We start from the raw sequence: 72089 nt of genomic DNA, 5'->3' as shown, positions 1-72089 counted from the left end.
GGCAGAAGAATTCAGATGGAAAATCAGAGAACAGCTAGATCGAGAACCAGTTGCAGTGATGGATACTGATCTTTACAAACAGAAGATCGAAGAGGTGCTTCAATAAGGAAAATACACGAGGATCGTAAGATACCCTACTGCATCAATCGAAAGGAAGGTGTACCAAACTTTGAAAAAACACCAAGTCTATTTTTCCGAAAAAGAGAGATCATCGCTAATACTGCACCACAGTAAACCCCTCACTTGGAGTACCCAAAATCCACAAAAAGGGTGTTCCGATCAAACCGATCATTAGCTCCAGAGATTCAGCCACTCAGAACTTGTCCAGATTTTAACTACCAATAATTAAACCATTGAAGGTAAAACATCATCTTTTGTGAAAAATTCAAGGCATTTCGTTGAACTACTAGGAGAAATCGAAGTCAAAGAACAGGATCAACTGATCAGTTTCGACTTGAAGAGCCTCTACACCAACGTTCCTGTCGAAGAAGTACTTCAAATCATTCAGAAGAAGCTGTCCGAAAATGGGGACCTGAAAGATAGGACAAACTCTCCGATACAAGTAATCATGGAATTACTAGGATGTTGTGTACGAAACTGCTACTTGGTTGAAACTCTGCCCATTGAAGAAGCCCACAAGAAGTCCCGAGTCTGGTTGAGATACGTAGACGACACCTTCATAATATGGAACCATGGGAATGCAGAACTAGACGCTTTACTGAAGCACACCAACAACGTTAGTCCTTCTATCACTTTCACAATGGAGAAGGCATTCCACAACGAATTGCCTTTCTTAGACATATTGGTGAAGAGGACCGACGTCACTAAATGGGAAACATCTGTAAATCGAAAACCCACTCACACAGGACAGTATCTGAACCAGAAATCCAACCAACATCAATCGACTAAGAGAGGAATTATCAAGACTCTACTAGACCGTGCTTTCGGGCTCTGTAATACAAAGGAAGGTTTCGAAAAGGAACTAGGCATCTTCAAAAATGACCTTTAACGGAATGGTTCCTCCAGAGTGATGATAGAACAGGCTTTAGCTAGAAGACAGTAAGAGCTCCACAAGGAAGAGAAGCCGCCACAATCAGTACTGGTATATCCCTACATCAGATGATTATCGGAGAGGATAAGAAGGATTGGGTCCAAGTATCAGGATATCAGGACCTTCTTCAGATCGGGGAACACTATCCGTAGCACTCACGAAAACCAGGCCACCAAACACGGACTGCGATTCCAAGAATTGCATTTACCGGATACCCTGCGAGTGCGGAGAATCATACATCGATGAAACTAAGAGGCCATTGAAAGTTCGCATTGCTGATCACAAGAAACACACACAGCGAGGAGAAACCAGAAAATCCGAAATAGCAGAGCATGTTTGGACGCATCAACATAATATCAAGTGGGCTCAAGATGAAATCATCCACAAAGACGAACACTGATTCAAAAGAAAATTCAATGAAGCCGCGTATATGTTGCCCAACAACGCATTTAGTCAAACCAGCGTAGAGATACGTTACATATGAAAACCTCTAATCAAACGGTAAAACCAATGAAGCGGTGAGAGGGAAGAGGGGATAGGTGAAAGCACTCGTGAAAGCCTATAAATAGCCAGATCTCGGAGGAATGAGTCCAGTTATCACTCGAAGACCATTGTGAATACTAACAATCGAAACGTCGTGACGTAACTTGGTTTGGAATCTTTTAATTTTTATTTTTAATTTTTTGTTAGTATCATTTTTAATTTTCAGCTTTTATTAATATTTTAATTTTTTATTTTTTTTTGGTTGTAGCTTGTATGTTATTTTTTTGTAATTTCAGTATTTTCTTTAATAAAATTGTTAGTTTCGGTTAATCTTTTTATTTTTTTTTTTTAGAGATTTCAAATCAATTCATAATATATTAGACAATGGAAGGGCGAACTGATGAAATACACTTCGAAACATTGTCAACCACCTCCAAACAAACATTATCTGTTCAAATCTTTTTTTTTCTATTCAAGCCTCAACTTCCAGAGGTTATTGTCTATACAGTAATTAACATAAAGTGTTTTTTTATAGTACATTGACTAAAATAAGTGAATGAGAAGTAACTTGTAAGTCATATTTTATGTAGGAAATTGCTGTCTTTCAGAAATTTGAATAGTTTATTAATTATTTGACTAACCGTTCAGTAACACTTTTAAATTTTCTGTCATTTCATTTGCCAATCTCTTATCTGTGTATAGCGGGCACTCGTCCTTGTTCATCTTTTACTGCCTGAACCACTGTGCTTGCTGTTTTTGGCGAGTGCATTGGCTTGGGATGTGGGGGTTGAGCAAACCGGCCATCGGATGCCTGCTTCCACGTAGCCCCGCTGATACGGGAATGATAGAATCACTTGTGGTTCTGTTATTCCGTAACTGAATGGCATTCCAACGATGGCCTAATCCTAAGGTGTGTGTATCCATGCCGAAAGGATGAATGACACTGAGCATATCCGCCGTCTCTACGGAACCTTCGAGATACCAGGCGCCCTCTCGTAGTAGCATCGCCTTGTCACGGTAATACGGGGCTCTGCCGTGATTGACATTCTTTCCCTAGCTACTCGTGGGACTTTCATGGACAGAGTAAACTTGAAAATTCTTTCTGACTGACCTCCCTGTAAATTTAGATCAGAAGCGGGAGCTTCTCAACTCTCCAACTTCTGATCCAATAACTGAACCTGGTGCAACCAGAAAACCATTCGTTTGCTCAAGAGCAAAGTACCTTATGAAACCGCCTTGCACCAAATTCTTGAGCGGCGTACGCAGAATCTGTCTCAAGTGGAGGAACAATTCTCCCAAACGTTTGCGCTTAGGTGATGATTCACCAAAACTAGAGGCGAAAAAGCCCTGCACGGTTGAATCTAAGGCATTGTCAGGTGTAGCTGACGTGCAAAACTCTCATATGAAATGGTTGTCGCGGTTATCAAGATGGGAATCTATACTTGACTATCCGACTACCTCATTAACAGCAGAGGATATACTTTGTGCCTGCACCGCTGGGGACCGAATCAGGTTTTTAGAGTTCGGCAGAGCCGTACTCTTACCATCTGACGTGACTAACCACTCACCATGCAAACTAATCGGCTTCGTTAAAAAGCTGGGTTTATTTGGTCGAGTGTGAATATGTGTGAGCCCCAATATACCCTTGCGGGTGGCGGTGGAGGGTCGAATAGACCCACTCACTTTGGACCTAACATAATCTAACCTAATCACCAAAAAATAGATGTAGATGTAGCATGTAGCAGGTGGGGACTCCTTCTCTCTTGAGGAGATATCCGTGAGTTAGGTGTGTCCAATTCGTAGCCTTGGAAGTGTTGTTTGAATTTGTTGTTATGCCAAAGATTGATACTATTGATTTGATTTCTGAAAGTTTGGCTTTAGATGTTCCATTCCGTCTGCCACTTGAATATTACAGCTTTTCTGATGTGTGGTTTTAGACCGTTATAGTAAATGTCGGGGTTGGTAATTGTGCACTCTTGAAGTTCTGTGGCGTCCTTGACTAAACTATCGGCCTTTCTCATTGCCCTCTATTCCGATATGTGCCCAAAAAATGGATTTGAATATGAAATAGTTCTGTTTCAATCTTCATCAGAACCGGATGGCTAGGATAGAGTTGTCTCAATGAGGTTACTTCACTTATTGTTAGACATTGAGGGATGTCATAAAGATTAATATATTGTAACGCTTCAAGAATTGCTATCAATTTTGCAGTATAGATAAATGTTAACGATGGTAGTTTGAATTTTGCATTGAATTCATTTGTGGTGAAAGAGCCCCAATGCCGTTATTGGAACAAAAGGCGTATGTGAAGATGAGCAGTTTTGGGTATAGTCAAATTAAGGTTGGAGGAAATTCGATTCAGACAAAAACATTTTTATGGGCTGGATTGTTGGGATAGGCTGAGATTTCAGAAGGTTCTCCTGCTTCACAATAAATGATCTCGATCTGCTATTGTCATAGATGTATTATGAATTGAGTCTAGCTTCTTTAGTTGCATTTACTGGCGGAATCACTATAGATCTGTAATCTAATTTAGATCTCATCAACGTTTTGTAAATGTGACTCAATGTGAAAATGTCGGCACCCCATTCTGTGTGGGAGACCGATTTCATTATAAAGACCAGCTTGACATGAGAGACGTATATTGCAGATGTGATACTTCCATGAAAGTTTGTGATCGAATGGATAACCTTGGTTTTCTCGATTGAGAATTGGAGTCCAGTTTCGTAGCTCCATTTTTTGGTGTTATCCAGTGCCTTTTGAAGGAGCTTACGAATTGATGATATATTTTTTCCCTTTCATATACCACAATATATCTAGTCTATTTGTTTTATTTTGGTATTCTGACACTTATCAAATGACCTAAGGAGTGGTTTTACATTTTATGGGTTACCGTCGATAAAAAGGTTCCAGTTATTTAAAACAAAAAACGTAACAGTATTTTGCCGAGCCGCTGTTTCTAATTTGCGGTTGTGAAATCGAGCTATAAACTCAAGTTTTACCTTTCTACAAATAGAAACATAATGGGATCACCGACAAAATTGAATATTAAATATTTAGTAATTATCCCCAATATTAATAGAGATTCGCGTTCAAGTCGTTTCGATTCCTTTGATCTAAATTCGTCGCAGCCATTTCTTTTATCTCACCTTCGACTCGCATTAGCGGCAAGGTGTGAGATATAATATTATTAGCAGACTCGCCTTGTCTCTCTTAATAACGCAAAAACACACGGGCTTTTCATAATTTCCAAAGCAAAATTCAGTGATATTTACTTTGGACTGATTTATTTGAGTTAGTAATGTATTTGATCTTTTTCTGTTGCAGGTAAGAGAGTTGGCTCGGTAAATGGCGGACGAGTTGGGACGAGTTGAAAGATAGATTACGTTTGCTGGTGAGTGGTTAATTAATATTACACTCTTGTTCAGCAACGAGCAATAAATAAGTTAAATTGCCAGTCTAGTCGGAGAAATTTTCGAGAGGAAGATTTACGGCGCATATTTTTCAATCAAGAGTGACAGGTTTTGAAAATGTGCGGGTATTTTGTGCGTTTCTTTATGAACAGCACGTTCCGCGTGTTTGAGTTTTATGGTCAGTGTGTCAAAATGAAGCGTGCGTAATTTTGTTTTTTGATTCTTACGCTTGATTTTGCCTAAGAGGAAATTTGAAATTTTGTAATTACAATAAAGTAAATGCAAATATAGTGAGAAAATAATGTATATTGACAAACATCCCGAAATAAGTCAGTTTATATTTTCAATGAGATTTTCCAAAATACAGGGTATCCCATATTCGATGGTCCATTAGACGTATCTAGAGAACAAAAAAAGATGAGGGTTTCAAATTTTGGTAACCGATGTAGATTGCTGTGACCTATCGTTTGAAAATATTTTCGTCACCGCATTGTTGCCACATCTTCATATAACAGACATCAACTTGGAAATTTCAAATGGAACACCCTCTATATTATATCATTTTTGAATTCCGCATCGAAATCCAGATTACTTTTGTGAAACATGTTCTATACCTATCTCTCACCGTTTTTAAAATATTAATTATTATGTATTTTTTTTTGGCGAAAACATGGTATTTTTAATATTTAATATCGGATATCAGCATCAAGATAAGGTATGGTGGTTGTTATTTCAGAACGAAACTCAAATCTCATTTTATACAGAGTGTCTGAAAAATATGTCTCAATTTGTATCTTTGAAAAACGACCCTAAATAATTTTTTTCAAATGGAACACCCAGCCTACCAATGTGAACAACTTTGATCAACTATGTCCTATACCCTGTATATCGTATATATACTTTGTTTGTATTGTAATAATTGTTTCTTCTGAACTATGAAAGTTATAAGACTTGTCAAAAATATGATAGTTACAAATCCAAGTTACAATATAATTCTAGAAATGTTGATAAAAATGCAGAAACTGTATACTCCATTTTATTTTTGTTGCGGTTGTTTTTGAAAACACCAAATCGTTACTGAGTGTTTAGATGCCAATTTGATTTGGAATTTGACGTTTTCTATTCTCTAGGACATTTTTTCAATACGGACCTAGATATTCCATGAAGTTTTTCGTTACTGAAAAAATGGCTGTTGACACTACAAAAATTTTCAACTCAATTGATTCACAGAAGAAAAATTCATTGAACACCTAATTTTTATTTCCTGGCAAATCATAACAAATTTTGATAATCAGAAATTTAAAAAAAGTACTCACATATGGAATCCACTTTATAAGTTCAAATGATATTTGCGTTGCTCACTCATGTTGAAAGAAACGGATCCTTTTTGGTTTTGGTCCAAGTACAGTACTAAGGAAAGTGCTGCAAATAAAGTTTTTGGAGGCACGTATATCATGTTCATAAATGCCAAACTGTTCGGTAATTCACTCAAAATTGAAATGAGTTTGTATTCAGAAGATCCCAATGGAGACCTTACGAAGACTGTATATTCCTGGATTGGTTGTAAGGCATATATCCAGAAGAAGAGCATATTCTTTATCACAGTCAGGAATCCTGATTGGCTCATTTATAATCTGAGTGAGTTCGTTGCTGACTGCAAAAGCCTGAGCTTCGCGACCTTGTTCGTCGTAAAATTTGAGCCATTTGATATTGTGGATATACAAGTCACCGAATATGGAAATTTCGGCACTGGAATGATTGATTTGCAGAAAGTCTGTGCTGTTTGCAAGCGAAGAGAATATTGGGTATCGCTTGGTGGTCTATAAACGCAGCATATGAATTCAGTGATCTTCTGTGATATTATTTTGAACCATATAACATCAAAGTTTTGGGGTTTCAGCATTTTTTCTCGCTAACAGGAGAGATGGCTTCTTGTAAAGAGAAATATTCCAAAGTTACGTCTGAAACGGGAGTGGTAATCATAGCCGGGATTTGTTGAAGTACTGACTTTGGTTTCTGTGAGTGCAAGAATATGAGGACTATTTGTTTTGGATGTTTTCCGGGTTTTGATGTGATCTTTTTTGGTTATGATCTCCAAACGTGTTAGGAATCACACGTTAAAAGGTAAGACCTCGTTAATCCTTAGCTCGCACAAGTTTCGACTTCTGAGGGTTGTCTTTCGTAGGGGTGCGACAGCTGGTTAACGGAAAAAACAGATTTTAAAACAGATTTTTTTTTCATCTGCAACTGTGTCAGTCATCTTCAGTGGCGTGGTCAAAGTACTCTTCTTGATGTATCGACTGTCACTAGTTAAAAGGTGTTTTCTGGCGTTCAATCATATTCGAGCATGTATTCAAAAACGATTCGTAGAGACGTCATCAATATTAAGATTCGCCAGAATGGAATGATTCAATTTGTGTCAGATGTCAAATTCAATAATATAAACAAACTTTTAAATTCTTCCAAACCCTGATTAGAATCGGATTTGTGCAAGTAATTATTTCACAGCTTTATTTTGTACATCCTTACAACATATTTGATAAAAAGTTTTCAGCACTTTGTGAACTATAACGATCAAAATAAAGCAAAAACTGACAACTGACATAACGTAACGTCAAATTCCGTTTCAAAACCAACCTCGCGCTAGTTTTGAATCATCATGAATACGTTTCAAATTATAGTTGATGTGACGTCATCGTTGCAAAAGCCAGAATGGATGTATTTCCTTGAACTATTTAGTCACCTTCACATTTTTTCAAAGTATTATTTTGTAGGATTTTTAATAAAAGTGCCTACTTGATAAAAAATTGTGTTTGAAAAATTGCAAAAAATGTTTTGATTTGTATATTAAATTATACAATAATATGAATCTCAATAAAATGAAGCAGTGAAATCACACATATATAAATATCAAAATATTCTGCTGATCAGTAGCTATAACTCACGAACTCTTCTGGTGATGACGTGATGTTTAGTCACTGAATCATGAGTTATTGTTTGCCAATGGTACATATTTCAGTTCTAATAATTGGCCCATTAACCTCAGTTTATTGCAAAAGTAATGTTTTCCTGTAGCTAGAAAACCTTTACATACAGGGTTCGCCATCAAAAACGTACCACATGTCAAAGCTGCCAGGGAAAGACATTTTTGCAAAAATTCAAAATTTAGTCAAATTTGTTCGTAAGGAAGATAGGTATTGACCCAAAAACCGTTGCAAAATCTTCAACGCTCTTCCACCAAACTTTTTGAGCCAGAATAGGGCTTGAGTGATAATTCATTAAGAAACGCTCCTTTGCATTTGAAAATTGGTTAGGTCTTCAAAAAATTATGGAGCTATGAAATGCCAATAATACGTAATAGAAAAAATGTAAGAGTCAAATGAATATCACTTGAAAAGTCACCGTATTAATAAAGTGATTGCTGGAATAATAATAATATAGGTTATCTTCATACTCGGGTTGTGATGGAATCTTTCCTTGGCCTCCGCAAGTGCGGAGCTTCTGCATGAAACGAATGAAAGTTTGTGTCACTATGTGTTGCAAAGCCGCAAAATTTTGTTTAGTCTAATTAGTGAGTAACATGCCGTATTGATAAATTTTGTAGATAAATAAAACAAACATTTTTTATATACTTACCTTTTTTAAAATCGCGCACGTTTCGAAGAGTGAATGTAAGTATTTCCAGTCGAGGCATTTTCCATCAATTTTTAAGATTTCGAGAACGGAAAGTAATTACTCTCTGAAGTTTCAAACATGTTAAGAATGCTAAGTGTATAAAAAATTCAAATGATTACTTCATATGTATATAGTCAAAATTAATGAATTCGACAAATTACTGACTGACTAATATGGTTTATTTGACGCGAAGGCCTACAGTTTGTCAAAACTAGGAAGAGACCTGAGCATTCTTTCCCTCTCTCTCTCACACAGAGTCTCCTAACGAACGCGCATTTTAGGGGAGGTACTAAGCCAAGACTTTAAAGTCGCTTCCTAGATTTGACAAGCTGTACTTGAGTCGGTATGATACACTTCGGTGTATACCAAAACATCTTGAGAACTTGAATCGCGTGACTCAATTGCACCCCTTCGTCCTACCCTGAGAATTCGAAACCTGTCGTTCGAATAATCACAGATAAATATGATAGTAATATGGAGGAGTATCGTTTCGTTGAAACATGATTTCCTCTTCAATGTATGTTGTGTCATTTCAGTAAGAACTGAGTGAATAACATTTTGATGACCTATTGAGTTTTCAGAAAGAATGAAAGCATTCAGAAGGGAATTTCGGAACACAACAGCCCACGCTTTCACATTTTGAAGGTTTTGTGTCTGTGTGTACTGTTTGAATAACCTTTCGAATAGTTTCGGTCCAGCCACGATAATGGAACTAGTACTTTTTTAATATATGTACATCGCCGATCAAGTTAGTTCAGGATGTTCTGATTGTTAGTATCCACAATAGTCTTCGGGTCATCGCTGGCTCATTCCTTATAGTTGAGACTTTTTATAGGTCCCTACTACACTATCACTCCTTCCCACACTCCACCCCTCTCCTCTTGCTCACCGGTTCAATGCAACGTAGACTGTTTTACCACTTTATTGCAGAGTTTCATACTAGTGTGGCTGAATGCGTCTTTGGTCAACATATACACAGCTTATTTGAACTTCCTCTTGAACCATTGTTTCTCTCTGTGTGTAATCTCAACATCAGACACTTTGTGTTCACTTTCTGTTTTTTTTTGTGCTTGCCAAAACGGACTTTTGGCGGCCTCACATGGTTCCTTATGAAGGCTACAAGAGCCCCACAAGAAATAGGGGTTGGCACAACGAGTGATAATGATAAGAATAATTATACAACATCGGAGCCTGTTTCAGATCCGGGAACACCATCCATACTAGCTTCAAAAAACCAAGCCTCCAAACGTAGACTGATGCTATTCCAAGAATTCCATTTAATGAATGCGGCAAATTCTATATTCATTCAACCTATATTGATGCAAAATGTGTTCTCAATCACACTAGCATTCGAAAATATGAGATCAATCATATTACAGTTGAAAGATAATATATTGGTTTTTGAAATTTTGAATGCATTACACCAATCTGTGATTTTGTTGACAGTTGAAGTAGTGATATCTGTAGTGTCATCTGCGAAGAAAGGGAATGAACCTCCCATAACAGTTGTTATCAAGTCGTTGACTTGATAGCTAGGGCCCAGAATTGAACCCTGTGGTACCCCGTTGGTTAAATGATATACATCGGAATGAAGTGGAAGATTTATTCAGTTGATTTCTGCCAGTTAGGTACGGTTCGAACCATTTAGGAGTTTTTTAATATATTCCATAATGGTTGAGTTTCCTGAGCAAAAGTTCATTATTGACGCAGTGGAAAGCTTATCGAAAGTTCGCGAGCTCTTCAAGATCACCATCTTTATGGTCAGGGATTACAATGGTAGTTTTAAGAAACGCAGGAAATGTCTCGATTCGAAAAGAGTGGTCAATTGACTCTGCCAATGAATCTAGAGCTTTCAATAGTAGGTAATTCGTCAATTCCAGATGACCTTTTATTTTTTGATGAACATATTGTCATCTCCATTTCAGTAGTATTTTAGTTTATGGGAGGGTCATATGGAACGACAATGTTAATTGTTGAGGATTCAGCTGTTGAACAATAAAGTAATGGTTAAGAATAACTTATCGATCTGAACTGGTATTAAAGTTACTATCTGTTTATTTTGTTAATCTCTGGAATAATTCATAAAGGGCCACTCTTTTAATCCATTATCTGCCGATTCAGTTCTTCTATTTTCATTAGAAATATGCCCCCAATATTTTTTTTGTTAATTATTCAAATGGAAATACTCAAGTTTCCAATGTCGCAACCTGCTCAAAATGATTTACGTTGACCGTAATACGACAATTCGCAGCCATGTCGTCATCGACGGCGGGTGGCGGCGGTAGCCACTCACACCTACAGGTTTCCTCCGATGAGACTCACGTTGCGCTCCACGGGAAGTGGAAAAGTGGAAAGCCCCTTACCTACTGCCGAGCTCTGAAAGAAATCTCGCCGGGACTGAAAATTGAGAGTAATAAAGTGCCGTCGCATATTTTATAAGTACGATCCGATTTCACAGAGCAGGACTGGGTATATTCTAAGCATGAATTCCAGTTGCTCGCCCAATTTCTTCCTTATTCTTAAACTTTTGATATCAGCAATACACAAGTTGTAAAATAATAATAGAACGACATCAAAATTTTGACTAAATACCAGCTGTGGTTCCGTCAGCGAAAGAAAAGGTTTTATTGTGGGGTTCCACATGGGTCTATACTTGGCCCCGTACTATCTAGTATATATACAAATAGTTTCATTTCGAGCTGAAGATATACAGTTTTATCACCCACTCATTTGATTCAGAAGATTGGTTTAAGGCTCGAATAGTTATTTCTGAAGATATAAATCGATTAGTAGAAGTATATCATGGGCATATTCAGTGCACTCTAGTCTAAAGTAATGATATTTGGAAAAAACAAACATCACATTGAAACCATTATGAGAATCAAAATTTAAAATTAAGCGTTACTGTTTACAAGTGATGCAAGAAATTTAGGTTTACACTTAGATACATAATTTCGCTTTAAAAATCATATCGACTCTTGTCTACAAAAGGCTTATTGTTCGTTGAAAATACTTTACCCTCACAGACATGTTCCTTCACAATCACTTAAAAATACGTTAAGTGATACACTTGATCTGCGTGACTATAACTTTTATGATAATCTGTATGTACTGTATGTACCGATATCAATGGTATAGAAAAAATTCAGAAATTCTGTCTCAGATTTATTAACGGTATTCGCAAATACAATCCAATATCTCATAAGGTCAAATCCGCAAAATGGTTAAAAATGGGAAATCGTCGAAAACTTCATTTTCTTATTTTAACCCTTTCAATAATCAAAAAACAATGTCCACCGGATCTTTACAATAAAATGAAATATAAAACAGACATTCATAACCTTAATTTACGTCATAGGGGTCATATCTTGCTTCCATCTTACAAAACTTCTCTGTTCCGTAGAAGCTTTGCCTACAATGTCTTCAAGCTTTATCATGAGATCAACCCATCACTTCGTACTATGAAACTATATTCTTTTCGAAACAAAATGAGAGACAGTCTCTTGGCCAAGAATGAATAACTCAATATTTCCACATGTAAATTTTATTTATACTTCAACATTTCTAAAATAAAAAAAACATTTGCATGCGAACAATTATGATTGTACTTATGTTAACCTGAGGCTGAACTAGAACTTACCCAAATTGTTTTCAGCTCCATTTTGACATTGGCATTGTCTGAATAATTTGTGTTGTTTCTGAAAAAATGTCATCGCCTAACAAAAAAACAGTCATCAAGAGTATAACATTATATAACATTTCAATTAACTGTACTACTACCTATAATACTGAATAAAATATGAAAATAAAATACAAAGAAGTCATGTTCCATTTGCTACCCTTATTAAAACTAATTATAGGTACGACACTGTCCGGCAAGGGGCCCATCATAATTCAATAGGAATTAAGTTGGGAGAGTCTATACCTGCGCTCGCCATCACGTTTGGCCCTTGCTATAATATACCTTATGTTGAAAGCAAATTTTTTGTACACAATTTCAGATTGTAAGAAAAAGCTTTTGAGAGGGTCATTCTTCGATGACACATATGAGCAAATGGATACTTTTTATTTTTGAAAGATGAGAATTGAAACTTTCTATGTTTTTCACTTCTATGTGTAGCTAATGTTACTGCAGTTTCATCCTATATGGACATTTTCAAACGAATACAATAATTGTCACTCTAAAATCGCCAAAAATAAAAAATTGAGAAACTGGCACTATTCTGAAAGATTTTGCCGATTACTGCATGCATAATACACTTTAAATAAATCATAGTAAAACAGTAATAATTGACTTTCACACTAAACATAAAATACCTTCTAACCTTACTTTCGAAATTCATAATATTTTCGTTAAGACCTCCAATTCATCTGAATTCTTAGGAACGCTTATAGATTGCATCTTAACATGGGAGGAACAAATACAAATGGTCGTAAAAAACCAAAGATTCCACATTCTGGCAACGCTAAGAAATATTTTGAACACAGATTCATTATTACAGTTTTACTATGCATTTGTGTATCCCACAGTTTCATACAACATTATAAGTATGGAGTCAAGCATCAGACATCACACGAATCTTTCTTGCTCAAAAACGGATCATTATGCTTATTTTTAACATTAGTAGTCAGCATTCGTGCAGACAGGTCTTCTAATCAAAATGGAGCCTCATGGTAACAACAGTTTGTTTGATGAAACCTTTAATATACATATTCAACAACAAACATTAATTCCCCATCAACAGTGACTCACATTCTTACTACACTAGGAAAAAAAATATCAAACTGCTAAACACTTGTATTACAAAAAAATCTCCCATTAATGCAGGTTGTCGTTTTTTCAACAGTCTACCGTATGGAATAGAAAACGCAGGATTCCCTGGTATTTTAGGTGTCAACTTGAGGAACATCTAGTCAGAGAATGCTTTTATACTAGTGGGGGATTTGATTTTTTTCTGTTTTGATATAATATCGATATATCTCATAATTGATGTTAATCACTATTGTAATAATTTCACATTGTTTCATTTTGTCTTGTTGTCGTTTTGTTCGTCAACCAAACCTTACAGTGTTCTTCTAGAATCTAGACTGCTCCAATAAATTGAAAGTATTGAAGAAGATTTTATAATAGAGGAAAAATAATCTGAAAATAGAAAGAACACAAGAGAAATAAAATAATTCTTCATAAAAACAACTTTCGATAACTGAAACCCTCTCCTGTCGATACAAAAATGCTCTCGACTATAGTTTTCTATGCAAACGAGTCTTGAGTTACATTTCCCACTCATACATTCACCTGACATTTGTCATCTAAAAATATGTCCTCAAAGTGAATAATGTGGTGCATTTTCAATTCAAAAAAATGATTTTTCCAATTTTGGGTTTCGTGTCTGGAAGTGCGTTATTAAATTATAATTTTTCATATTTTTTTACTGTAATGGTAACCTTTCAGTTCAAGACGCCTCTGTATTTTCCTTGTGGGAATTATACACCTAGCGTTAACTGTCAATTAGGTGTGAATTACAGCGCCGTGTCTCTGGCTATAAAGTTAACTGTGATTATTTTTCTCTCTAGATTTATAAGCTCTTATTAGTCTCCAGAAAAGTGTGCAGTAATGAGCTATGTATTAAATTGGATATGGTTGGTTTTCCTAGTGAATTTACAGTTGAGTAGATAAAAAAACCAAACCAAAAAATGTTTGTCGTCAAATTTCCATCGGAGTACTATATTTTCAGAGAAACGAGAGAAAGTAATAATACAATTTTTTCTCAAAAAAATTGAAAAGCCCCAAATGTAATCATAATTATCTATTACCCAATTCATTATTTTTTTTCATTTAACTGCCTGTTTAGTATGTAAATGTGGGACTAATCTTGAAATTGAATTTTGAACCAGTTTATCTCGACCGATTGAGCTAAAATTTCACACACATTTTTGGTTCACATAACATGCAATAAATCACTTACTAATATGATTCTCACAAGTGCACACAGTATAGCAAACTCAGCAAAATAAATTAAGAACCAACCTTCTGTTTAGTTCACCTTCGCTAGTTGAACTATCAGAGAATCTGATTGACTCGCAAACGCCCTCACCTCGTCTGACTTTTGATTATATCGGACACATCGATAAAATACTGTTTTTTTTTTCTTGACAGAAGATAGGTAGATCTGCAAGCTTATGCAGACGATCCGGTCATCTCTGCAAGAACCAAAGAAGATTGGACGATGTTCACAGATGCTATCAAAGAGATTCATTGATTCAAATCCACAGCAAACTGTCATAGTTCACCAGAAATATGGAAACGAAAGACGCAACTCCAGTTTCTTTCATTGCTGAGGTTATTCCGTATGTAGTATGTAGGTTATACCAGTGATCACGCACAGAGCAATTGCCTAGTGCTTCACAGCAAACAGATTTAATGTACAAAGACAGGCTTCGATTTCATCTGCACCACATCGTCAGCAGTTATGGAAACTCTTTTACAGCTACCACCATTCCAAATCTTTCTCTAGAGGGACTAGATAGATAACATACAGAATTGCACTTGTTGACACTGAAAGTCACAGCATTCTGGGAATGACTTTCTACGTTCAATATAATCTTTATTCTAAGTAAAGAGAACCAGAACCTTCAGAAGGAGAAAATACTTACAGCAAATGGCTGTTGAGTTACAAATGGATGAAAATCATGTTCAACTTTCAGGACCGATGTATAAAGAATCAGATTCAGGACAGAGATATCGACCTTCCTGGGGAGCTATATGACGAGTAGAAACTCTCATATGATCAATGAAAATATTCTTGGATGACCAACCGGCTTTGAAAGTTCTTGGCTCTCACCGAGCAACGTCCAAAATGGCGGTGAACTACTAAAACAGTTTCTATTCAATAAAACGGCAAAGTCTTAAAAGAACACCGAAAACTTGGTCTACATCGTTGATGAGGTCCATAGATCAATGTCATCTAAATAATCATGTGAAGAGACTCGGCTGTAGGAGGATACGGTGTGCCATTTCTGCTTGAAAAATGATAAGACAGAGCACTTACTTTATACCTGCACACCGAAGTGTGTTTTTAGTGTTTGGCTGAGTCTCAGTCTAGTCATCTTACCTGAAATAAAGTAGGCCTCATTTTATCAAGTTTGAATTGGTGTGAAACAAAATAAACCGTAAGTTGAAGTGAATATTGAAGTGGAGATTCACTTATTCTGAAGGTAACTGTACCTTATCCTAATATTACATGGAGTGAATAGTCTCGAGCCTAACACATAGATGTCGCTAGTCTTATTGCATTCACCGCTTTTTCAGTTAGTACTAACCTTCAAAAGGAAGCTGTTGAAATTTCATGATATTCTACTCATAAGTTTGTGAATTATTGTGCTAAGAGTGACACATCTTTTGTTATTTCTGAAACAATGGATCAAAAATAATTTCGTGGATTAATTTCACACTGCTTCTTGATGGGAAAATACTGTTCAAGCGAAGCAATGGCTTGAAAAGTGTCGTGAAGGCAGCGATGATGCAAAACGCAGTGGACGTCCAAATGAGGCTGCAACACCAGAAAACATAAAAAATCCACAAAATCATTTTGAATGATCGAAAAGTGAAGTTGCGTGAATTACCTGATATTGTGATGATATCAAAAAAATGTGTTGGCTCTATATTTCATGAGCATTTGACTTTAAGAAAGCTCTGTTCAAAGTGGGTCCCGCGCGAGCTCACTGTTGATCAGAAACAAGAACGTCTTGATGATTATGAACAGTGTTTGGCCATGTTTCAACATATCAAACTGGAATTTTTGCGTCGATGTGCGACAATGCATGAAACATGGATCTATCACTCCACTCCAGAATCAAACGATCATCATCTGAGTGGAGAGCAATTGGTGAACCTCGTCCAAAGAGCCCGAAAGTACAACAATCGGCTGGAAAGGTTTTGGTTTCGGTATTTTGGGATGTGCTTGGTGTAATATTCATCGACTATCTTGAGAAGGGAAATACCATCAACAGGGAATATTATATAGCGTTATTGGAGCGTCTAAAGGCCGAAATTGCGGAAAAACGACTCCCTTTGAAGAAAAAAAAGTGCTGAAAACGATGACAAAATTACATGAAATGGGATTCGAATTACTCCCACATATACCATATTCCCCAGATTGGACTACAACGATTACTGGTTGTTCGCAGACCTCAAAAAATTGCTCATCGGTAAGAAATTATGCTCGAATGAAGAGGCTATTGCTAAAACTTAGGCCTGTTTTGAGGCAGAAAGTAAATCATTTTACAAAAGTGGTTTTGAAATGTTAGAGCGGTGCTGGAATGATTGTGTGGCTCTTAATGGAGATAACGTTGATGAATAAAGCCAGTGTTGCACAAAAATTTCCGTTTTCTTTTTCAGGCCCGGATCTTTCCAGTCCAACTGTTACCTCCTCCAGATTCGTACGTCACAAGTTCAATGCAGTACAAATAGTACTTGTTATCATCTGGTACAAAAGACGGAACTATTGTTACTATTGATTTATTCAAATGCTTATAGAGATTTCCAATCATTCAACTCGACTGCTAGTGTGATTGAAACAAATTTCAAAGCATATCAAATCCAGTTATATCTTTCAGTATCTGCCGAATCGCCCCTGCACATCGAATTTCATGATTCTAATTAGATACCGCGTGGGTGCTCGTTCGAAGCTACCTAATTGCTAACAATCCGAATATCATCACTTTGTTCCGTGCAAATACTGCAAATTCGTTCCTATTTATATGTTGTCAACATAAAATTTAATTAACTAACTTCAACAAATAGATCAACAAATTTTAATTAACATCTAATCGAAGTATCCTCGAACGTAGTTTGCGTGTTCGGCAAAAGTAAATACTAGGTTAAATGACAATTATGAATAGTAGTCCTGATAATGTTAATCAGAACTGGAACTTCGTATTATATTTGTTCGATCGAATTAGATTGTCTCTTTACAATTCAATAATAGAATGTCGTTTGTACAATACATCATGTAAAGTGTTTAGAAATGTTTGTCATGGATACTGTAATGTTTGTAATTCGATTAAGTTTCAATTATTGTAGTTTTGTATTTTCATGTTCTCTTATCATCGACACCACGCCTATTTTTGTGTCAATGTTACTATTTTAGCTTGGATAACATAGAGTATGAAATTCATAATAATCAGTTGACCAACAGTTTCTTGCACTGGTACAGATACTTACATGATATCCTGTTTTACTGGTATAGATAGGAACTCAGGCAAGTTCGTTGAATATGTTTATTCCAGTCACCCGTCAATAAAATTTACCACTGGGTGGGAGGTAAATGATTCAATTAATTACCTTGACTTAACCATCACGAAAAATAACAATGAACATGATTTTGCAATTTCCCATAAACAATCTTACACGGACATTATCACACGTGATTCCTCCACACACCCTTACCAGTATAAAGTTGCTGCATTCAGTAGTAAGCTTCACATACTTCTGAATATTCCACTGTCTGAGAGTAATTTCCAGAGAGAGCTGAGTTTGCGGTCAAATTACGGTCAACAACAGCGGAATTGTCAAAAACACGAAAATACAATTATTTGGGAGATGATTTCATTTTTTATGCAATAGGAATTGAAACATTTGGTACCTTAAGCCCCCAAGCATTGGAGTTCATTCGTTCATTAGTATATCCAAAGAAACGAATGACCTAAGAGCTACCTCTTTCTTGATTCAAAAAATTAGCATTCTGAATCAAAGAGGAATTGCAGCTTCATGTTTAGTACAATTCCTCAATCGAAAACCCTATGTGAATTATCAATGTTTCCCATGAACAAAATATATCGGCATGTACAGACAGTGCAAGAACTGGAGTTCTGCAGTTTGGTGGAAGACTCGCAGCAAAACCGTCAAGCTTTGACAGAAAAGGAAGTGAGAACTCTAAATGAGGCTGAGTTTGGTCCTCTGGCTGAGCCCTCAAACGAACTAATAATATCTAATTCAGTTTTGAGCAGTTTTGCTTCGAATTTCTTATCCTACCAGTCCAATGAAGGGGTGAATCATCCTATCCGTGATTACTCAGAAGAAGATAGTAGTGGCAAACGTAGTTGCAACAATAGATGGGTGATACATTCTTCAATCAAAACTCTTGGGTTCAATGGTTTAAAAAATCTTGGAAACACCTGTTTCATGAACAGTATAATCCAATGTTTATCAAACACGGGATGGTTGCTGGAATACCTAAAAAAGGATGCATACATGGAAGATATCAATACTAGTATTTCTAGTTTGAAAGGTGTTTTAATCAAATCGTTCGCAGAAGTTATCAAGGAATTATGGTCAGAAGATTCATCTGATTCATCAGATTCAAAGATTTGCCCCTTGATACATGGGTTCTGCCCATCAAGACGCCCACGAATTCCTTCGATATCTTCTAGAAAGTTTACATGAGGACCTGAGATTGACGAAAAATTGAGCGATAACGGAAAAGCAGAAGAGTCCTGGCAGAGATATTTGAATATGAACAACTCCAAGATTGTAGACTATTTCGTTGGTCAATTAAAATCCACTATGAAGTACACACACTGTGGACACTCATCAGTAATCTTTGATCCTTTCTGGGATTTGTCCCTTCCCATACCACAAAGATCTGGCCAAGTGAGTTTATCACATTGCTGGGATTCTTTCACAAGAGAGGAAACTCTGGATGGAGATGAAAAACCAATGTGTTCGAGGTGCAAGCAAAGGAGAAAATGTACAAAGTCCTTATTAATCTATAAGTTTCCCCGTATTTTAGTAATTCATTTGAAAAGATTCGACTTTTCTTCAGATGGATTAGATATGAGCAGTTATGCAGCAGACAATGTGGCTCCTTGTCATTATAATCTATATGCACTTTCAAATCACAGTGGGACTACTTACAACGGACATTACACAGCATATTGCAGACACCCATATAGTGGCACATGGCATGAATACAACGATTCACACGTGTTCCCAATTTCGCCAAAATTAATTGTGAGCAATGAGGCATATGCCCTCTTTTATGAACAGGAGGAAACGAAGCAGCACCTTTGATGTGTTTTTTTTTCTTCTTTCCTTTTTTTTTATAATCTTAGTTCTTTGAATTGATTTGTATTTCTAGTTGTGTCACAATTAAACTTTCTATAGACTCCATAAAAAACTACAAAAGCAAGTCATGGACGTGGTCTACCCAAATTCAAGATGCGATAACGTCAGCTATAAGATATTGTCATATTTGGGTGAACCCACCAATAATATTGTCCGTTTTTTGAAAAAAGAATGCGTAAACGTAGCTTACAGAACGATAGTAGTCTAAGTACATTTATTAAAAACAATGAACACAAAACTTCGGTTGCGGATTAGGAGTATATAAACTGATTTGTGGCTCTTGTCCAAAACTGTATATTGGCCAAACAGGGAGAACATTGTTCCAAAGAGTTAAGGATCAGAAAAATAGTTTTGTGAATAGAAAGACCAACTCCACATTTGCAAACCACTTTTTAGCAGAAGAACATGGGTTAAATCATGAATACGATGTGTTAATTCAGAAGAGAAAAGTGTGAAACTCAATCTTCTAGAATGTTTAGAAATCAATAGATTCTCGAATTTGAGTAATTTACTGAATGATCAATTAGAATCAAACAACTCCCCACACAAAACATTTTTCACTACATGGAACTAGAACTAAAAGCCGAAGCATTCGTGATCCAATCCCAGACATCTCCCCATTCGAAGACGCCATCTGTGAGATTACTAAAAGACAGAAGATAAACGAGGCTCTCAAACGCGGTCCGTTGCAAAGCCAAGCTTTGACGCCGAATGAGATTCGATTTGTTCCTTTGGCTGTAGCGTTCACTGCAAAGCAACTTAATTCATATATAACTAAACATCAGTTAAAAAACTGACATCTACCCCAAACAGGATCATCTTGTACCTGCATTTCACCTGTACCTTTCACTGCATTGCAACTGAATCCATATATAATCAGAAATCAATTTAAAGACTGGTATCTTTCCCAAACAGGATCATCCTGTACCTGCATTTCACCTGTACCTTTCACTGCAAGGCAACTAAATTCATATGGCACTAGACATCAGTTGAAAAACTGGTATCCTCCCCAAACAGGATCATCTTGTACCTGCCTTTCACCTGTACCTTTCACTGCAAGGCAGCTTAATTCATATGTCATTAGACATCAATTAAAAAACTGGTATCTACCCCAAAGAGGATCATCTTGTACCTACATTTCACCTGTACCTTTCACTGCAAGGCAACTGAATTCATATATCATCAGATATCAATTTAAAGACTGGTATCTTTCTCAAACAGGATCATCCTGTACCTGCATATCACCTGTACCTTTCACTGCAAGGCAACTGAATTCATATGTCTCTAGACATCAATTGAAAAACTGGTATACTCCCCAAACAGGATCATCTTGTACCTGCATTTCACCTGTACCTTTCACTGCAAGGCAGCTTAATTCATATGTTATTAGACATCAATTAAAAAACTGGTATCTTTCCCAAATAGGATCATCTTGTACCTCCATTTCACCTGTACCTTTCACTGCAAGGCAACTAAATCCATATATAATCAGAAATCAATTTAAAGACTGGTATCTTTCCCAAACAGGATCATCCTGTACCTGCATTTCACCTGTACCTTTAACTGCAAGGCAACTAAATTCATATGTCACTAGACATCAATTGACAAACTGGTATCCTCCCCAAACAGGATCATCATGTACCTGCCTTTCACATGTACCTTTCACTGCAAGGCAACTGAATTCATATATCATCAGAGATCAATTTGAAGACTGGTATCTTTCCCAAACAGGATCATCCTGTACCTGCATTTCACCTATACCTTTCACTGTAAGGCAACTGAATTCATATATCATTAGACATCAATTAAAAAACTGATATCCTCCCCAAACAGGATCTTTTTGTACCTGCATTTCACCTAGTATAACCCTCATCTTTTTTTGTTTACGTCACTCGAATGAAACTTCCGCAATTTTGATTGAAATGAGGAAATTTCATCACGTTTTTATTATTGCAGTTGCTTGAAAACACAGACTATTCAAAACAACGCTCAGCCACTAAGGTGATGCTGTGGCATATGGTTTATTTACACAATGTTGGTAAGGAATATAAGAATATGAGATATAAACAAGTTGAGTGATTTATATTTTGGTGCGGTGAAAAGGTGGTCTAAGAATAATAAAGTTCACAGTTAATCACTTTTTTTATTTCTGATTCTCTCAGGTACTCGATTTTTATCCAAAATAATTTTCAATATCCGGCATACAGTTGGAGAGTCCGACTGAAGTAAAGATAGAAAAAGCAATAATATAAATGAATTAGACATTAGCAATATGGTTTCTCTCAGTTTTTCTGTTATTTGTCTACGTCAGAAAAATATATTTTATATGTAACATATCGTTTTTTCTATGAATATATAGCAAAGTTGGACAGGAAAAACAAACTATGTCTTTGCTAACCCACTATTAGGTTGTTTCAACAGTTTTGTCCGTTTTTATGAGTCTACTTTAAACTGTAATATATCAGTGAATACTCATTCAATTTAATCAAAATAAGCGCCTTTTGAATTAGTACACTTTTGCCCAAACAAGTCGAATAATTTCGTCAGCATAAAAACTGTCTGCACAGATGTCATATGAATTTCAGAAGAGATAAATAGGGAGCGAGAAAGAGTAAGGTAGCGGGACAAAGAGGGGTAGCAAGATAATGAAGACTTTAGTTAAACCGTCTTAAACAAGTCCGATCGACAATGAAAAAATCTGGTCTAGTGCCGGAACTTTAACATGGAAGTTGAAAATTTGTTCCCCAGCTTGTTGAAGCATGTATCTGTGAAATTTTCTAATTTCTCAATACCTCTAGTAAATGATTAACATTAACGCAAATGGGGCGAGTAAGGTTCTTTCAACCTGAGACAGTATTATTATGTTTACCTATCGTGACTACAGATATTACTCGAAGAAGTATTGATTAAGCTTCACACATCGAAGTAATGATGAAAGTGTTCTGAAGTAGGTGTTATTAAGTATAACTATTTTTTTGTACAACTGTCATTAAACGTGATATTTTTAATGGTTGTCAAGAGTACTAAAAGATGTTTACAAAGTTTCGTGTTAAAAATATGTTTAACACTAGTGTTGAAAGTATTTTTACCAGAATTTTTTTCGACCAAAAAGCAATAAACAAAACATAATTATTCAATTTTCAAGGAACTTTTTTTATGAACAATGGATGTAGATACAATTAAATTACGTTACAAATGTATCATATACATTAATTACATTATTATTATTATTTATGAACATTACATGAAAAGTACAAGTAGAACAACTACTGATATTGATACCTGACGATGTTGAAGAGCCTTGTATCTCTTTGAACTATCTGAGTTGAAAATTTCATGGGAACTAACATTTAATTCTTGAAGTAAAGAGAAAGATGCTGTATCGTTGAAGCTAGCTGTTGGAATTATTCTTTCAGATTGATCGATGTAACCCCCAGCTACTGTTGTATACTTCCATCCTCCGTGATTCTTAATATCCGTTATATTTGCTCCTGATTCTGCTAGCAAAGAAGCAGAAGCTCTTCTGAAATAGTGACCTGTATATTCCTTTGGTTCCGGGAGGTTCAGAAACTAAGCAACGGTAGAGGGCATTTTTCCAGACGTGATGTTTATACCAACTAGGTTAGCACTGCTTCTATAATTTGAGTATTTCGGAAAAAAACGTTGATGATTGATAATAGATGGGCGAAATGTAACGTATTTATTAAAATAGTCAATATTTTTTTCAACAATGCAAAAAGAACGATCTATTTTCGTTTTTGCATTTGGAATTTGCACAATCAATGAGTTATCCATTAATTCAATGTCTTTTATTAATGAATGGCAAAGCTCTTCACCCCGGCAAGCTCCATATATTCCGAAAATAGTAACAACTTTTATCATCGAATATTTTTCATCTGGCGCCTTATTAATAAACCTCTGAACTTATTCAAACGTAAGAGTTTTTGATATTTTGGGGCTATAACTTCCATTTTTCCGCTTCAAGAATGCTAATACCTTGAAATATTTGCTTGTATCAACACCATTTTTAACGAGGGTACTCGACGTTATCATTGAAAACTTGCTGCACAAAGTTGACGAGTTCCATATTTTTGATTTGGCTGCAATTTCCTTCGACGTTTCTAAGTCTACACCAGTTGAGAAAATTAGAATATGTGATGTTGTACTGCGGAGCCGATTCTTTTGGTAACAATTCAATTGCAGCTCTTTTTGCAGTCTCTTCAGTATCATCAGGAACACACAATTCCTCACTATTGTTCTTCATTATGCAATACATTAAACACCAACAAAAACTTAAAATGTGACTTCAAATAAAACGCGTGAGCTGTAAACAATATTGTTTGTTGGTAACCAGGTGATTCGGCGTCACCTGACACGGCCACTTCACAGCAAATGCCATAAGATGAAAATAGTTAATTGACAAGAGGTGCCAAAATGTGTTTTTGAAGAAATATTGAATTTATCTATTTCATTGTGAAAACAGGACAGTTGTCAATGAAGTTATCCGTTGATAAATATTTCATTTATTCACATAATACAAGCGTAGCAATATCAAAGATACACGAAATGCCATTGAACTTTTCATAAAATTTACTCTTTCTTACTGTTTCAAAAATATCATTTACTCGAACTAAGTACTATATTTGCACTATCAATATGTAATTTTTTTATTCGATTCCAGAGAATTTCCGGTTTAGGTACACAAGCCACAAAATAAACAAAATTGCGCTCTAAATTTTGCTCCATTGTGGCTGACCTCCATCCCACATTGAATGGCTTACACCGACAATGGCTGGCAGACGTTATGGCCATGGTTAAAAAGTAAAAATCCTCGGATCAATTTATAGACGGTGTTGGTACATGCACTCGAAACTACAAGTAGAATCCTATAGTACTGGACGATTTATAGCGCAACAGTTATTTATTGAAGCTATATACAATTTTCAACTACCTGGCTCGAGCACATTATCACTCAGGACATTTATTTTGGCTCTGGTTTACTGCGGAAAGATTGGTAGAGACATTACTATTGAACAAAAAGATGTCACGATAAAGTATGTTTACTACATTTATGCTGGTGTATCTGGGCAAACAAAAATTGAATTTTCATTTTGATAGTGTTTCACAACGCCTATAGATTATTTCGAGGGAGTAAAATGTTTCTCAAATCGTAAATATCACTAATGCCTCCGAGAATTTACCTGTCGATAATTTCCAGATCAAAAATGTACTTACAATTACCACGAGGCTTTATTGTGGTTTACACCTAGTCGCGTCGAATTAATAAATTGATTACTTTATTTGGTGAGTGATCTTTTAAGTGAGCTGACAAGATAGAGGCTCTGACAAACGCTGAAAATCTGAATCTGAATTTCCTAGTGAAAAATAATCCCCTTTAGGGTTGACACACCATAGTACGTTTTTTTCAGTCTAGTGAGAACCTGATCGGTGGTTACTCTGCGTCTACCTTCGTTAGGTGATGCACCTCCTGGTCATCTCAGGAGGATCAGGTCTTTGGCCATCCAGGTTAAATGTGCAGCTCTGGAATCGTACTTTATTAAGGTTGTCGGATATTTAAGACGCAAAATTCATACCTTGATGGTTGAAAAAAATTTGCTTAAATCTGTTTTTCCTTTATCCAGCTGTCGCCCCTCTAGGAACGACAACTCTCAAAAGTCAAAACTTGTGCGAGCTAAGGACTAACAAGGTATTACCTTTTAACGTGTGATTCGTATCACGGGTTGTACGATAGGAAGTGAAAATCGATCGTCCGGCCTCGAGGTTTGAACCAGCTGCCGAATGAGTGTGTCGAACAAACCTCCCACGTCAACCCACCAGGCTACCGTGGTGGCAGCAACCTCCTCATAAGGCACCTATACAGTGTCACCATTAAAGTGCGCACCATATGGGAAACTTTTTTTTGAAAAGTTTCAATGAAGTTTAACTTCGGCACTTGTTTGTGCTTTAAATTTAACTTAAAATGATGCGGCCAACTGCGACCCACTGACGTTCAGTGTTAGTCAAATTCAACTTTTTTATTGAGAAAAATTGAAAAAGTGCATTTCTAGATCGAATTTAACAAAAAGTTACTTGAAAAAGTTGTTTCAACGGCAGTTTTATATCCATATGCCAAATTTTATGCAACTAGGATAAAGTTAACGTTTTGCTTATTTTTGACAGATATTCCCTTTGTTTTAAAAGACGAGTTCGGTTAATTGTCATCTAATTATGTATACATAACAAACTCATCATGGAGTTTAACTTTTCTGATACATTTTCACTCATACGAACATTTTAAGAGATAAATTAAAAATGTGCTATAAAAATTTTAGCATGACTGGTGCAAAGTTTCAATCACTTGGCTATTTTCTTAAACAAACCTTTGATTTCGAAAAAGCAGAGGCAACTAAAAAAATGCAAATAATTTCGATAGAACTATTATTATTATTATAAATTTTAAGCAACAATAATATTATAGAAAATACAAATGGGTACAAAAAATTACTTATTGATCTGAATCAGGTTGTCAAACACTTATAGCCTACATTTCAGTATGTCGTCCTCCACGTTCAATACAAATTATGGTCCTTCTACTGACATGTGTAACTGCATTTTTAATAAATCGGGGAGTTATATTTGCACAGCACTCGCGAATGGTATTTTCCAGATGTTGTATGTCAGTAAATGGTCTACTTCGGTACACTATTTGTTTCAGGTAACCCCACAAGAAAAAGTCTAAAGGCGTCAAGTCGGGTGATCTAGGTGGTCAATAATCTTCCCAGTTACGTCCAATAACTTTGCCTCTGAACATTTGTTGGAGGGACTGTTTTACAGCAACCGTATGATGTATTGGTGCGCCATCAAGCTGATATCATAGGTCGTATTTAATATTTAAAGGCATATTATCTAAAACTTCACTATCCTCATTATTTTAGAGGTTGAGGTAACCGACGGGTGATAAATTTTCCCTGAAGAAAAATGGCCCAATTATTTGGTCATTAAGTATCCCACACCATACATTAGTTTTAAAGGAGTACTGATCACCACATTCAACTGTGAAATTGGGATTTTCTTGAGCCCACCATCGGCAATTTTGGGAACTTACCGTTCTATTTGAAGAGAACGTTGCCTCATCTGTCCATAAAATTTTATACGGAAACTTTACATTTTCTTCTCTCTTTCTTCGAAACCAGAATGAAAACCCCAAACGGACATCAAAATCTCGGTTCTTTTAATGTGTTAATGAATTTTGGCTTGTAAGGCCAAAATTCATTCTTTAATAAAATTCTTCTAACACTTTCTCTCTTGTAATCGGTATTTTTTATAATAACAGTTACACTCGTTTGCCCGTGTTCAATAACTTTTAAACAAATGTTAAGTTGGGCCTCTTCATCATATTTACTAGGAGTGTGCCTTTTCTTAAATTGATTTGCTACGGATCCTGTTTCTCTGAATTTCGACATTATCCTTGACACAGTAGTATGTTGAACATTTTTTCCTGGATGCCGTTCATTAAAAATGTTAGCTACTTGCCGGTATGGTGTATTCTCACCACATATTAAAACTATTTCTCTTCTTTCCTGAAGAGACAACATTATTGCAACAATAACTGTTTAAAATTTGACAAGTAAATCAACAACTTGACACTACCATAGCATGCATTTTGTTTGTCAAGACCTACTTAAAAATGTTATTCAACGTGATTAAGCATCCTTACCGCCCTAGTTAGTGTTTATAAATAATCTGTAAATACTGAACATTGAAACTTTAATGTAATTTCAACTCTAGTAATTTTATTAATACTTATTGCAGTTTTTGAGTTGTGTCTGATTTTTCAAAATTGAAGGTACTGACGTTTGTTTAAGAAAATAGCCAAGTGATTGAAACTTTGCACCAGTCATGTTAAAATGTTTATAGCACATTTGTAATTTCTCTCTAAAAATGTCCGTATGAGTAAAAATATATCAGTAAAGTTAAACTCCATGATGATTTTGTTATGTATACATGAATTGATGACAATTAACCGAACTTGTTTTTTAAAATAAAGGGGATATCTGTCAAAAATAAGCAAAACGTTAACTTTATCCTAGTTGCATAAAATTTGGCATATGGATAAAAAAATTCCGTAGACACAACTTTTTCAAGTAATTTTTTGTTAAATTCGATCTAGAAATGCACTTTTTCAATTTTTTCAAAAAAAAAGTTTAATTTGACAAACACTGAACGTCAGTGGGTCGCAGTTGGCCCCATCATTTTAAGTTAAATTTAAAGCACAAACAAGTGCCGAATTAAACCTCATTGAAACTTTTCGAAAAAAAAAGTTTCCCATATGGTGCGCACATTAAAGGTGACACTGTATGTCAGCTTTTCGTGACAATATAGTAGATTCAGTCATGCAGGGCTTTTTCGCTTCCGATAAAGGTGAATCATTTTTTGAGCATAAGCATTTACAGGACCCCCATAGGGGTAGATTATTTTCTCTTTTGATGCAGATCCTAATTCTGCTGCTCATACATTTGATGTAAGGCAGGTTCAGATATCCGATGTTACAAGATGGACGTTTGGGTCGTTTGGGCAACCACAAGATGCTTACAATATCCCTGTGTGATCACTTGATATCCTTCTCCATGTTGAATATTTTGTCAACCTACGGCCTTCGTGAAAAAGAAATGATGGAGAGACCACAAGAGTTCCAGCATTTCATTCACAGGGGTGCTGTGTAGAACTTAAGTGATGCAGCTTGACAAAGTCATTGATTTACGATAATTGAAAATCGAATTCCTTCAAAGTATCATTTCTCGAATTAGGCTGAAGCGGACAACAAACAACAGGTTTGTCATTGTCCCATCTGCCGGTGACTTTATGTTGATGCACTGACGAGTGGCCAAGCAGCTCGAAACCGGTCTGCAAGTGTGTTCCAATAATTGAAAATATATTGCGGCAGTTGTATCGCCAACAGCATATACAGGAATAACTTCAGTGAAGAATCCCGCACTGACACCTGTCGCATATAATTCAATGATTCACGTGGTATTAGCCAGAGGAGTTGTTTTCTGATAGGTGTCAGTCCATTCACCTACAGTGTAGGGAGTTGAGACTGGCCTGAACGAATTGTTCCTTTAGATGATATGGTTTGGATTTAGTTTTTTATTTATTTTTAATTTCTCTGGAAGATTATTCTATTTTTCAACTAAATGAAATAGTGACTTGTCCGCAAAATAGGCAGCAAGCTCCACGTCAAGTGGAGCTTGCTGCCTATTTATTGACTGATAATTTTACCTGTAGTTAGGTAGGTAGGTATATACTAATTGAAAATTTTACCGATTCATCAAATGAGCATATTATAGTAAAATAATTACCAATTTCTCCTTTAATGAATTTGGTTTCCTAATTTGGAAATTGGTAAATAATTACTTTATCATATGTCCGTACATTTCATTTATAATGTTTAGATTTTTGAAAAGTTTATATCTAAAATTGGATAAAATTTTCATTCGTAGAAGTAGAAAGTTTAAAAAAACACTGTCATTATATGTTGCAGAAAATGGTCGCCATTTTGAACATCTTTTGGATTCCTCTAAATTCAAGCGTTATTGTTCGTATTGAAAAAATTTTGAGTAAGTGAACATAAATAAATGCATTTTTTGTGATTACAACAACAATTGATAAAACTGGGTATAATATGTAAAATATCTGTTTCTCGTATAGTATAGCTCTGATGAAAAATGTAGTGGAATGTTAAAACATTTCACCCAAATGAAAAAGTACAGGGGGTTCTATTTGAAAAAGTTGAATTATGTCTGTTTGAAAATGAATGAAATTTGACCGGTTTTACTGACCACCCTATATATTGTTTCCGAAAGTTCAGATTACCGAAATTATCATAGTAATGTTGACTAACTAGTCCTAAAAAATCCACTATAGACATGCGGGTGGTGAGTTAAAAACATATTTTCTGCAAAGTGGGTTTTTCTGGAATAACTTGGCATTGCCGCATTGGAAATTCAAAAACACAAATTGCTCAGAGAGCTAAGAAAATATGGAATCAAATGACGTATTCATATAATGGGTGTTCTATTTGAAAATATATAACTTTGGTTGGCCCATTATGCGAGAAAATTATTTTGAAAGATAGTATTCATCGACATGACTGCAAAAAAATTGAGCAGTTCAAAAAATTGTTTCCTCTGATAGCAATGGACTGAGGGAATGCTGTATAAAGCACTGAATAGGTAGAATTAGATCGGTATGAACACACCTGAAAAGCTATTATATAATAAAATACGTGTTGAGGCTTCTGTAAACTGTCCATTGAAAATCTCATAATAAAGTATCAATTGAATATGTTATTAACTTTCATCAAGTATTTGCCACTTCCATCACAATTCATTATTATGTGGACAACCATCGTATCGGTTAAAAAATCATTTATAATTTCAACAATAAAATCATATATCACTATCAATCATTGTGATTAACATTTTCGAGTGTACACGTGGAAAAGTAAATTTGTGAAAAAATTTAAAGCGGTTAACCTCAATTTTATTATTAAATGGAACGCACACATAAATTGTAATGTTGCGTGTTCAGGTCCACGGGTCAATGACTCATATTTTATTGAAATTCTAACGGCGTGATACCGGAGAGTGGTAATAAAATTTTTTAACGAGTCTGTATTGTTGCCATCTATAAATCACTTTAAAACAGTTATATTTCAATAAACGATAACAGAAAACAAAGTGGTAATGCGTTTATTAAAGTGTATAACATTTCGATGAGTATTGTGTGGCAGTTAACACCTACATGTCGGATTCAAAATTTATTTGTATTATCCAACGATTTTATTTTCGATGATTTGTAATTTGTGTTATTGAATCTCCAAAATCTCGTATCTAGCTACGTCATTTTAGCAAGGCTAATATTTTGCTAATACGAAATTTTTGTCTCCGATGGAAACTTACACATAGAGTGTGTTCTGAAAACTAACATGAGCTGTTTTTGCTTACTGCACCCTAACCTCAAGGTAGTTACATGTAAATTTCGATAATAACAGATAAACTGTTATAGTTACAAACAGTTCCACATAACTAGATACCACGCACATGGAGCTACCTATTTGATAAGTTCGATATAGTATTTGGATTTTTGGAATGACTGTACTGAATCTTGCCAACTGGTTAAAACTACAAACGTTCAAACTCATGTTACCAGTGATATCCGTTGTTACGAAAGTTAATGCTATTAACTATATCTTGACTAAGATGCTTGAGAGGTACTATAAAGTTCATCTAGATGATCTTCATATGATAAAACATGTTGCACATGTGCAATGGTATTGTTCTTGACTCGTATATAAAGTCAAATATTTATGAAAGATAACATGATAAACGAATCTGCAAAGCGAATCGATGTTGGTAGTCCTTTGGTAATATATGCCAAACATCCAATAATTTCCAAGGTTCAGCATTCCCAATCAATCCAGCATCGGTTGAATCCTGCATTCCTCTAAGCTTTTTTGCAGGTATTATAAAGTAGAAACTGTAGGTACAGATGTCCACAATTACTCTAGTCAAAATTTTTATATCGATCATTGTTATATGTTATCGTTATACTCTTTCCAAAATATCGTACCAATTACATTGGAGGTTTGAGATTACCAAAACTATCGAAATATGGTATAGCATTGCCGTTTCTATTGCTATAATAAGTGCCTGTATTCAATTGAGAATCCAAGTTCAATACAGCACATTCTCGCAGTCAAGAACAAGTTGGCAACGCATCACACATAAAGACATAATTGATAGGCACATTTTTGAATTTCCGAATCATACAGTGTTCTATGGGGTAGCTTCAGTAGAAGTTTTTTTGTTTCTTTTTCAAGTAAAGACATCGCTGCTGATACAATTTAATGGATCTACTTCAATGTAGACTGAAACAAACTTTCATGAAACCTCTTTATTTGATTCATGCGTTCTACAGATCTTTCACCAGATGTTTGTGTTGAGCATTCATCAAATTCTGTAAAAACTTACTCATCAAGTCATTTTGGTCAATATTGACGAATTCACTAACCAACGTCAGTATATCGCACAGGTTTCAGTCGCTGAAAGCGAGTTTTTAATACGTTTCCAGAATAAATAATCTTCTGGATCCGATGCACTTTCGAATGTTAATTTGAAGAACATGAAACCATTGACATATCTCTTGAATTAATCTCCCATCCCAGGGAGTTTGAAGGAAATGCTTCATGAAAGAGGTAGTTCAAAGGAAATCAAAAACTTATGGCAAAAATTTGGGACCCACAAATGGATAAGAAACGCTGAGTAGTGATATGTGATAGATTATCCTCTAACGTCAGGAGTATGAATCTTAGAGTGCCTCAGGGCTCGTTTCTTGAGCCATTAGTCTTCTTAGTATATGTTCATAATGTTTATTTATAATGTTTAGTATTATTTTATTTTGCGTTTTATTATATTCATCATTTTTATTTGACATACTAAAAATGACTGTGTGAATTATCCGAGTGGCATATGGTTTTATGATTAGTTATTGAACTTCAAATTCCTGAAGACGAATTGATTGAATTAAATCAACATTTTTTCAATGTTATAGATTTTAAAGATTCTCAATATTAAATTTAAAATTTCTTATTTTTTTTATCAAGTTCTGAAATTTCATGGAAGGACTCCAATAATTAGAATAACAATCTTAACAGAGTGATCTGGATATTATTATTTTATTAATAATGAATTGAATTATATTAACATGTTTCCAATGTTATAGATTTTAAAGATTCTCAATATTAAATTTTAAATTTCATATTTTTTTATTAAGTTTTGAAATTTCATAGAAGGACTCCAATAATCAGAACAACCATCTTAACAGAGTGATCTGGATATTATTACTATTCTTTTATTAATATAAGAATACAATGTTCTTCATAGAGTGGTATTCTACGGTTCTTGCAACGGACTCCAACTTTTTCATTTGAAGAAATAGACCTCTGGTTGCTCTGGAGTAAATGTTTGTCGATTTTTTTCAATTCTGTCGTCTGTCGAAACGTCCGTCCGGTTGATTGGTTGTCTGTCCTGTCAAAATTTTGGGATCAATTAATCACGGAATATATAATATAAATATAAATAATATTGATTTGAAATTTTCTGCAGTCATAGAACTAATTATATGGTTTCAAACTACTAATAGTTTTCAAGGGAACTTTGAAGATGAAAAAATTCATTTTTGGAAACTATTTTTAAATTTATGTTTGTCATGAAAAATCTTATAGAATCTTTTTTGTTCCCTTCAAGAAAGTGTGTTTTTATATCACTTCAGTAGTAAAGCGTGTTCATAGAAATATAATATTTTCCCTCAAAATTTACTGCAAATATCAACATTTTCCATAGAACCAATTTTTTTTTAGCCTCGGAGAGTTCATTTGAAAAATTTCGAACATTTATATCATAAGTGTTATATTTCTGGAAAGAATTGAAAATTTTTTAGTGAATGGACTTGGAATTTTCAGAAAAGATTCTTCGAAATCAAAAGACAAGTTGAAACTTGAAACCGAAAATATTAGAAAACTTATGAAAACATTTTTGTTCCCACTGAAAAGGTGAATAAAATACTTCATTACAGTTTTTCCGTAATTGCTGTAGCTCAGGAATTGTTTCAGAAACAAAATTATATTGGACTCTGAAATTATTCAAAAAACAATTCAATTATATGACTTGAAATGATAATTCGATAATTCATTCAAATAAGTAACTCTTGAACAGTAAAATAATATTCCCGAAGCCCCGGTACATTCAGGAGGACGCGCCAACATTATTAACCACTGATCACTACCTACACAGTGGGGTAACTGATCTTTGGATCCGACAATCATGTGCCCTGAGCAAGCGCAGTGATCCAAGAATGACAACCTTCTGCATTTGTCCGACTGAGATTTCTGACAAGTCGGTATGATCTTGAGATTTGATAGTAGAAAGGGCATAATTCCATCAAGGACTCCAGTAATCAAAGCAACCATCTTGAACCTTAAGCATCTGTAATTCAAAAGACTTTTAGGGCAATTTTACATATGATAATTTTTCTCGAAATGGTCACAGGAATAATCTCCTTGAATATTAGTATGTATGACAAACACCTTGTATACTTGTGCTGCATATTCAAAGTAATTCTTCTTCATGTATCGATTCATATGATGACGCCACTGATCCGATTCGAATAAAAAGCTGCTTTTTATCCGTCGCCATCTTTAACGACTTCGGCTCCTTTTTCTGAACGGGTCAATGAGCAAGCAAGGTAAGCAGGTAGGAAAAGAGCATGGCGACGGCGGTTCGCGACAGGTGCGTGGGGGTGACGAAGAGGGGTGGGGGGCGGAAGCAGCGGACTTGAAAAGAACGTGTAGGTGTCACGCATCAAAGAATTCTTTGGGGGATCGATCGGCGAAACATACAAAAAGGTTAATTCTAACCTGTTCGGATATAAGTGTATTTGAATGAGCCTCTTTCAGTACGGACTTATGTGCTTGAATCGGAAAATGCGGAGAGTGGAGATGAATAAGGATGGATAATTCTAATGTATTGACGGCTGATGTTGATAAATTGCATTTCTTTACTGGTTTTCGTATATTGGTTTCATTCACTGTGGGGATTAATATATTTACAGAATGGGCCAAACTTCTACTTCTCCATCAATACGCAGAGTGGCCAAACCATAAGGAAGCTTTCAGAAAAATATACGGACCCAAATTTCGATTAAAGGAGGTATTCGTATCTTACCACTTTCAGCACTCAAGCCCGGCTGTTTCCACAAAAATAATAGTAAATTACGCAACGATTGTGTAATGATGGTTATTAATACACAGGTATTATCCGGGATATGAAACGGGCCGAAGGCGAGATTCATAGAGTTTTTGGGAGTATAATAATAACCATTACATGAGAGTGGCATACGTTATTTTGTGTACACCCGATAAAAATATTATATTTGTATTGAACACAATAACAGTAATTATTACTGTTATTTCTTTGAAAAATTCAATAGGATTGTAATTAATATTACTGGAGTTTTTCCCAACACAAAACTGTTATTATTTTTACACCTCGACACGTGTTTCGATCACCAAGTGGTCATCTTCAAGAGGAAGATTAAACTAACTATACTCACAATGTTATCCTTATTTATACCATAGACCTATTCTAGGTACCTGCGTCTTGAGTGTCTTGAAATAATTTCACAATATTGCCTTATCTACTAGTTTTAAATTTTACAATGTGTACTTATGTTATAGTCAGGTAAATCTAATAATTAAAATATTATTTTAGAAAGCTATATAGTATACTATTAGGTATTGGGCCACCATCGTTATTCATAATATTATTATGCTTTCTTATTTTTACACTCTCATAGCATCTAAATGTCTTGTCTAACTAATCTTAACTAGAGTCTATGAGTATATAGGATATGGAACTAGAGAGTATATGGAATGGTTTTTTTGCAAAATATGATGGTCGTCTGCTGGTTTTTCTGGTCTTCCATATTTTAGGTATGCTAAGTGGCCCTTATATCTTATTTCGAAAGATCGTTTTGTCTGTCCATAATATTTTGCATCGTAGTCCTTACATTTAATTTCGTAAATTGCAGACTTTTTCACATTCTCGACTTCGTCTTTTGGATTTCCTAAAAGGCTCTGAAGAGTATGACTTGTTTTAAAAATCACTTCCATACCTAGTTCCTTGAAAATGTTTACAAAGTTCATCGTGTATTGGTGGTATCGAACGGAGATATATTTATCTTGGTTTTCGTCGTTTTTAAAAGTCGTAATTTCATTCATTATTAGATATAATAAGAAAAAAAGTTAAGGTTGAGAAATTTTGAAATTAATTTAAGAGACTCCAGGCACAGGTGTTTAGAAGATGTATCTGTGGTATAAATAAGGATAACATAGAGTATATTTTGTGTGATCTTCCTCTTGAAGATGATCACTTGGTGATCGAAACACGTGTCGAGGTGTTGAAATAATGGTTTTGTTGAAATAATGGTTTGGTGTTGGAAAAAAACCCCAGTAATATCCATTACTACATCAATTGTTCCAAACAGTGCATCAAAAATTGTAATTAATGGTATCACCTCTGGTATTAGCATGGATACAGAAAAACTATGAAAATTCTATTTATATTTATATTGAAAATAATTATTGTAATCGATACAATCTCTTGAAAATATTAAGATTATTCATTTTTCAGTTTGAAAAGTTAATTCCAAATCTCCCTGATCTGGAAGAGGAAGGAATATTTACATTTATTTCATTATCGCTAGTCTCGATAGAGTTTGATATTGTATTAGAAATGCTGATTTTATTCAGAACCGAACTTTCATTCAATGTAGCCTTTCGCTTCTGAATTGGATATCCAACCACCATGACGTTTTAATGCAGTGATATCACTATCGGCATCAACTAATACGTTTGCAGATGTCCTTCGAAAACAATACCATGTATATAAATTCGGATCAGACAGATTTTGCTATTTGCTTCTCTAAATTAGCCAATTAATTAATACCAATGTTCTGAATTGTGCATTTTCCATTAAAATAATCTATCATGTATAAAAACGAAACAAAAGTCAATGAAAATTTTTAGGAACATATTCACAATGTGGCAAAATTCCGGCCGTAGATTCATATGTTTTTTCTACTTACATAATATTTGCCGGTAGTTATGAATGTTTTTCATACTTATGTTTTAGTTTATTCTTTCTATATTTGACATTTTCACATTTTGAGTCATATAGTTCATGCCTTCGACAGACTCCCATTATTCCAAAAGTAATTGCTACCTAAAATAAATGAAAAAATTACAACAATAAAAAATGGAGAAACGAGAAAAAAAATGTAATGAAAAGCGAAATGACCTAGGCTAGCTTCAAACCCGCATCTCATAATGAAATCTAGCGTTTTAGGCCGCTTCGTCACGAAATTAATGTAATATATCATGTATGAGCCAAATGGAAAATGTAATCATGACAAAATTTACAAAAATGCAATGTTAGGTTGATACTTACTTTTATATATAAAAACTTTTCATCAGGCGTTTCGTCTATAAACCTTTTATTTGTTAAGGTGAAAATATTTTTGACTTTTTTCGAACATGTCCTTTGGACTTTCGCTTTAATAAAGCTTGTAGCTTGTTATATTCAGAAATGTGTATATCATGCTTGATATTTACCAACCGTTTTATTATTGAATAATGAGAAAACACTATTTCACTCCGGAGACTTGAGCATATGAATTTCAGATTTCTCCTTCTTGCTCACTTTATTTTTGGCATTAAAAAGGAAATTAGATAATCTGGCATGTAATCTGAATGCTACTTCCACATTGTTTTTTCTGAAAAAACCCGAAATTATCTCTGTTCTTTTATCAAAAAAATGTTAGAGTTACAAATTTCTTGATTTCTGATTATTTGTTCAAAATATACCCCCAGATCAAACAATCAGAAATTTGTAATTCTAACATACTTTTTCTTCAAAAAAAACAATGTGGAAGTGGTATTCAGACCACATGCCAGGTTATCTATTTTTTTTAATCCCAAAGATAAAGTGGACAAGATGGGAAAATCTTGTCCACTTTACATTCGACGTTTTCGAGCCATTCTTTGGAATACAAGTTTCCGAATCTAAATGATACGGAAATTTTACACTATGCTAGCAAAGGTTGGAAACTCAAGTATTTGGAATCCTTGGAAATTCATAAGCATAAGCTTTGCGGATGTACATAATCAGCTACCAAATCAAATCAACCTTGTTTGAATTGTGTGCAGAGAGATTGGAAGAATCCAACCTCATACACAAGTCAAAAAAATATTCTCGAACAGTCAAGCGGCGTTGGAAGTTCTGGACTTCTACCGAGCAACATCTAAATTGGTAGCAAATTGCCAAAAATGACCCTCCTTTATAGGAAGTCTCAACAGATTTTCTCTGGTCTGGATTCCTGGTCATACTGGCCAGAAAGGCAATGAGGTTGCTGACTCTCTTGCACAGGAGGGTTCTGAATGCAGCTCCATTAGACCAGAATCTGTCATTGGCATCGCTTTAGGCTTTGCCAAACAAACATTGAACACCTGGATGACAAGAAGGTTTATGGACTTCTGGCAGAATCTTCCAGGATTGGCTCACTCCAAAGCGTTAATTCGCCCTTCGAAGCTTGATACCAAACAGTTGTTGGACTACAGTACATATGCAGAGATGCGGACTGTCGAAAGACAGTGTGTGTCGCCTCTGTTTAGAAAATGATGACACAGCAGAGCACATACTTTGTGTCTGCCCCGCTAGGGAATGAATAAGGTTTTCAGAGTTTGACAGAGCCGCACTTTTACCATCTGACTTGAAAGATCACTCACCATAAAAACTAATCGGCTCCATTGAGAAGCTGGGTTTATTTGGTCGAGTGTGAATGAGTGTGTGACACAATAAACCCTTGCGGGGTGCGGTGGAGGGTCGAATAGGCTCACTTACTTTTGACCTAACATAACCTAACATAACCTAACCTACACCGAGAATTATCGTGAAACTTCGACATTTCAGAAAGATATAGATTTATAGTTCATTTTGTCTTTATGTATGAACCGAAGTACACTAACGGATTAGATCGTTTTCTTTAAAAGTTGAACGTTATAATGTTAGGTAACCCTAAAGACAAGATGTTGGAGAATGCGAAGTCGGGGATATATGAAAAGAGCTGTGAGGGCTATGAGAAAAATATATCGGTCAGACTAATTGAACCATTAAAACTAGTTTCGAAGAACATGCAGCAGATATCTGACTTCGGAGACTCCAAAAATCTAGTGTTGCTCAACAGATCTTGAAAAATGGTCATGACACTAAATTTTCAGATGCTCTCGAAAGTCTGGAAATAAAGTGTGGCATGAGAACTTTGAACAGTGACAAAGGTCCCATCCTGAACAGTCTATTTTTCACATTTTTATAATTCACTCCGTTGAAATTAGCGCAACTTTCACGAGAAAATGTCCCGCTAATTTCTATCCAAAATCAATGATATATGTCGGATAGTGAAACTTTACCCCGTTGGATATGAATAGAGACCAATTTGAGAGTTAGAAATTAGTTAATATCATCTCCTTAAGAGGCCAATACGGTTGCTAAAACGCACGATGCAGTTCTGGTGTTTGAGAAAGAATCTTGAGTTGGACAAATATAATAAGGGTCAACTGACTTTCGAAGAAGTTATCTCAACCTATTTAGCTGAAGTTTCGTTAAAACATTCAGTTGAGCTGACGATGGATGATAAGCCATTCTACATATGAAGGTGCGTATTCACCAAAAAAAGCGAGCACGAGCGAACATGAGCGAACACGAGCAAACATACACGAATGCTCGCTCGTGCTGGCTCGTGCTAGCTTTTTTTGTGAATACGCACCTTTAGATTTCAATGTTGTGAATTCCATTCTGGGAAGATATAGTGCGGAAAGCGTGAATTCAGTTTCATTTTAGTTGTTGAGTGAGACTTTAACTGGGTTGCTGATGATCAAAGTAGAATATTAAGTTGCGTATCCACAAAAAAGCGAGCACGAGCGAGCATTCGTGTATGTTTGCTCGTGTTCATTCATGTTCGCTCGTGCTCGCTTTTTTGGTGAATACGGACCTTAACATGACGTGCCGCTCAAGATGGCGGACTAGTTTTTTTCATGAAGTTCAATGATATGGGTATCAAATGAAAGGATTTACTGAAAAAAATTCGGAAAATAATAAGACCTCACTCCAAACCTAATATGGCAGACCTTCAAATATGGTGGACTGTGTTTTTTGCACTTCTATGATATGGATATCAAATGAAAGGATTCAAATAAAAAAATCATAATGACGGAAAATAAGATGGCCACCATACCGAATTTTGAAGAGTGTCATTTTGGCATAGGTTGGGGATAATTTGGTGGTGCTCGAAAACGAAACGAACAGTACATTGATTATACATGACTGAAATCAAAATAAAAAATATATTAATTAAAGATATTTCTCCAAATATAAGTTTCCTTTTACTAGAACTTCAAAGTAAAAACCTTTTAATCAAATCAAACACATTAGATTACAAAAATTATATGACACTCAAGGTTTTCGCCAAATTCGCCTGTGTAGAAACAACAAAACGATATGTTATCTGATTTCGACATAAGTATTAATTGTAAGGAAAAGAGTATTTTAAAAAAATATGAAATAATAATTTATTTTCGTATTATCTTCATATTTGTGATTGTGTTAGCTCTTTTAAAGACGATTATAATGATAATGTAAATATTGGTACTTCCTTAATTGACATATTTTCAGTATCTGAAAACAAATATTTTCTCTTTGCAGAATGAATTTGAATATAATTTTCCTCGGACTCAACCTTTTGAAAAAAATACAGGAAATTTGCCTTCAACAAAAATGTCAATTCTTGCATATATGATTTAAGATGTAAAAATTAACATTGAAAAAAACTATTTTTTATAAAAAAAACTATTTTTTATTAAAAAAAATTACAAAATAGTGTGTAGTTTGTGTTTTTACTTTCAGTGAACTATTTTCTCACTTCACTGGTCTATGGCAAACAGTACTCTTGAATCAGTCCATCTACGCCCTAGTTTAAAACGCTCAGCAGCGGCCTTTCATTTTTGGCGTTCGTCCTTTTGTTCTACGGCCATGATTTAAGATGAACGGGAACGTGCCTTTTCAATAACTTCACAGGTTACTCTTCCACTCAGGTATTCAAGTAACCGAGTCAGCTTGATTGCAACATGAAAGATCTTTTAAATTTCATACGTGGACATACTTTTAATGTGTTGACCTGTTACGGCCACGTGCGGACCTGCAGGTTATTATTCATTTCCAGATTTATTTTCTCTGTTGTTTCATGTTCCATGGTTGGATAAATATTTCTTTCTGAACACGTGCTCATATATCTGTATGTAGCAAACCTGAACGTGATAATGAAAATGTAGATTTCAAACAACCAAATTTTCTTTCCACGGCAATTTGAAGGAAATTTTCTAACAACCGATGTTCTTGAAACTCGCATTGATGTCTCTATAAATACAATTTTTATCGAGTGTTAAAAAACCGTTTAAATGGGTGTTTAAATGGATGAACGATTAGCGTTATAAAAATGGCTTTGTTGTTGTTATTTTGGCTCATACCTATTCACACTCGGCCAAATAAACTCAGCTTCTTATCGAAGCCGATTAGTTTTTATGGTGAGTGGTCTTTCAGGTCAGATGGTAAAAGTAGGGAGCGTTATAAAAATGGCTTTGTTGGATCGCGAAAATACAATATTTCAGGAGGTGTGATAATTTAGAGGCATGAAAAATTTCCTAGAGTGTAGGTTAGGTTAGGTTAGGTCCAAAGTGAGTGGGTCTATTCGACACTCCATCGCAACCCGCAAGGGTTTATTGTGGCTCACACCTATTCACACTCGGCCAAATAAACTCAGCTTCTTATCGAAGCCGATTAGTTTGTATGGTGAGTGGTCTTTCAGGTCAGATGGTAAGAGTAGGGCTCTGCCGAACTCCATCTCCTCCGTAGACTCGCTCCTGAACTAAATTCACAGGGAGGTCACTTGGACTCGTAAACTCGACATCCATCTCCTGTGTAGACTCGCTCCTGAACTAAATTTACAGGGAGGTCAGTGGGAGTCGTAAACTCGACATCCATCTCTTGTTTAGACTCGCTCCTGAACTAAATTTACAGGGAGGTCCGTTGGAGTCGTAAACTCCTAGAGTGTAACGAACCGATCTTATTTCAAAATGATGACTAATTCATTCAGGTAAATGCTTCGCAGATAGTCACAGGTTATTTGCTCCTGCCTTAAAACGAGTTAATTACTAGGTAAAAAACCTTGAAACGTGATTAAATTCATGGAAATCAGTCTAGTCTTTTTAATTTCTGTTTTGTATTAAGTCGGATGATCGACTACTTGGACGAGATCAATATCTATGAAGAGAGGGAGACTCTGGTATTTGAAAATATTGAAGATAACATGTAAAAATTGTCTGGTAATGGATATCTTAATATAGTTTACTTCAATATAAGAAGTTCACAAAAAAACTTCGATGAGTTGTTCTTGTATATTGAGACATTCAACATTACCAATTTGATGTTCATTATTATTTCTGAAACATGGTAACTTCGGAATGCAGATGATTTTAAAATTCCAGAATTTGGTTTACTATATAATGATTTTAATTTCAACCAAAATGACGGGGTTATCGTATATGTTAAAAGTACTATCGACTATATTATCACAATAAAACATTTTACCGAAATCAAACTCTTGGAAGTACAATATACGTGGAACAATATCTCTTTTATTATAGCACCTTGCAATATCGCCTCCCTTCTAGTTACCTGATCCAGAACTTAGAAGATATGGAACATTTTTATCTGCTCGAAAAAAAATGGATGTGAACATTTTCATGGGCAACATCAATATAAACATATTGAATAGTATAGAGAGGACCACCAATAACTACGTATGTTTGATGGCCAACAGGGATATTTGTTTCACATCAACCTTGATCGACCATAACTACATATGTCAGCAACATGCGATTCAAACAGAAATAACACGTGTCGAAGCATTCAATATTCTTATAAATCAAAATAAAATGAAAAAATTTCCTGAAAGAAACTCAAACTATTTTCATCACGCAATGAAAAAAACAATTGAAACCCTGGATGACCTTAGTTCTGTTGACATCAATTAGATATAGGGACAACCTGAAAAAGTATTAAATAAACGATATACTGAAGAACTACATGCAGAATATCTCAAAAATTCAATAAAAACTCTTAAAAACAATCACTATATAAATAAGATTTACGACACCCAACATAATTATCGAAAAATCTGGAAAAATTTAGAAGAAATGGTGAACGGAGGTCCAAAACAGAAAGATAAATATAACATTACATTTGAAAATAGACAAAAAATTGTTAATGATAAGGAAAAATCAAACTTCTTCATTACTTTCTTTGCAGATATAGGACAACAGATGACAAATAGCATTGATAAACATGACATTATACCGAAAATTGAATTCAGTATCGCAAAGTCCCTTTTTATAAACCCAGTGTAAAAAAATTTAGTCATTAAGATAATATCTACATTGAAAAACAACAGCTCTGTAGGTCCTGATAGCATAACGGTCCAGTTTATAGAAAGACATAATTTACTTCTATTGATTGAAGATGGTTGACAATGTTTCGTGGTGTATTTCATCAGTTCGGACTTCCATTGTCTAATATAATATGAATTGATTTGAAATCCCTGAAAAAAATAAAAAGATTAACCGAAAATAATAATTCTATCAAAACAAAAAACTGAAATTACAAGGAAATAACATACAAGCTACAACCAGAAAATAAAAAATTGAAATTTTAATAAAAGCTGAAAGTTAAAAAATATTATTAACAAAAATGAAAAATAAAAATAAAAATTAAAAGATTTCAAACTAAGTTACGTTACGATGTTTCGACTGTTAGTATCCACAATCGTCTTCGGGTGATAACTTGGTTCGGAATCTTTTAATTTCAATTTTCATTTTTCATTTTTGTTAATAATATTTTTTAATTTTCAACTTTTATTAATATATCAATTTTTTATTTTCTGGTTGTAGCTTTTATGTTATTTCCTTGTAATTTCAGTTTTTTATTTTAAAAAAATTGTTATTTTCGGTTAATCTTTTTATTTTTTTCAGGGTTTTCAAATCAATTTATATTATATTAGACAATGGAAGTCCGAACTGATGAATTACTTCTATTGAGTCCTCTCTGTCATATGCTTCATGGAAGGAAACTTACCAGCCACTTTCAAAGAATCAATAACAACCCCAGTTTTCAAATCAGGTGACAGAAAACGTGCAACAAATTACAGATAAATAAACATTATCAATAATTTTGCCAAGATTTTCGAGAAGTGCTTGAAAAATAGATTTTTTAGAACAAAACTATATTTTATTTGAAGGTCAGTTTGGTTTCAGAGAACATATGTCAACCGAAATGTAATCTTTCGATTGGTTAACAGTGTTTGGAAAAATTTCTATGACAAAAATAAGTTTGGCGGATTTGGCCAAACTTATTGGATTTGGCTGAAGCCTTTGATACTATCAACCATCAAATTCATCTGGACCGTTTAGAAACTGTAGGAGTTAGAGGTATTTTTTTACACTTATTAAAAACTATGTATCTGATAGAAATAAAAAGTTAAAATGAACAGTACCCTCAGTGATCCACTACATGTCAACATAGGCGTGCCCCAGGGAGACAGTGCTGGGTCACTATCTTGGTTAAATGTGAACCTCGTGAGTCTGAATGTGGGAAAAACTAAGTTTATTACATTCACCACAACTAAAAAAAAAAAACAACCCTCAAATAACACTCTGACTGTTCTTAAGTATATCTGACGAACCCCAACGAAGTGTTCATGTTCAATTATTAAAAAAGTTGGGTGTATATGTGGACCAACACCTGCGGTGGGAAGAACATATTGGCAACACAGTTAAGATACTCAATAAGTTGTATCAAATCAAAAATCTGAATAATAAAAAGCTTTTACTTATGATTTACAACTCACTGTCTGAATCTTTATTGAGGTACTGTATCATTATGTGGGGTGGTCTCAGTAAAACATTATTACACGTTCTAGAGGTCATGCAAAATACCATATTAAAAATAATTTTTAAGAAAAATAGAAGGTACTGAACTGTTGCTCAATGCTTAATATGGATGCAAAATACTTGCATCTCTCAGATAAGTCACTCACAACACACGTACTCACAACACACGTACCAAATTTGAGCAGAAAACAAATGTTTCCTTTTGTGGACTTACACATATACACAGAAATTTATACCATACTTTGATCGAAAATTGTTAAACCTAGTCCCTATAGAAATCAGAGTCATTCCTAATAAACGTAAAATGAATTCAAAACTGAAAGAATATGTGAACCAAAATTATAACAAACTAAAAACCGTATACGAACTAGAATAATAGTAATGTAAATAATCAATGCAATCCACACACACACACACACAACACAATACAACACAAGCATTCCATGTGTTGTAGGGTGTAGTTTTTAGTTAGTTTTTTTTTCTAGTTTCTCAAGTTATCTAGTTCCAATTTTGAATTGACATTGTAGATTGTGCTTACCTGAATGAAATTTACTTTACTTACTTTTTTTTACTTACTAATTCAATCAAGAAATGCAACGTCTGAGATAAAGATGAAACTTCTCCATTCTGCTGATTAATAAGGAAAATTGGAATGGAACATGAATTAGTGGAAATTAGACGGGAAAACATTTAGGTTGATTAAATATATTCCCAATCATGAGAACCTATGCCAGAAATGGCTTTGATTTTCATTTTGAAAAAATTAAATTTGATTTTTTGGGGTCAGTGACTTGTCACTTTTTCTCTGAATATATTGCATTACTAATACAAAAATCGAAATGATAAATTATTCATGAAATCACAAAAGTTTTCCATTTAAGAAAAAAAACTTACTGGGGCAGTTTTGAAAAAGTGGATTTGTAGTTGTGCTGTATTAGTGTAAATTCTAAAGATTAGATGTTAGACAAGAACTTTGATTGTTATAACAACGTATGTTACATGCTTATGTAAATGTGATCATTCAAATCATGCACGCTTCAGGTGCCAATTGAAAGTTATGTTGAAAATATACCTGCATATCATGTCAATTAATGCATAAAAACGATAAGAAAGTTGAAGACTACGCAACTGTTACAGAGTTTTATAGCGATTGAATGTACTACATATGTTCAATCAAATAACAAGAACATAATGCATATTATGGAATGTTCATCGTGGTATTAGCCTAGGAAATAGTTGATGTCCATTCAGCATTTGCCAGATCCTTATTTGTAGGATCTGCGTAGGTGAATATTTCGAAATACATGTTTAACTTCTTGATTACATTTTTTTAGATGCATATTGTTCCTTCCAGAATTTCCCTAGAAATTACCCTGGCGGTATGATTCTTCAAGTAATCGAAGAGAACACAATCGAAGTCTTCGGAATACCGAAACCTCCATTGTCTGCCTTATAGGTGGCAAATACAGTGAAATGCGATCCGGCAAGTTTATTGCCATCTGAAATGGAAGGCGAAAGCGATTTTCGGATGAGTTATAGGGCATTATCTACCTATCTGAAAGCGAAAAGTAGGGTATTTTTGCAGGTGTGTTGCGCGGAGGAATGTGTGAGAGGGAATTGATCGTAAATATCGGCGGTTAACGTCGTCATCTGTTACTCATGGCTTTCCTTGTTTTTTCCAACGTGTCCCTTAACAGCGACTGGTTGTACTGCGAGGTGCGGGGTCTTGTTTGCAAGGTTTTAGGCAGTGGCGTATATACAATTTTTTTAGGGTAGTAATAGAAACTGTATACTGAACAATTATTTAACATTTTAATATTCAGGATATATATTACATTGAAAAAGTGAAGGAGTATTTCTAATATTCAATTTTTCAATCCAAAACTGTCTGGGCTGAGTAAAATCGCACGAAATTATTAAAGGTGGGGCTTTCCCTCCTGCAGCGTTACACATTACTAATATGGTCGTGTTTTCTTTTCCAGGGCTACTTATTGTTCTCGAAGACGGCTTTCCAATTTCATCTACCACTTTACTTTTTCTGGGATCTATTGACAAGCTTGTTTCATCCAAATTCCAAATCTGTGATGGTTTCTCATGTAGATTCAGTTCATCTAGCGAAGATTTTAGGAGTGGAAAGTAATTATGAATTGTGAATGGATCCAATGCTTTTTTTGTAATATTCCACATTTTGTGGTACTTTGAGACTCAAATGGTGTCTCTTTCTGAATCCAAGGAACCATTCTTCACCAGGAGTACCATCCTTGAATTTGGTGACAATATCATTTTTGTTGACATAAGACCCAACAAGTTCTAGAACTTCACGCCTGCTCAACCCAAATCCCCACTTTTCAAGTGTCCTGATTCCATTCGCCAATTTAACTTCTTCATCATGTGGAATCCTAGTTGGGCGCCCTTTGGCCTTACTTATTTTGCCTCTCAATCCTCTTGCTCGAGCATAGAGTAAAGAATATGGAATATTGAATGCTTTCGATGCAGCGTACATACTCTGCCTCCTTGCTCTGACTGCTTCTAATGCATTTTGAAGATCAACTTCCGTATAAACCGGCTTAGCCCCTTTCTTTTGTAATTGCGAACCATGATGGACACAACTGCTGAAACAAAACCATAATAATATATATAACTTTCATATAACGGAGCAATTGTGTTACTATTATCAACATTACCCCTGAAAGTAAGTGTCACATTTGCCCCATACTCGTTTTCACTGGGGTAAATGTAATGCAACCTCAAATAACCTTCCACATAATAATATCGGCTTAATCTTCATAAAGTATACATTGCACAGTATGAAATGAGTATATAGGCATAATAAAACGACTACTTACCAAGTTGAAACTACGAAAATACAATTTTCGGAATAAACGGTTTGTATTCGTATTTCAGGTTATGAATAAGACTCACGCGCAACGATGAAATGCTCAGTAGTGCGCCGACTGTGGAGGTTTCTCTAGTGGAGTTTTAATGAACGATTATATTAGGATGACTGCCCCCAAATGTCGGATGTATCAAACAGTTTGAGAGAAATGTATGACTCACTATCACAATTGCCTCGTTATCACATTTACCCGCATTCACCTTATTTCATTTTGCAATAGTTATAAAAAATCATAATTAACAAATCAATACATTTTTATGAACTTTTATCGCAGGATCGTATGAACTATATATATATCAAAAGGGCTCCACTAAGTTTAAAATTTATAGGCCAATTATTTATACCTTTTATCCCATTATTTATGCCAATGGAGATTGGGAAAATATTTGTTGTTTTTTTTCTAGGGGACTTGATTCATTCAAGTGTTAAGAAGATACTAGATTCTCTTCAGATTTTTAAAATGGCATTTTATGTTATAAAAAAATTATTTCTTTCGATAAACTCCCTTTAGCGGCAGCGCGCGCATGCCGTAACAGCCGCGCGGAACCCTATTTTCAACGTCAAATTAAAATTATAAATAATGGAAATAGAATTTTGGTAGTTGGGACTTTATCGAAAATTTCCTCCTCTTTAACGAGCTTTTTTCAAAATTGCTCAAATATTATTATTTTTGTTTATTAACGAAAAACTAAAAACCATTTTTTTGAATCTTATTTTGTTAATAACAATTGCAATTTTTTACCTGCACCAAAATCCTTCAAAAACATTTTTCTAGAGGTGATCCCGAATCGAATGAGCTTTCTAGAGCTTTCGCTCTATTTTCACGACCTTCATCTCTATTTTTCATGTGTTTAAACTTGTTGATTAGACGGTCGAGCAGAAAAACATGTTGACGTCAGAAAGATCCTATCACCATCAAGATGAGTAGTAAATGAGATCCTGAGAAAACACCTGAGGCTGAACTGAAACATTCTAACGAGGAGACGTATGTTCTTATACTAACAGAAGAACAAGGAAGGATCTACTAAACTACAAAAGAAATTTAAATTGAACCACTACAACGGCTCAACCTATTGGATCCAGCAAATTTTGCGGAGCTCTGATCGTCCATTAGGAAGACCCTTATGAATCTCCTCTGATTTTGATGATCAGTCTATGACGTCGAATATCGTCATCTCAACCCACATAGATCTTTATTGCATGAAGATGTCCATCTGCAGATTAAATTGGCACGCAGACTACTTCAAAACGCGAAATAGTTCGAGAGTAGAAAAAGGACGAGTGGATAAGTGCGATGATTATAAAGTGTCAATGTAGTATAATGTTCCGTTGTAAATTTGAATTATCAAATGGCAGATTTTTTCAAACAAAAGTTTAACAAATACTGTTCGAGTAACAAGTTTGAACTTGCTATTCAAAGGAATGAAAAACTCATCTCCTACTCATCATTGAATAATTATCTAGAACTAATTTGACTCTGTATTCACCAAAACTTATAGACTCATCCCCTAAGAACCGTCATCAAGTACAATTGAGGTTAAGGCCGATCTATCCTTCTAAGGTCATTAGCCATGAATACACAGTAAAAGTCAAAATCCCAAAGTGAAGAACATTATCTCGATTTAAAGAAATCTTGCTCTCCTATATTCATGAAGAAATATTTTTATAAACTGAGAAATATATTCTCTCAAGTTGAATTCGAATCATTAATTCAAATGGACTGAATAATTGTGCATACATTTCAATAGAAATCATCACATTAGCTCAAGAGAAGTACGTATGCATTCTTCAGTGGGAGCAAAATTAATCTCGAAGCAAAACTTTTTTGGGTTTTGAAAGAATGATATGTTAACACAATTTAAATATCTCCCTTAAAAAAAATTATTGTTTTCTTTTGACGAGAAGCATTTTTCATTCAAACGCCATTATTTGTATGAATCAAATAAACTCATTTACTTTATCAAAGATGAACTTATGCTTCTGTTTATAAACTGTCCCTCTCATACGGATGTCTTTAGTTACTTGAATCCAAAGTATCTCATCTATAATATGAACAGCTATAAGTAGTAAGGGAAGAAATTAGATAATACATTCTATATTATGATTGGTTTATTTGAAGCAATTGCAAATTATAAATATTATCCTGAAAAAGCATGTGATAAAAAACAAAAAGTAATAGAGAACTAAATTTTCTTTGCTAATCTTTGCTTAAATGTCATATTCCAACCGCACACTATTTAGATATCATACAGTTATACAAATAACAGAAATAAATATTCAATACGAAAACATATATAAAAAAGTGACACATTCTTGACAAATTTCAAATTAACAAATAAAATAAAATCGAACCCTATAGACAACATTACAACTCAAACAACAGAATGAATTAATTTATTAGTAATTTTACAAAAATGAAGTTTTTGAAATTAGATGCCATTCTGGTAAATAACATTAAAAAAATTACTATCGTCTATCAAGTTCTGCATTCTGCTTTTGTTTATCCACAATTGCCGGAACATCACTTGGATTCTGAAACGAAAAAAGAAATCAGCACATCATCGTTAGCCACTATTTCAAATATCTAGAAAGGTAAAACTATGAAACTATAAAAACTGTTTTCACGTTTTTGGAAATTCTGATTTCTCCTCTAGTGAGTTTGGTAATATTTCTACCTATTTCTTACAATCCTAAAGGAAATATATTGAATAACTTCAAGCTGAGAAGGGTAATTCAATTTGTTCCCAATGAATAACATGAAAACATTTCTGAAGTAATTACAGAATGCAAAGACATTTTAGAATTCAACAAACATTTACATGTTGAAATCAGAATATAGCTGTCATATGTAGGTGCTTTTTACACCTACTGGTGCCTATTTTGGTATTATTTGTATTATAATTTATTGTCGAGACTATAAGCACCTCTTTCGTTCAATAAAAAATGAATTCGGTCTAAGAGAAAATAAAATTTTATTTAGAAAAAATGCACTTATTTAAAACAAGATAAAATAGTTGTTCAAAATAAGAGATTGGCGAATTTGAATCACCGTGTAAAAAATCACATGTGTGAAAAATTACGAAGCATTGATATAATAAGGGCAAAATTAAGAGTTGCTGTCAAAGTTTACCACTTTCTCTTCGGTACTAGGTATACAACGCAGTACTTACTAATATAGCGGAGTTTCTTTCTCAAGTCACACAATTATAATACTCACCCATGAAAATATCTTCCAACTATGTAAGACTTCAGTTTTGTAAAATCTGTTTCATTATGGTAGATACAAAATAATCGGAAAAGAGTTGCATTACCTACAGGCACATAAAACACTTCATCCTTAAAATCACAACACACCAACGTCACTTTCCAACACATATTGGCGCGGACGCGAACACTGTTCTACATTATTAGTTTCTCGTAATACTAAATTTGAATTCTTTTCAATTCTGTTTCGAATAAAGCAGTTTTTTTCAAACTGAAATGATTGAAATACTTCTTCAAAGGAAATCCTGTTCTTCAATCGACCATGATATAGTTTTGTATATAGATTCACAAAACTATTGTTATAAACGAATTGAGTTATTTGAAAGGATACACTTCTGAATGCAAACAAACAATATGTTTTCAGATCAAGTTGATATTGCTCTCCATTTGAAACAGTTTATTTTTCTCTTCAAATAGGTGGTAGATTTTGTGATGATGTTATATTTTCTAGATTCAAAATAGTTCATCTTCGCGATAACACAATCAAACGAATGGTGGATTTCTTCATTAAAAAAAGTGTGATTCTCTTGTGGAACATGGCGCTGTTGGCATGAAGTAATAATTAAGAAATACTTTTTACTGTGTATAAACATATATCAGAGCAGAAAATCTGCTATTTTTCTACAACAACAAAATGTGCATACAGATTAACGAGAGATTGGTAACAGCAGTTTGTACAGGCCAGACTGGCAGAAATTTTACTGTGAGCTTTATATGGACATCTACAAGAAACAAATCACACAATAAATAAAGAAAACATGAAAATTCTCCATACATGCAATGAAGGAAGGCAGATGGATTTATTGGAAGCATTGAACATAAATAAATTGGATAAAAACGGCAATTTCAAAAATATTTGTTATGGTCGGTCGGTAGCCAGGCGGTTCGACGTGGGTGCTGTGTTCACTAACTCTAATTGACCGCCGTGTTGGTCGGTGGTTCAAATCACACGTTAAAAGGTAAGACCTCGTTAATCCTTAGCTCGCACAAGTTTCGGCTTCTGAGGGTTGTCGTTCGTAGGGGTGCGACAGCTGGTTAGCGAAAAAACAGCTTTTAAACAGATTTCAAGTACCTATTACAGGTAAAAACTATATAAAAACTCAATTTCAAATCCCTCAATGACCAACTTGACCCATTTGAATTCATGAATTTTGACAAATAGGTCAATATTCATTGGTAAGTCGTACCAATCCACAAGTAGAGTGGATTGGTACATGAATAATGTCTGGTAATTTTCTAAATAATTATTGTTTGGTGTTGGTAATGAAAATTCAGGAAACGTTTTCTTCACTTGAAAATGGTTCAACAAACCGAGAGAGGTCGTAACAAAAAAACTCGTAGTGGAAATCAGACGAAAGCTATTTTTTTACCCCATATTTAGATTGGTAACTCCTATGAAAACGTCATCTATTCGATGAATCCAACACTGGTTCTAATTAAGCGCTTATCTCCCTGAAATCTGTTCGTGTCAGTGAGCGAGGAAACTACATTGTACTGGAAAAAATTCACCTTTTATTCCAAAGCGTTTTTTTCGAATAATTTTCCCTATTATAGCCGACAGCCTTTATTCGAGAGTTTCATACCAGAAAACTTTTGTTATTAACGCATTCTACCTCAAGAAAGCCTTTAACAAAACTTTCCCAAGCCGGGGATTTAAAACAATAATCCCGAAATGAAACAATTTCAGCAAAGTGAAAAAATAAAGGTGAGATCCTCGAGAAATATATTTGGGGCGCAAAATACAAATCAAATGGAGGTAAAGAAATACGTAGCTGGAAGGGACAAAGCGACTCTGAAACTTTGTAGGAAACTTTTCTTTCATCAGCAGTAATGGTTTTCAATTCTTCAGGGCCGAAGGCATGACCCCGAGACCTGAAATGGAAAGACGGAAAGGACAGGCACAGGTGGGGAAACTCGGGGATAATCAGTATTACACTTTTAGGACATAACTTTCACAATAATGTCGACGGAGTTTCCATTAGACTGTTTCATGCCACTTTGTATGCAAATTTTTTGACATTCATATCAGAGGAGAATAATTTTGAACAAACTGGAAAGTGAATTAGAAATCTTATGGAAATGATTCGTCAGAAATTTCTACAGCGGTTGATTTTCTCCACGAGAATTATAATTGGTTGAAAACTGGTTTGGAAACTAATATACCCTGATTTTTATTTATTTTGAAAATATATTTCAAGGGTTTATTCATTTTTTATTTTGAAAGCTCGAAGTATTATTTCTCATTACTTATTTCAACATATTTTTTCATTAATATTTCCCTAAATGTAATGATTTTATCTTATTTACCATAAAAAATAAAATAAATTATTTTACGCGTAAAATAAATTATTTCACGCCTACATTACGTGTGAAAGGGTTTAACAAAAACCACGACACGTGTTTCGCTATACAATAGCTTTCTCAAGCATAACATAATTTATTTTACGCATAAAATACGTAAGTATATTGTATGGCGAAACACGTGTCGCGGGTTTTGTAAAACCGTTTATAGTGAAAATCATACAATAAAATGTTTTAATGAGTTTTAATATGGATATTCATCAAGTATCGGGCAGTTCTATTCAATTATAAAAAATAAAGTTTCTGAGAAGTAGTTTTTGTTACTTTTCGAAATATTTGAAATCTAACATTTTCATAGACTAATAATAATAATTTTCCAACTGAAAACCAATATTACGCACTTCTGTATTAGGTATGACATCAATCGTTCCACGGCAAACGTGTAAGGATCCTTCAGTGAACGCGAATAAACAATTTTTTTCAAAGACAAAACACAAGCACTATAGGAAAATCCTCAAGGCGCTCTTAGAGTGGTGCTTGTGCGAAAGTAACAATTCACATTGGATTTGAATCGCTGGAGATTAAATCCAATTGGAAAAATGTTCTCAGGAAGTTTATTCCACGCATAAACGCAGTTCTCCATATGAAAGAAATTTTTTAACAGTGACGTTCGAGGTGTACTGAGTTGAACTGAGGAACATGATTCTTCATGTTCCTCGATTACGTTATTCCAAATATGAGTGACATACGATAGAAGGTCGCTTGTTGATCTTTGTTTCCGAAAGCCATATCGATGATCGCTCAAGATGTTGAAGGCTTCCAAATATTTGAGGATATGGTGGTTTACTTCTTTCTCCATGATTTTCGATATCACTGATAGCAAAGCGGCTGATCTATAGTTATTTGGAAGATTTTTCGTATTATACAAGAGTGTTGGAAAAGGTACATTCGAGCGAGTATTTAAAAACGATTCGTAGTGACGTCATTAATAAAAAGATTCGTCAGAAAGATATGATTCAATTTGTGTCAGATGCCGAATTCATTGAAATTTATTCATCAAAAATCTTACAAATTCAATTATTACATCATGTCATGAATTACAACAAAATGTCATATTCAAAAAAAAAACTGTTTTCCGTTAACCAGCTGTCGCACCCCTAGGAACGATAACCCTCTGAAGTCGAAACTCGTGCGAGCCAAGGATTAACGAGGTCTTACCTTTTAACGTGTGATTCCTAACACGGGATGGACGATAGCAAGTGAAGATCGATCGTTCAGACTAGGGCTTGAACCACCGACCAACACGGCAGTCAATTCGAGAAATTTCGAGAGAAATTCCGTAAGATTCCACACGCTGAACTCTACGTAAAAGCAGCAACCTTATTCCCTTAGGGGGAGTTATTTAGATCGGATCATATCGCTTTTTCTGTAGAACAGCAAATAAGGAACTCGCGTTCCCTTTGGTTTCAGCACGTATTCTTCCTGCACGGTCTTGACCGAAGAATCGTCGTACCTTATCCAGCAGTTGGAGCCGACGTGGAAGGCATCGGTCACGTAGTGTCCAATGTTGGCATTTTTGCCTTCGTGGTAAACCACGGCGAATAACTTGTATTGCTTCTCTGTTGGAGACTGTGTTTCCGGCGATACCAAAGTCGAATCAATCTTCAAGTCGAATTCAAAATTCAAAGCCTTCATAATCTTCGTGCAACGGTCGTGGCTGTATTCGAAAAACTTCAGATGCAAAATGAGGATAACGGGAAGTTTGCAGAGCGTTTGCTCCCACGCTTCGACCTTCTCGTTTGTTTTCGACGAAGTCAGCCGCTCTAAACTGTTCTTGGCGACGAGTACCTCAAGTGCTTCTCTAACGGTCTTCACTTTGTCATTTCTGAGTGGCAGGGCGAGGAAAGGCTGGATATTCTCAGTAATGTCAAATTCAATAATAAAAACAAACTTTTCAACTTTCTCTAACCTCAATCAGAAACGGAGTCGTGCATACATTTTTTTGCATAAATATTACAAATGTAACTGCATTTTTAAAACCAGTGTACCAGAATTACTTTTTCTATTCAAAATATGTACCAACAAGTAGCTATTCTTCTTCATCTAGTCAACCAACCATATGAAGAACCCAATAAAATTATCAAAGTGTTACATGGTCTATAGATGGTAATACTTCTCTCTCTAATTTTGTTGGACGTTGCTTCCCACTCGGATGCATTTGTCCAGGCTCCTCCTATCAAAGTTGACAGGAGCTTCGTCTGGGGGATGGGGGGCAGCAGTCTTGCTTGAAGCAATGCTGCCATCCCTTTTTTGTCGAACTTTTTTTGATGAAAACAATTCAACTTTTTGATTGTCGCCTTTTGCTCGGAAGGGCTTTTGATTTTTTCATATATATATATATATATATATATATATATATATATATATATATATATATATATATATATATATATATATACAAATATGAAAGTTATTGAGTGTCTTGATATAGAAACAGAAGTTAATATCGGACATAGCACTCATGATGGGCCAAAAGCCCGAAACACGTGTCTATGTTTTGCCACTTTCATGAGTGCTATGTCCTATATATATATATATATATATATATATATATATATATATATATATATATATATTAATATATATATATATATATATATATATATATATTAATATATATATATATATATATATATATATATATATATATATATATATATATATATACACATATATATATATTGAGTCGCCTCCTCTTCGGGAGACCTTCGGGTTTTTAAATTCACATACGTGACCCGCTTTACGCGGTTATCCAAACCACCCCGGTTTGGATTCCGTTTTGAATAAAGGGGGCCCTCACTTCACATTTTTCTGTAAACTTTCACATAAACTTCAATATCTCTGGATAATAGACAATCATAACATAAATGGAAGCCCTACGATAGCACGTGGCATCCGTGTTCTTTCTTTGTGGACGTTATCGGCACGTCCGTCCACTACCACGGCCACCACAAAACTCCGGTGATAATTTTTATACTTTCCTAGCAATTACGATCAAAATAAAACAGAAATTGGGAGTTCCGTGGTGACCGTGGTAGTGGAGGGACGTGCTGATAACGTCCGCCCACAAAGAAGGTGCGCGTATGCCATATACTCCGTTTTTGTATTGTTCTAGTCCATTGTGTTAATTACGGAAATGTGTGAGTGTCTTATTATTGAATGAATTGTTTTTATAATGAAAAAAAAAGTTGGAAAAAAATGGGTGGCAGCATAGCTTCGTGCAAGACCGCTGCGCCCCCCCGACGAAGCTCCTGTTGAGCAACAGAAGGAGCATTGGTCATATGCGCCTGAAGATAGGAAGCAACGATCATCCAAAGTAGAGACAGAGAGAGAAAGAAAGCAGAAAATGACAACTGGGATAACGTTACGTCAAATTCCGTTTCAAAACTAACCTCACGCTAGTTTTGAATCATCATGAATACGTTTCAAATCATAGTTGATGTGACGTCATCGTTTCAAGCCAGAATGAATGTATTATTCGAGCCTATTATACGCCTATTATAGAGCAGCTTTTGAGATTAGGCAGATTGTATTAACTCTACAAACATGTGAACAAGCGGAATAAGAGCACTAGTTATTAAGTTTAGTAGAAATATAGAGTACAATTATAATTTTGAATTATCGAATGAAGTTATTGAATTTGAATAAGCGTACCAATAACTTATTAAAGACCACCGGTACACATTGTATGTACTGACTGTAGAAGATGCTGGAAAAGGGTAGGCCATGCTTGTTATGCCCTCGAGGATTTTTTGTGTTCCTAGACATTGGCAGTTATTTCGTCTGTCGGCCTGGCCGACATAATTTTTAACCACAGTTACCGGATGTAATACTGTGTAGACCTCCGATTTTTAAAAGAGATTTTTGTCATTTGGTCTGAGTAGTGGTCGCGTTATTGTTGTGTGTATTTTGGTATATACATATTTGTATGTGCAGGTTTCCAATGCAAATACATCAAAAACAGGTTTGAAATTACTGGTGATAGAGAAGAAGAACCCATCAAAGATGTTGTTGGAGTATTGTTCAGGTAGTGCTCTGTTAGATCTGTGACGTGTTCAGGAAAGTTAAGAGGAAACCAGCAAATCAGGAATAGCAGACCATGTTTGGACCCATCAAGACAACATCGAGTGGTCCCAAGCTGAGATCTTGCACAGAGAGGAACATTGGTTTAGGAGAAAATTCAAGGAAGCCGCATACATGTTATCCAACAGCGTATTCAGCCAAGCCAGCGTAGAAATACGCAACATATGGAAACCCATCATCAAGCGAAAAATGGCCAACTCCCGCCAAAACGGTCATCACCCACGGAACCAGTGAAGCGGAAAATGGAAAGCGGGGATAAGTGAAAGTACTCGAAAGACACCTATAATCGGAGGAATCAGTCCAGTCATCACCCGAAGACGATTGTTGATACTAACAATCGAAACGTCGTGAACTAACGTGACTTGGAATCTCTCTATTTTTTATTTTTATTTTCTTTTTTAATTTCTTTGTTTTTATTCATTCAATTGTTCTATTTTTACTTGTATTTCATTTCACTATTATTTCATTTCAGGTTTATTTTGGTAATTATAATTGTTATTTTCAGCTATTCATTTTCAATTCTTCTTTTTTAGTTGTTTCAGGGATTTCAAATCATTTTATATAGTAGACAATGGAAGTCCGAACTAGTGAAATTTATCATGAAACATTGTCAATCACCTTCAAACAAGTTTAATTCTAATGTTGTCCAAAACTTTACAGTATTCGGAGTTTTTCTCAAACGACTCTGCTTGCGGTTGTTACCTGATTACACAAAAACCTGATCCATTTCATCATTAAACGGATTATTTACAAAAATTCAATCCATCTGTTTTACAAGTGAAATTAATATTAACAAAAACATGTCCAGTTGGCAATGCATTTGAGATGTTGGAAAGATCTGAATGAGAGTGACAGTTTGAAAAACTTTCCGGCACAGCAATCACGGAAACTCCAGCGAATCGTTTCCGCAAACCTTGGGTTTATCTCACGGGCATCAAACACATAAACTCCGGGCCCGACCACGTCGACACCGCTAACTTAGTGCAGGTTACATCATTTACCTTCGCGGTTAGGTCCTTATCGCATTTATACTCGAATGCGTCCCGAGCGCAAAGCCAGTTATTTCCCCGTAGAAGTTTCTTCATTGCCGTGAGCCCTCAGGTAGAAGAGATGTGAGGAGTATAAATGAAAAGGAGGGGGTTCATATGTGATGCTGTCCCAGTTTTTGTCATTTTTAGAAAAGTAGAAATTCCTTGGAACATTTGATGTTCACACCACTAACATTTTTTTCGAAAAATGGCCGTTCTTCCTATTTCTACGCCATAAACTCGATGTCCATTTGACCACTGATAAGAATATACAAAAGATATCTTGTTTCAAGTTTGTACATTATTGCGTGTCCAAACAAATATTTTTTTACGAAATAAATGTATGTACGTACCTATCACATTTTTCTAAATGGAAAATAATTTTTTTCATTGGATGCAGAATTATTCCCATAAATCGTGCAATATCAAACCAAACAGAATTAAATGATAAAACATTACCAATATTACTATTTTTTTTTTAAGGTATGGTGTATATTCATGAAATTAGGGCTTAAGTTCTAGATATTTAAATTTGTCAAATGACAAACTACAAAAGGAAAAGTTTAATGAAGGTTGATAATGAAATCTTTTATAAAATATGTTCGACATGTCTTGTATTTTCTTGAATGCAGAGCTAAAGTCTATGTTCGAAAGACTGTTCTATCCTGCGCAAGACAGCTGGTGTAATGCTGCCAAAAGCATTCGTTATTCTAAGTCGCATATTTTTGGAAGAAGCTGGTGGCTCGACCTGAACCATATTTTTTATGTATCCCCATAAGGAAAAATCTAGTTATGTCAAATCTGGTGATCAAGCGGGCCACCGTACAGGCCCATTCCGTCCTATACATTTATTGGGAAATACTTCATTTAGATGATCTCTCACTTCTGTCGAATAGTGAGCAGGTGCACATACATTGTTCCATTCATATGTTCTTCAAAAAAGTATTGACCAAATACATATTCTCCAATGATGCCTCCCCAGACATTCATCGACCACCTATAATGATAGTCCACCTGTCTCAATAAGTGGGTATTTTCTGTCGAATAACAATCCATTTTTATGGAATGACGATTCATCCGACCATAAAATGTTATTAAAAAAATATTCGTTTCGACGAATTTTTCCCATGGCCCATTTGCAAAATCTCACTCTTTTCTTAAAATCGTCATACAGTAGTATGAGATGGATGAAAGCGATATTCCTTCAAAACTCGTTGCACTTGACTATAGGATCTTCTTCAACAGCAAGAAGAACTTGCAATTCATTATATACATTAATAGCTGGCTTGATGCGCTCATGTTTAGAATAATTGATACATCCAGTTTCAGCAAATCGTTTTATTTTATTTTATTCGCTGAAGGTTGTTTTAGACCGAAAAAATATGGCACAAATTTCGAGATTATTGAAATTATTGTAATTATTCAAGAACGTACATTTTGCGGTGTTATTCAAAACTTGTTTATCTAGCAACAGGTAATTTTAGGCATGGGGCGATATTTTAAGGAAAGGCTTGGACATAAACTATGCATCAAATGAAGAAATTACACGGTGTTCTATTTAGAGAATAAATGTGTTATAAACATTACATATATCTCGATCACAACCGTCACATATATGGATTTCACAGTAAAAAAATCATTGATATTATGGCGATAAAATTGAGAGTTATCATTTTTAGAAAAAAAAACTATAGGACACGCTATAATGTACAAAATTGAAACAAGATATCTTTCGTACATTATATCAGTCATCAAATGGATTTCGCTTTGAAAAAAGTCTTTCATCGAGTTTATGACGTAGAAATAGGAAGAATGACCATTTTTCGAAATATTGAACCTAGCCATAGGGAATACTCAATGAAATTTGTAGATGTTTCGTTGATGCTCCTTATGGATCAATACTATACAGGGTGTTCCATTTAAAATAAGGAAGATTCTGCAAATTTTTATTTACAATATGTGGCAAGCGGTTTTTCATACCCTGTATATCACAGGTAGATTTCAGATATATCGTTTGAGAGAGTTACCAATGTAGAATATTTGATGAAAAAAATCAATTGGACTTGGCACAACTTTATAATTTCAAATATTCCGAGTGACGAATATTGGAAAAAAAACCTGCCATGCTAGATATCTCGAAAACCGTCAATATTTTCGAAGTGAAGATATACATAAAGTGTCTTTTATTTTCTATGTAGAAACCGGAAAAACGATAAAAAATATAGGTTGCCAATTGAAAAAACACAGTTGGGATCCGCCCAGAAAAAACTGAACACCCTGTGTGACCGCTAATATTTTCATTTTGTCGAGCTCGAGTGATAAGATAATATTATAGAAATTTAGATCCCTATCTGTTTCCTTAATAGAGATATGGAACACCGCGCCACTGTTGCAGGACCCTGTATAGACAAGAGTGGAACGATCGGCAAAAAAACCATATCAAGATATGAATATTACTGAAGTTTTTTCCCAATACCAAATCGTTATTTCAACATCTTGACACGTTTGTCTATTACTTGGTGATCGAAACACGTGTCGAGGTGTTGAAATAACGGTTTGGTGTTGGGAAAAAACTCCAGTAATATTCATTGCTACACCAAAGTTTTCAAACAGTGCTTCACAAATATCAAGAGATGTTCTGTAAGGATCGATACTTAGGCCCTTATTATTTAGTGAGTATACAAATAACTTTTGATCAAGCTTCAAAAGCTGTGAAGCTCATTTCAGTAATACCCTTTATCACGTATCAATCATTTGTCTTTCAGGATTGTTCCCCCAATAAACTATAAATGAAGATTTGGTGTAGTTAGTGTGTCAGGATTGCAAATCTACAGATTACTTTTTATCTTGAATCAGTCATGCTAATTTTGACAAAGAAAGTTATTATTAAAGACGAGAAGGTACATTCTGAGAAAGATTTAAAAAAGCATTTCGAAGATCTGGATACAGATCTTCGAAATGAAAATCACATAGTGGATTATCACCCTCAAAGATTAGCGAATTGAATCTGCTAGAAGGGTATGCCGCTATTGGGAGAGTTTCTAGTCTCGCGAAAGCGGAACACAGGGTGAATTTGAAGAGATAGTTTTCATTTCGTCAAATAGTTCAATTTTCAGTCGGTTTCATAATTCAGAAAATAACAAAAACAATCAATTTCATTTTATTGTAACTAATCTGAAGTCGCCTCTGACAGATACGCCAGCCGGCTCATCAAAAACACATGACCTCACCGCGAAAGAATGTAACCGCCGGTAAAACTCTAGTCGAGTACCGAAACCTCTACAATATTCTCTAAAGAACCTTTACCGATATAAGACCGTTTTCCCGACCCAAGAGGGCAGTTCAGAAATTGAATCGAGCGGCTAAAGAAGAAATTCAAATAGTGGAAATAAGTTGAGCGTTAGTTGCTAAGTGTTGTAATAAATGAATTAGTTTGTGATTAGTGAAAAATTTTTGGAAATACATTTGTTTGAGAGAGTTAACTCATTACATTTGTCACATTATAATTCAGCATGGTGGAATATGCACGTGAAAAAAAATAAAACCTCTACATTCATTATGCATGAACGATGTCTGACAAGTTTCTTTGTAAGTCATCGTTTATTTTTCAAATAATTTATCTGTCTTTAATGTCAGTTGATGACATAATTCATTCGACATTTTGTGACCAGACACCGAAAAACATTGCGATTTTGAGGATTTGAAAGTATTCCTGGATCAGAATTTTATTCATGTCAATGGAGGTAATTAAAAACCTACTGTTATAGGATTCATATTGGAATCTACCTGAAACTTTTTTAATTTTCATTGATACGGCCTTCTTATTTGCGAGAAATGCTTTCATGATATATTATGCTGTCGTCCCGGTTTCGGTGGATAACGAATTCTGTATTATTACATAGACTATAATTACAATATTTTGTTGAGCTTGAGTTCTGCGTCTCCAACTGAAAGTTTAGGCCCTCCAGCCACGAAGTGCTAAGTTTGCTTAGGCTTCCTGAAAAAATGGTAAAATATCCTTCAGCAAGCTTCTGCTACAAACACCAAACTTTCAAGGTTGCTTCAACTCACTGACGCACTTAGTGCACCGATTAACCTGAAACTAAAATATATTCTAAAAGAACAAGCTAAATCATTTTCATGACAGTTTTTTGTCCCAGAGTTGTTATTTTTTTCAAAGGTCTTACTAATAAATTCTGATTTCTGTTGAAGAATCGATATACGGACAATATCATGAAACGGGTCTGTAGGTGATCAGTCCTTCGATTTCAGTGAGGTCCTGAGGTCGAAATTCATTTCGAAATACTTAATTTTTCAATGTTTAAAAAAATCTATTTTTCCGTTAACCAGCTGTCGCACCTCTACGAACGACAACCCTCGAAACTTGTGCGGGCTAAGTATTAACGAGGTCTTACCTTTTAACGTATGATTCCTAACACGAGATATGTGTATGCATATTTCCCCCAAAGAGTTGTCAAATCAATTCTGATTTTCATTAGTGTTAGTATACGGGATGTTTCTTCCCATTCGGCGTTTTGTTGACGAAATGGGCCTGTTACCACTTGACTGTAGATACCAGATCTTTTTCTAGACGAAGGTTACGTATATACGGTCGAACCACAATGAAGTCAGTCAAGTGTTAGACACACTTCCGTCTTGGTTGTTTCTTACAAGTAGTAATACCCCGGAAACGGTCTTTAGGTAATAACTCGATCGATTTTAGCGAGGTATTGCTGCTGGACAAACGAGAAGCATCTACAAGGATCAACTCGTTAATGGAACTCTCATGTATATCTGTCCAATATAATTCAATGTATATCGTGTTATCATCCGATGAAGTGATTTTCCCCGCGAAGCATTCACCAGTTCCTACAGTGTAGAAATGTTTTTCAAATTTCATTCAATGCATATTAGTCATCAGACTTCTCAGTGAAAACTCAACCTGTCTTCCTAAGACACTTAATACATCAGAAAACAGATCTGACGGTAGCCGGTCGGTTCAACGTAGGTGCTTTGTTCACTCACTCAAATCGACCACCGTGTTGGTCGGTGGTTCAAGCCCCAAGCTGAACTATCGATTTTCACTCGCTATCGTCCAACTCGTGTTAGGAATCACACGTTGAAAGGTAAGACCTCGTTAGTCCATAGCTCGAAAAAGATTCGACTTCTGAGGGTTCTCGTTCGTAGGGGTGCCACAGCTGGTCAACGGGAAAACAGATAATCTTACCAAATACTTGATTCCAACTTGATTCCAAGTTAATGAAATCATCATTCGAAAAAATATCTAGAGATTCTACTCACTTTAACCACATGTACACCAATGACTCGAAAACGGACTCAGGAGTAGGCTCTGCTTTTCACTTAGCTGGTGCCGCATATTCCTGGTCATTACCTAAACGAAATTTCCCCTTTAATCTTAAATTTTCGACTTCAAACTCGAAATTACGAATAAAACTAGAGTTCAATCCCGACACCAAACCATTATTTTTAACACCTGGATACATATTTCAATCACCAAGTGATCATCTCCAAGAAGAAGATTAAACAGTTTACAACGGTTTGGTGTTGGGACAGAACTCCAGTAATATTCATTACTACACCAAAGGTTCCAAATAGTGCATCACAATGGAAAGTTCCGTTTTTCCATTAGTAATTTCATATTGTTTGTGACACAATCTGAACACAAAATAAACCTTTTCCTTTTCAATCTTAAATTGTGAACTATAACATACCCATTATCTAACTTCTTATTTTATTTTCACAGATCTGGGATTCTTCTGAGCAGTCTTCGGTAGCGCTACCCAACAAATGTAAATCGGAATATTGACATTCAAAAGCCATATTGTTTGTTTTGATTATTTTATTCCGTATTACGGTTAGGTGTGCAAAGAGACGTCAGATAAATCGTCTTCTTCTTTTGTTCAGTTACAGAATTCATTTTCAAAGAGTGAAGTTATTAAGTCAGGGAATTCATTTTTACCGTGTAGGGTCAAGTTAGAAGTTAGATATGTCATTCTTAATATCGGTGGACTTTGTTTATATGTCTATTTCATTAGGTGAGTGAAGAGTTTGAACTTTGAACTGGTACCGATTAGATGTAGATATAATGAAATTGTGAAACGGTCTTTCTGTGCTTGGCTTTCTAAGTGAGAACGTCTAGTGGTGACAAAATAATTATAAAATTTTGATAGTCATCCATATAACTGGATTCCAACTATAAAGGTAATTATGGGTTGTAAATTGAATAGGGATGATGTTATGAAGTTGTGAATTGAAGCTAACCGTAGAATCAATTGAACTTTTTTGACAGTAGTTTTTTCATTCTAGTTCTGTCAAGTTAAATTGAATCGGAAAATTGAAACATAAAAAAGTGAAACAGAAACATAAAAAACCGAATCAGAATCGGTAAAATGAAAACTGAAATTGAAACAAAAAAGTAAAAGTAAAATTGAAACTGATACATAAAAAACTGAACCTAGCATTCAGGCAAAAGTGAGGCGTAGTGAATTATAAAAACTCTTGAGAGGACGAGACCACAAGTGGTTGAGATAGGAGCACCATTATATGAGAGTTGGGAAGTCCATTAAGGGAGTGTCTGGAGAGCAGGAGACTGCCAGAATCCTGGATCACCTGAATCAGAGAAGTCGGAGTGGGAGATTACCAGTCATCGGTTTTGAGTTATATTGATGGTTTCAAAGAATAAGATTTTCATATGATATTGTGAGGTTTATTGCATTAAGCCCTTTGGTACGTTTTAATATTTATTAAAATTCTTATCGAGGCCATCATCGGATAAAAAACTCATTCTGAACCACCGACAATCTGGTTCATTTGTATAACAATCAGTCCCATTTTTTTATATTTACTTCATTAAATTTTTACACCGTTTTTTCTTTGTTTTATTGGTAGTCTGGAAGTGTCTCTTATCCCTGTGTAGCAACGTTGATCTACAGTGACGAGTGTTAAAAAGGGTGCCCTTTTTCTATACAGTTCTGTAGATGGCGCCCATATAAGGACTTGGTTTTGGTAACCCTTTTCAGCACCCAGTATTGAGCTTCTATAAAGAATATAAGAGACGAACCACGCTCTTGCCTCCGCATCACCCACTGCTAGTCGTGGCACTTGTATCGTTATCTTGCTCTGAATTCAGAAAAGAGTAAGGTAACGTTACAACAAGTCGTAATTACGCTTTATACCCAAAATTTCATTTTAAACTTCAAGCCTCGAGTTCAAAGACTGATCGGGAGGATGCTGGTACAAAAACCTTCTGCAAAGCACATTTAGTCCCAAAATTTCGAATGGAGTATATAGTCATAATTTCTCGAACCTCTCTCAAATTTCTTCATAGTTTTTGCAAATGTATACATCAGTTATGTATGTAAAAAGAAATCTGATTAAATTTAATATTTGTTTCCCTACAGATTCCTAATAGTTAAGAATAGCTTTCCTAAATGTCTGCCAGCAGCATACTCCCCTTATCTATACTTCTTGAAAGCAGCTAATGTATTAAGGTACAAGGTGAACGGGAATCCAGTTGCACCGCGGGAATGATAACATAATTACCTTCGCTTCAGGACTCGCGGCTAAATCAGGAAGGTTGTTATGTGTCCCAACTCTCTACCTACGAAAGCCATGCGACGAGGCTTATCACCGCCTCCGAACAATATAAATCTGGAGTCTCTGACTGTTATCTCCTTCGATAAGCATCTGGAGGTGAAAGGGTTTCAGGAAGGTGCAATTTACGTCGTCAGTTAAACGGAGATGGAAATAGTTATCCAGTGGATTTAACATTAGAAATAGTAATGGTACAAGAAAGTGGTTTTAATATAGATATTTCTATAATGGCTTCAGGAGCGCAACAGAATAATTATTATATTTTTGATTATGAATACAAACATCGACAAATAATGTAGTAACCATGAAAATATATTATTTTAATAGAAATACAAATTTCTTCAGTTGATCAGTTGAAGGCATCCCGATTCAAAAAATGAACGACAAAATTTCGAACAAATAATCGAAACCAAAGAGAAAAAATTTCGGGTTGGTGGGCCGTGATCGAATGGAAGTAGGTACAAAACTTTTCGTCTGCTGCAGTAGCATCTTCCAGATATCTATTAGTATTTTCTTGACATTTGAACGATTTTTTTCTTTTGTCTATGGAACGCCGTTTTACTTTTTATTGTCACTAATATTTATTCCTCAATTTATTCAACTAACAATTTATTTGTTTGAATTCAATTGATTCATGTATTTGTTGGACACATTAAAAATGATTGTTCGCAAATTTTTTTCTTTTTTAGATGACACTTGATTTAAAATGTTACATGAATAAAATTGTTATTTGAATAAAAAACACTAATGAAATAACTTGAAGCTTTTATTGATTCCGAAGAAAAATATTGTTTCAGAGTATTGGAAAATGGAACGCCAATTTACTATATATTATGCTTAAAAATAATATATATACATATAGTTCAACTCAGCAATGAACAAACATTTTTATTCAACAGTCAATAGAATGTATTATTCGACTAAATTCAACAAACGTTTCAATTCCGCATATAATTTTGACCTTTGAACAAAATATTAGTTATTTATATGACTGTTGAATTATAATGAAACTTTAAATTCACTTCCTAAAAGTAAGTTTGGGAATAAAATTCCAATGAATATATTTGAATGACTGTCAAAGTTTTCCTATGAAACATTGTTGGTAATGAAAATAGACTTTCGTTTGTCTGAAAATATAGCAAATTAACTTTCTATACTGAATATTTTTCTATGAATAATGAAGATTGTTATATTTCAATTTTATTGAAATTGTTGAATATTTCCAACATTCACTTGCATTCAATTTAAAATTTGGTTACAACTTTTGTGCCAAACATTCTGGAGCAAGTATCATTTTATTTCATCAATCTTTTTTAAAAGCCAATTTGTGACAAAGAATTAAATTTTTTGATGATTCAAAAAGTTTATTGTACTTGAAAGATACATTTAATACGATTGTTGATAATTTCAATTCGGCGCTGGTATCGAGCGGATTTATCAAGAATTTCAAGTGTTACATATGGCAACATGCTAGTTAATTCATAGTTCGACAAAACGCCGTTCAACCGTGGCGCCGAATAAAAATTATCAACAATCAAATTAATTCATGGGTCACTGAAATTCAACAAACAAAATAATTCAGCTCATTTCAAATTAATATTAATGAAAAGTAAAACAGCGTGGCACACCTTTTTACTTTCTATTGGTATTTTGTAAATATGAATTTATAGCTGATAAATTTTATTCGTCGCTGCGGTCGAACGGATCATTACCGTACTATGACCAACGCCATACATATATGCAGTTGAGTAGTTCCACAAAAATACGCCCGACGTCAGTGCCGAATAAAAATTATCAACAATGAATTTAATTAATGTTTCACTGAAATTCAACAAACAAAATAATTCAGCTCATTTGAAATGAATATTAACAAAAAGTAAAATGGTGTATCACGCCGTTTTACTTTCTATTCGTATTTTGTAAAAAATAATAATTTAATTATTTTAAAAATAAAATAAATACAACAATAAAAATTAATTGGCGCTTCGGGGCGACTTCATTGATTCCAGTGGCGCATTTGCTTTTTCAGCTGCAGGAAAACCCGGAAAAACCTGCAGCACCACATCATCTGAAGATCTTGATCTAACAATGTCCTCTCTCTCATAAAACAAAATGTAGGGTGTCTCCAGAGGCTCCAATAAATTCAATGCATCGCCAGAACACTTCGTAACACGACTATCGTTAAACTTAAACCAGTCCGTTTCTTCTTTAACCAAGGCGTAATAATGACCAAATTCAACGCCAGAACCATAGTGAACCATGACTGCATAACAGTGGTCTGCTAGGTTGAAATGTTCATCTATTTCGAACCTTCCAAAGAGTTTCTTGCTTCCGTTAGAGGTTGAGTCTTGTTTGAAAATCATCAGTGTTATTATTAGATTGACTGGTGCCTCAGCTATACTTGTTTCCTTATAACAGTCAGTTAGTTTGGCGCATGTTTGACAATACAGTCGATCATCACCTGTTAAAAATTCCATTTTCAGATGATTTAACAATAAGCTTTGCACGGACTGGTAATTAGTCGTATTAGGAAAAGCTAGATGAAGTTCCAGTAATTTACATGAGTTTTCAGTACTTCTTGAACATTTACCACAAAGTAAACAAGTGAGGATTTTTCCAGCAAAAGATTTACAAACACAAGACGAGATGTGTTGTACGGAATCATTCAGTCCAGAGCGGCTGGGAGTATTGATTTTGGTATTGTTTTGCTCACGAAGAGTATTCAACAAGAACCCCAAGAATTCGGAGCAATCCTCTTGTTGTCCTAACGAGTATCTAGTGGACTTCAAAGACTCCAGGAAATCGGTTGGAGGGAAAGATGATACCTTCTTACGAAACTGCAGCTGCATGAACAGTTGTTTGCGTTTGATGAATAAGCAGGAAACATCCCCGTTCTCGTTCATCATTAAAACTTCGTTCTTGAAATTCTTCGTCATGAACAACACTTGTAAAATGCTATTCATGTAGCAAGTGTTTCCTAAATTATCCAATCCAATTTTCTCTAGATTTTCAGGACAACTCTCTCCTGATTCGTAAGGAAGAACACGTTTCACAGAATCTCCATAAGAACCATTTCTCAAGCTGCGATCGATCCTTCCAAGGGTTTCGTAGAGGGATCGATTCGGCTCTTGCTTCAAGAAGCGCTTCCACTGAAATGGTACCAGTTCTACGAGGAATGCATATCATTTTTTGGGGCCAAGAATGACCTGAGTCCACTGACCGCACTGAAAAAGAAGAAGGTGGATCAATCACTTGTGAATTAACCTTGATAGGAGACTGATAAATATCCACATATCTCGGCTTGTTTCGAAGAGGTTTCAGTTCCGTACTGAAATTAGGGCAATGCATGATCTCATCAAAATTATGTGAAGGAGGAATAGTTCCAAGTACTGAAGCAGCATTGCCACGTTGAATAGCAATAATAGTTCTTTCTATCAAAAAAGAGGTAGAACGGTGATCTTTCGTTGCTTGGCCTATTCTCCTTCCGAGATCATGAACGAATAATTGTTTTGATTGTTGCTTTTAGGTGATACATCAATTGAATTAATGTTGATCAGTTTTATTCGGCGCTGCGGTCGGACGGAATATTGTGTTACTATCACTTCTGCAAGAATCCGCTCGACGTTAGCGCCGAATTAAAATTATCAACAATCGTTTTTTAATTCATGTAACTATAATTATCAACAAACAATTTTATTCATGTTTCACAGAAATTGCAGTAAATTATTCGATAGTTACAAAAAAAGTATATATGACAAACATTCACTTCCAAAAATTTCAAACAATGAATCTATATTATAACTGTTCGCAACTTTTCATCAAACAAATTAATTCGGGACTTATCCGTGTTCAGTAATTTAGAGGTCAGGCTTTAAAGAAGAGGGCTCATGCGAAGCTCTCTGGCTGTCTTGTCGGGCCATCTGTGGTGCCATCAGTACGACACCGTCAGTGGCTATAGAGATGCTTCTCGATCTACCTTTCCTCCACATTTTTTTGGAGAAAGAGGCTAGATGGACTGCATATAAAATTTTTCACATCGCCAGTTGCACAAATCAATTTAATGCAGAGTACAATAGACTACTGATTCACACTAGAAGTCACAGCAATCTGGGAATTATCTCTGACATTTCACCTCCTACTGTCAACTACAAACTATCTTATACAATACAGTTCCCGAGTAGAGAGAACTGGATCCTCCGGGAGAAGAAAATATTAAAAGCAGAGACTTGTTTGTTCACAGATGGATCAAAAACACCTTCAGGTTTTGGTGCAGGTGTTTTCGTTTGCAGACCCAGGACAGATATATCAACTTGCCTAGAAACCTATGCGACTGCATTTCAAGCGGAAATTTGTGCTACTGAACTGTGTGCGGAAGTATTGGAAGGCTCCAACTTCATACACAAGTACACAAAACGATTCTCGGACAGTCAAGCGGCGTTGGAAGCTCTTGGCTCCTTCTGAGCAACGTCTAAATTGGTAGCAAATTGCCAAAAACGACTCTCCTGAATAGGATGACTTGCAAAATTGTGTCTTGTCTGCATTCCTGGTCATACTGGTCTAGAAAGTTTGTTTGAAGGTTGTTAACAATGTTTCGTGGTGTATTTCATCAGTTCGGACTTCCATTGTCTGATATAATATAAATTGATTTGAAATCACTGAAAAAAATTAAAATATTAACCGAAAATAACAATTTTATTAAAACGTCGTGATGTAACTTGGTTTGAGATCTTTTAATTTTTATTTTTCATTTTTGTTAATAATATTTTTTAATTTTCAGCTTTTATTAATATTTCAATTTTTTATTTTCTGGTTGTAGCTTGTGTGTTATTTCCTTGTCATTTCAGTTTATTGTTCTAATAAAATTGTTATTTACGGTTAATCTTTTAATTTTTTTCAGGGATTTCAAATCAATTTATATTATATTAGACAATAGAAGTCCGAACTGATGAAATGGTCTAGAAAGCTTTGAGGCTGCGGATTCCATTGCATTGCAACTGCTGACTCCCTTGCAAAGGAGGGTGCTGCAAGCAGCTTCATCAGACCAGAAGCTATCATTGGCATTGCTTTAGGCTTTGCTAAACAAACAGTGAACACCTGGATTGCAAGAAGATTTATGGACTTCTGGCAGAATCTTTCAGGATTGGCTCACTCCAAGGCATTCATTCACCTTTCGAAGCTTAAAACCAAACAGTTGTTGGATGAACTACGATGTTGGGATGAACTACGATGTCTAACAGGCCTTCTCACAGATCACTGTCGTCTGAATCACCATATACAGAGACTCGGACTGTCGGAAGATAGTGTATGTCACCTCTGTTTGAAAATGATGAAACAGTAGAGCACATACTTTGTACCTGCTCTGCTGCGGACCAAATCAGGTTTTCAAAATTCGGCAGAGCCGTACTATCACCTGCTGACCTGTAAGACCACTCACCATACATACTAATCGGCTTCGTTAAGAAGCTGTGTTTATATGGTCGAGTATGAATAAGTGTGAGCCACAATTAACCCACTCACTTTTGAGCTAATCTAATTTGACCTAACTTAGAGGTCCCCCCGCCGCAAGATTATATGAAAATGAATCTCGATAACTAGGTTGCCAAATTATTAAAATGGAAAATTTCACCCTTGAATGAGAACTGCCCATCCACATAGATTTCTAAGAATGTCATATTACGTCATTTTGACATCATTTTATAGTGGAAAGAGATTAGTGTGACTCGAGAATTCGACCATGATTATAATTTTCAATATTTCTTCGTGAATGATAAACGTTCGTCTTGTTTGAAATATATGAAAACAGAAATCAAAATGTATAAAATATTGAGTTGATTCAGATCAGTGAGTTGAAAGAGGGAAGAAATTAATATGGCATGAAATGGAAGTGAATGAATAAAGATATTAAACAATAGATATCATCGACTGTTAGAAAAATGAAATAGGTGAAAAATTACAATGAAATAATGAAAATGAATGATGAAAAATTGTAAAATTAGACAAAGGATTTCAAACCAAGGTACTTCATGAAAGCTCGATTATTAGTATTGAAAATCATCCTTTGATAATAACTAGACCAGGTTATCGATTTTTTTTATGGACTCAATCAATTTTCATTTTCAAACGATCAATAAAAATAAGTCATTGGAAATTCTCGAATAAAATACAAAATGATGTCACTTTTGCCAGAGAGTGTCCCCACAGAAAGAAGTCTGGCCACTCCACCGGACCTCTTCTGCCGATCCAAAGCATTTGAAAACGTTTGTCCAAAAACTGTCTCACCCGATCATCAACATGTGGGCGTGCATCATCCTGCTGGAATGTTATTTCATTTTCTACTGAATTGTCACCATTTTATAAAATTTGTGTAAGTATAGGATCTACACAGTCTTGTCATAGATTTAAGTGTCTTCATTGAGATTACTT

The sequence above is a fragment of the Leptinotarsa decemlineata genome, unplaced genomic scaffold (genome assembly GCF_025532065.1).
Source record: "Leptinotarsa decemlineata unplaced genomic scaffold, Ldec_3_MD MMD2_P_RNA_scaffold_5, whole genome shotgun sequence".
Taxonomy (NCBI): domain Eukaryota; kingdom Metazoa; phylum Arthropoda; class Insecta; order Coleoptera; family Chrysomelidae; genus Leptinotarsa; species Leptinotarsa decemlineata.
This window is presented reverse-complemented; position numbering follows the sequence as displayed.